The 72089-nt window shown below is 39.1% G+C and overlaps 3 protein-coding genes across 4 annotated transcripts in view; 1 reads left to right on the top strand and 2 right to left on the bottom strand.

The window, feature by feature from the left end:
• LOC139136716 (G protein pathway suppressor 2-like) overlaps positions 1–3405 on the bottom strand; it is an 11711-nt gene extending 8306 nt beyond the window's left edge. For both annotated transcript variants that reach the window (XM_070704529.1, XM_070704528.1), the window contains exons 1-4: positions 3307–3405; positions 2959–3088; positions 1565–1671; positions 625–746 (exon numbers count right to left, since the gene is read on the bottom strand). In XM_070704529.1, the coding sequence (XP_070560630.1) occupies positions 625–746; positions 1565–1671; positions 2959–3052 (323 nt within the window). In that variant the 5' untranslated portion in view covers positions 3053–3088; positions 3307–3405. The remainder of the gene's footprint in view (positions 1–624; positions 747–1564; positions 1672–2958; positions 3089–3306) is intronic.
• Positions 3406–3616: 211 nt separating this feature from the next.
• LOC139136715 (large ribosomal subunit protein eL22-like) lies at positions 3617–7526 on the top strand. Its single transcript, XM_070704527.1, has 4 exons — positions 3617–3655; positions 5818–5934; positions 6430–6551; positions 7276–7526. The coding sequence occupies exons 1-4, from the start codon at positions 3647–3649 to the stop codon at positions 7421–7423; spliced, it is 396 nt and encodes a 131-aa protein (XP_070560628.1). The 5' UTR covers positions 3617–3646; the 3' UTR covers positions 7424–7526.
• A 6651-nt stretch (positions 7527–14177) lies between these two features.
• Positions 14178–71178, bottom strand: LOC139136713 (tumor necrosis factor receptor superfamily member 3-like). Its single transcript, XM_070704526.1, has 6 exons — positions 70961–71178; positions 66262–66465; positions 26505–26898; positions 22222–22479; positions 19250–19516; positions 14178–18061 (listed from the first exon to the last, which is right to left on the bottom strand). Exons 2-6 carry the CDS (start codon positions 66304–66306, stop codon positions 17751–17753), a joined length of 1275 nt encoding a protein of 424 aa, XP_070560627.1. The 5' UTR covers positions 66307–66465; positions 70961–71178; the 3' UTR covers positions 14178–17750.
• Positions 71179–72089: the final 911 nt, after the last annotated feature.

Genomic DNA, 72089 nt, shown 5'->3' with positions numbered 1-72089 from the left:
ATAAATGAGCACAACCACCAGATTCCGTATGAAGGGTATAATTTTCTATCATTTAAAACTGAATATAATGCATGAAGCGAGGAAAATGTCGTTCATTGGCTAACTCATATTACTGTCATACGAACAGCCAGGTATGCATTTTCAACTTATGAATTTTATTGAACAGAAATTACAGTGGTGTATAGATCTTAATGGTTAAGGTAGTGTGCCCCTCAAAAGTGAAAGACTTAAGCTTTTGCTCAAACTTTCCACAATGACACTTTCAAACCATTCTCTTATCAAATCAAGAAAAAAAAAATCAGGGGTAACTGAGCGAAGTTTGGTACTGGTTACCCAACATTTACTGAAATTTGGAATTTAAAATGGCTGCCATCCTTGTGGTAACTTTATGGGGAAAAATTAAATGTTTGATTTTCAAAAACCTATGAAAGTGAAATTTCTCCTTACTTCAAGAGCTTCAAAATGAGCCCTCATAAGTGGTAGACAAAATAAAAATTTTAAAAATTTGAGTTCCAGCATCTGTCCCCAAGATGCATTCTACCTTAACCTCCTAATAAATTATACTTCTTCAGTGAAACAACAGTCAGTTGATCAGCAGACACATGTTCTTTTTCAGCAATTTACCTTTGTTCTTTGATTTTCTGTCTCCTTCGATTCTCATCTTCATTCAGGACTTTCTTCAGCTGAAGGAAGAGTTCATGCTTTTCATGTTGCAGCTCCTTCAACTTTTCTTCTAACTTTTTGATCTGTCAACACAGAAACACAATGGAATTTTTGCTTGGTGAGGTCCACTGTGCAAACCCTTAAAGCAAGTTTTGATATAATGGACTGAGATTGTCAAAACCAATCATGTTTATTGTATACAGATTTAGCCACCAAGAAAGAGCTAGCTACACATACTCTGCTACATGTACATGATACCTGGTACTTCAATAAAATCTGGAAAAAATAAGTTATGGGAATTTTTCAATGCAGGTTGGTATATTTGTAAATCTGCAGGAAACAGATTAACAGTTGTAAGACACATATTTATTTCAGAAGAAGTTCATTTATCAACTCACAAGACTTCCAGAGGACTACAGCAGTATGGTTTAATTTAAATCAATGACTCAGTCACAAAGAGAGCTAGGTTTTCATGAATTTTGACAGAAATTATGGAAATATGTCTGGCAGTATTTAATTCAATAAATTATCATTAACGTCCAGACTTGAGTCCATCAAAATTACTTTATCTTGCAGGTTCATTCCACCATTGACAAAATACAGATCTGACAAACTTACTTCAAGACATTGATCTACAATGCTCCTCTACACCTTAGTTACATGATGAGCTGAACCAAGAATTCAAATGGACCATGATACCAACAACACCACATGCTGAAACGTCGATAGAACTATGTGTGTATTCCTGTGTGCACATTTATCTACATGCATTTGTTTGTGCTGGTATAACATAGTGTGTGTAGGGTTTGTTTTCCATAGAGCACCTTAGTAGACAGATTGTAACATTTTATCTTGAGTAGACCCATCCCCTGTTGGCTCACACATCAGAAGTCAAGTTTACCTCTTCCCTTGTCTCTTCCAAGTTCAAAGACTCTGCCTCCGCCTTCTTTCTCTGTCTTTCTCGTTCTTCTTTCTTCCTCTCAATGGCTTTGTCAGCTTCTTCTTCTTCTACACAAATAAAAGAAAATGAATGCCACATCAGAGAAATATGTACATCATTCATCTTTTCACGTTTCCCCCTTTAGATCTCCATTTTGATAAATAAATTACATCCAAATTCAGTAGCAAAAGTTCCTCACACCACCTCAAGCTGTGCTATGTTTAGTCTTAATAATAATAATTTATTTCTATAGCGTCAAAATCCACATAAAATCAGTGATCAGAGAAGCTTAAAAAATTAAGTTCCAAGGCAGCACTATTCTTGATAGGCCTCCATTACAGAGTGACCCAACTGACACTCAGAACAACATTCAATTCGATCCTTTAAATCCATACAATGGTTGTACACTACAATCCATGGTGTGAAAACTTACCACACAAGTATTAGCTGATAAAATTGGCTACACATTTTGAGATAGGACTATGGAGTCGATGCATTCATTTAATGGCCGTTCTGTTTTCTAGAAAGTTTTGAGGTATCTTTTAATTCAGGACTTGAACATAATTACTACAACAGGGTCATTTCTAATGGATCATGTATAAAGGAATTAAATGCACAAAACCTCTTCAATCTACAAGTGTTTACTTTCTGTTTTTCATTTCACTGAAAAAAATATTGTTATGTGCATGGAATCTACCTGAGTCCATCAAACTTAAACTAGTGTTTTCGTGGTTTTTAGAGTTGATGCAATCAGAGGAAGCCATAAGATTTTCTTCCATGTTGGTAAGTACACACGATGGAGCACTACCTCCATGTACGCACCAAAATATCAGGGTAATGATAATTATGGATTAATAAAAATACCTGCAAGTACATGAAGTGCCAATAGCTTGGGTAGAAAGGCTTTTGTCAACAAAAGGTGACAAGTATCATTAACACCTTTACTCTTTGTTAATGGGATGAATACACCAACAAAGTTCAACAGAATAATGAACATTCATTCAAACATGTTTTACTTTTGATTAGAATGTCACAGTTTTTGTTCTGTAGTTATGGTGTTAATCACTGTTCCCGCTTTAGTATTGCCACCGTTTCTGCACGGTCCCTCCTCAGCCCCGCGTTCGGCTTGTACAAAATTATGGCATCCCGGCCAACACCAAATATTACAATGACACCGCGGATTTCGATTTCACTTTCGTAAACAATTAAACATGATAAGGTAACGATTCCAAAGAAAAATATATCGACATATTTCGTGCATCTTCACTGTAAGTGATGCATTTCCAAACTTCACATTGAACACAGCGTTACACACAGGCATGGACACTGGAGGAACAGAAAAATATGTACTGTACCTTGTCGCTTCCTCTCTCGCTCTTTCAAGATGTGATGTTTCAAGGCCGCAGCCATAGCTTGGGTCATTTTAGGCCTTTCCAACAGAGCTGGCATCGTGGTCAACGCACAAACTCTTTAGCTTCAAAACACCTGATGAACAGTGACATTAAACAACTAAAATAAAATCTTTAACCTTTCTCAGTGCAGTCGAAGCCATCAGACAAGGCAGAATCAAAATCATTCGAAAGGGGATAACGATAATTTCATGAAGTCGCGATGACTAAGGTATGCAATACCTTCAAAATATGTCACTACTAACGAACGTGAAAGGTAATTAACTCATACGTAGAACAGATAAAATGATTTACCAGAAATGAAGCCCCGCGCGAGATAAATCGTATTTTTCTTTGCAGGTCAACATGGTACCGCCGCCATGTTGTTTGTGACGAAACGGTGACCTTTCCCATCATACCTTTGTTTGACTCTCGGTAATCTTCGGAAATACTGTTTTTCCTTCCTTAGACGATTGAAGCTTCTAGTTTCTCTTTTTTTATTACATAAATCGAAAATATGGATATTTTATGGCCTTTTAAATCAAGAAAAATCCCTAGGTCACAACAAAAAATTATTCAACAACCTGAACCGAGAGTTGCCGAGTACTAACCCCCTGCGAAGCTATGTTCGATCTTTCTTTCGCGGACAACCATCATGGCACCAGTAAGTGAAAAGTAGCTCCGCGAAAGTTTGCAATTATACCTGAACGAAGTCGATAAAATTATTAAGTATGACATAAACAAGACCAAAAAGGTCCACATATTGCCATTTTGTTAGTAACAAGTCTTCAGTGGTGACATCTAGGGTGTGATCGTAGCTTGAAGGTGTGCAGTCTCGACTTGATCATGCATGCCATGCTAAGATACTATGGTGTCCAGTATGGACATCCGACCACGTGGCTGGTAGTGTACTTGGACTGAGCCAAGTCGCATTCCGGAGATAATTGAGCCGGGTGCTCGTCCGCAGTACAGTTCCTCCAGATCCAGGCATTTTGTCTCAATAATATGTCAATATTTGCCAATTAAGAAATGGCAAGCTCCTGGAATTCCAATGAAAGGACATCCTATCATCATACAACACCGGGCGGGTCATGACCTTTCAATTTTGCCATTTGGTAGTACCTCTTAGCGGTACATTCCAATACAGTCCATTTATTGTTACTCCTGTGATTGTGTGCACTTCGCTAGTCTAAACAAAGTTAAGTTAAATGAGGCATTTTACAACTGATTGATTTATAATTTATAGGCTGTCAATAGGAAAGAATTAGAACCGCTTTCCTTACTTAGCTATTCTAAAGTAATGTCACTGTTGGTTTATCAAGGCAGATGGCAAGTCCCTTTATAACTTCTAGTTAATCGCACTCAAAGGCATGGTCATGGATGGGTCTATTTCACCTCAAGGATAACAGCTTACATACAGTTTCTGTGAACATTGATGGTTGGCTGGCTATAGAAAAATCCAGAATATATGCTTGCAGTCAAATCCTCAAAAGGCTTCAAATGCAAACCAGAAAGGATAAGTTTCAAAATGTGCTCTTGAAGAGCTCTTTTCTGTTAGTCACAAAGTAACCGATAAAATGCACCAAGTTACAGCCAAACTGTAGGCTGTTCCAGTGTCACTAGGACACAATATGTTCATTTCTACCATCGCCTTTTCCCCAGAATGCCAGACAATTGCTAAAACTGTAAGACAGGCACTTCTTAAACATTTACACAGTTGACTTTTTCACTTTCACCAGATCTTTAAATAAACAGTATCTACACCATTGAAAAACACAGATAATTACAATGAAACTGAGCTTCTGTGTGCCTATATAACATGTTTGTAGCAGAACCATATCAGTTCTCCCAAACATACCACAGACAGATATTGTTGGCACAGGGGCTGCCCAGAAGATGTTTTCAGTCACATTTTAAAGCTTTTTATTTGCTGTATGGCAATGCTGTCATTGGTCAAAAGCTAATAGACATGGCCAGATTGGAGATGCCTAAAAGCAAATACAATATGTGGAGTTGTATCAGTGTCTTTGTTATGGCCTTTTCGCTAAGGTTAAATTTACTGTCTTTTCCTACCAGTTGGGGCATCTATATCTCTTCTTGTGGTCTAATACTCTGTAGCCTAGATTCTATTTGTCCCCTTGCCTCCGTACCTCCGACCCACTCCCGTCTAGTCTCGTGAGCAGTATTTCGAGCTTGAGTTGTAAAAACTGCTCATTTGAATGTCAATGGTCACCAACTGAGACCGTGACGTCACTAGCGTCCCTTTCAAAGTCAATCACTGAAAATGACCCTCTCATGATTGGCCTATGACTTGGTTGGGCAGAGCTGGAGTGTCAACATAATTAACATATTTGACGTCATATTAATTAGCTCTGCCCAACCAAGTCATAGGCCAATCATGAGAGAGTCATTTTCAGTGATTGACTTTGAAAGGGACGCTAGTGACGTCACGGTCTCAGTTGGCGACCATTGACATTCAAATGAACAGTTTTTACAACTCAAGCTCGAAATACTGCTCACGAGACTAGACGGGAGTGGGTCGGAGGTACGGAGGCAAGGGGACAAATAGAATCTAGGCTAGATACTCTAAAACCCTACAGAGATATCTAAGTGTATCTTATGCAGTGGCTCTTATGCAGTGGCTTTTTCAAGGTTCTGGGAAACTTTGCAGCAGAAGTCTGGGAACATGTTGTCTGTATCCTAGCTCTGACACGCCAATGGATTCCAACTTCTACTTTCGCAGCTTGCCACTGTGACAAAAACAAGGGCAAGTGGCTAAAGTGTCAACAAAGGTTTGCTCACCTATATTCTTCTGACCTCTCTCAGGCACAGAAAAAAGGCGGCAAGGCAGCCAGCAAAGGCAAGAAGAAGAAGTTGACACTGAAGTATGTGATAGACTGTGCCCATCCTGTTGAAGATGGTATCATGGATGCCAACAACTTTGTAAGTAGTCGACTTTGTCTGTGACAAGAAACAAATCATTGAATAAAAAGTTACATTTTCCAGTTTTGAATCACTTTACGAGAAGTAAGTTTGCACAGATGTTTGCAAGCTTATCTAGAGTGGGAGCAGATATGATTCATGCAGTGTGAATACCCTAACGTTCGGTCATTGGTTGCAAAATTTGAGTAATTATGACAAGTTTGAAAGTTCAATGTGCAGCAAGACTCTTAATGGTTAGCAGACAAATTGATGTACATTGAATACTGTTATGCATGGAAGATGTTTGTTGCATTGTTGAGAAAAATTCTCAAGTAATTTTCAATTCAACCCCATTTAACCATACACCTTTGAACTAGGGCTATCTTCCCTAGTTCCGTACATGCTAGGGTCATCTTCCCTAGCGTAACAGAACAGGGCTACCTTCCCTGACTGAGGTTAGGGTCACCTTCCCTAACCGCGTACCCATGTGTTCTGGTTTCTCCCATGGTGCAACAGGAAGCGTTCTTACAAGGCAAGATCAAGGTGGAAGGCAAGACGGGAAACCTTGGCAACCATGTGCTTGTTGAGCGCAACAAGAGTAAGCTGACAGTCACGGCTGATATTCCGTTCTCTAAAAGGTTTGTACCCACACCAAAACTCGGCAGTATCACACTTCAGACGGTAAATCCCAGCTTGTGTGACTAATCTCACTGTTATACATATTTCCATATGCCCAAATCTTTGCATGGAATGGTAATGAGTTTGCTTGCTGTGCAAGTTCATTGAAATGCAGTAATGTCAGATAATGCATAAACGCAAAACTTGTATATCTGCCATCCCAAGCCATGTGAAAGTGTCGGTAAATATTTTACGTTACTGAAGAGTCCAAATGCTGTACCAACATGAAAAACATGCTGCAAACAGAGCTATAGCTGTAATTCCAAATTCAACGGCAATTTCAGTGAACCTCATATTATCAGAGATCAAAACCTAGCACCAAAGTCAATATTTGCTGCCTACATAAAATAAATGTATGCCCAAGACAATTTTTTTCAGATTTTGGACAAAATTTTGATAAAGAATTGAAGCCAATGAAATGTGTACATTTGGTCCAAAATTATTAAAATATTTTCATAATATTTGTAAAATTTGGTAAAATGGTGCACTTGACTTTTGGTGGGGAAAATTACAGCATTCAAAGGGCTAAACTACTAAAACGGTATCTAACAGACCTGTACACGTTGAATAGCTCCGTGTAGTGGTTTCATTTACATACTTCCACTGAAATTTCTCACACGTAGGCTTGCACTCCCCTGTACTGTCATGTATATGACATCAAAGTCTCACTTCTCTTTTCCACAGGTATCTTAAGTACTTGACCAAGAAGTATCTTAAGAAGCACAACCTGAGAGATTGGTTGCGTGTGGTGGCATCAAACAAAGAGACGTACGAGCTTCGTTACTTCCAGATCAACCAGGATGAAGACGAAGATGAAGATGATGAAAGTTAAATTGCATTATCGTCTCTTGGCATTGCATGTTGGCATTTCTGATAATGTTTATTATTATTGCCTTATATTGTATGTAGGTCAATAAAACATCACATGCAATTTACATATTTCTACTGTGTAAAGTTATTCATAGGATACTATGCTGGTAAATGTTACATGTAAAAGACTGCAATTAGAGATCACCATGAACAGTATACCACAACAAATAGAACAAGTTTTATCTAGGATACAGAACTCATGTACCTTGTGTTGTACAGCAGTCACTCAAAAGACCAGCATGTGTAATAGTTGTGTAATACAGTCTGTTATAATCAAGTTCATCGGGACATATGGTCTTCAACAAAGACTGTCTTTGTCATACCTACTACTGAATTCAATGTTCTAAAAATAATCCAAATATTGTGTGCAGTGCACATGCCCATGTATTCCCCATCCAAGTCCATTTAATGAATCCAAAGTGAAGTTTCCAGTGAACAACCAGATTGTCAACTCTTGCTCAGAACCTTTCCATCGGCAGTAATTGTCTGCCTAGTGGTAAAAGTAATTTATACTGACACGCTTGGCTAGTCTTAAAATTTCATTAAGAAGAGGGCGAAAATACTGTTTTCAAACAGGTTCGAACTCCTAACCTGTACGCACGGTAGCCAGTCACCTAGCGGCCAAATCCTCACTGGAAAGTAATGGTCGAGTGTGAAGTACGCCCTCAGCGGTCATTCCAGACGCTCTTTATTATCCGTTGTGCAATACTCTGGAAAGGAAAGGATGCGCACTGTGTACAACTGTAAAAGGAAAGAGGGACAGAACAACAAAAAAGGACGTAGTGGGGACACACACATAAGCCAAAACGAAGACGATCAAATAAAGTAGTTTTGGCAGTGTGAGTTTATCATTGGAGCACGGTCCGTTTACAAACCGGTTGTTGGGGGAGTGAGGGACATGGTAGAAAAGGAGGCGCTTCACCCATGCACCCCGTCGATTACCATGATAATCAGACTGTTATTATTCATCAAGAAATGCATCAGCATATGAATGCGTCATGACGCTTTTTCTGCAGTCCTCGCCTTCCTATAATTCAAACCAGCAGAACCAATCTCCTAACCTGGTTGTATGCCACACGAAAATAATTGTAATCACTTCTCTCTCTCAGTCTTGCTGAACACATGCGACGGTCAAGGTATTGTGCGAGAGATAAGTTATAAGAAGCCTTGGAGAATTCATTATCTGAGGACAACTGAACCAGTGTGTTTTATCTCTCAATATTTGATGTTAAATTCTAGCTTTATAGGAGCAATCCACCTACGCGAAAAAGTTACCAGCCCCGTGTCTATGCGGGAGTAGCTTATCCGTCAAGCTGTCTGGTAAAAATAGAAAGTTTCAACTCTTGAAATTTTCGAGAACCCATTAAAGAACAAGATGAGACACGTGACGTCTCGGCAGAAATCGAGGCATATCGCGACTGAACTCAAGCACTCAAGGGGGTTCTTAAAAGTAGTCTTCCAAGAAATCCGCATCTCACATCAGTCAAATCATTTTGTCAGAGAAAATGTCTTGAACAGTTTCTTTGAGTAAATAGTACGAGGAAACAAACATCGAAACTTTGCATACCTCCCCACGTCATTCAAAAAGATTGAGGAATATTCGTGCAAAAGTAAAAAATGACTTTGTTGTACCGCTAGTTATCCTTGTTATACATTTGCATTATTTTGCAACACATCTTGGCAATGGGGATGAGCTCTACGCGGAAAGAAACATGGCAAAAGAGCAAAAAAAACAAACAAACAGTTCCCTACATATACAAACGCGTCACTTTGCCGCTGTAATATTACATTGACTTCAAGCAATCGGGGCTGAAAACGCACGTGGCAAGTCTAAGCTTGCTGTAAGCATTGACACCGCTATAATCACCGATCCACAGAGTACTCTCCGATTTCAAAGAAAGGCCGACAATGAAGGTGTTATGATGGTAACAGTCGACAAATCGTGCTGGTAATTGAACCCAAGGAACTGATGGTAAGCCGTAGATGTGTTTTTGATTTCCTTGTGTATCTACAAAGTAGTCTTAAAGGAGGAGTGAGGATTAGAAGGCCTTGTTAACGTTGTCGGTTATCTCGGGCCCCCGGCGCCCAACTATACGAGGTCGGCTGCCTTTAATCACAAGACCTTGCCTGCAGAGGTCGCTGTCATGATTGCCTTGAAGTACATACTTATATTTCTTGATTGTACCTTTAGAATTTGTCGATAATGCCACTAATTAGTTTCACTTTACACCCTAAAATTGATCATGTATGTCAAGTTCAGTGACGACTTTTTCTGTCTTTAACATCATTCACTGAGTCAACACCCGCCGTGTAGTAGATTTCTATACTGAGAGAGGGGGGAGAGAAAGAGAGCAGGGGGATAGGGGCACTTTCTCTGCCTGTTCAGACTCAAATTCTTTAAGCGGCGTCGTCAGTGGGGTTTACTCAAGGAAAGCTCACTCGACAATCTTAAAGATCGTTGGAGACCTGCTGGCGCCCGTGATGATGCAGCTTCGTGCATGTTGAGTAATTACGTCATCAATAAGCCATACTTGACGACTGGGAAACGTAAAGTGAGCACGTATCGTATTATGTTTAAGTATAGGAGAAGATCCAGAGGACCATCAAGTCATTAAATGTCACGAACTCACGAGCATCACTGTATATTCTCTGAATGTCTCGCCGTGAGACTGTCGAGAGTATATCTGCTATTGTTGTGACCACAGGAAACACGCAATGCGAGATCTGAATAATTTATGCTTTGAGCATCTTCAATCATGTATGTATAGGTGTAGTCAATCAAAACAAGGAGTCTACGGTCACGAGCTACACAACAAAGTTACAGTTTTGATTACGCTCATTTCATTCTTTTTAAGGAAAGAGTAATTCGCATCGTTTCAGCGAAACAAAATAGGAATGCGTGTATTTTGAGGTAGCTACGCGCAGGCATAGCACACTTGCATGTATGAATTTTATTCGCTCCTGGAGTATTTCTTTGAGAATACTACATCGCGAACGTAAACTACCGTAGGAGTTTCAACACTGAAGTCAAAGGTCACGCGACGTAACAGACGTGATGTCTGTCTTGATCTGCGTTTTCACCATCGTGACCCGCTCTAATCGCTCATTGAGTAATTGCACAGAAGCCAAATTAAATCCTAATGGCTTTAGGAACGTCATGCGAGGAGCCGTACAAAGTTTCGCCACGCGCAAAAGTAAAAACATTGTCATTTTTCTTTATGGATTCCTTGCATACGTCGTGTAGGTGGCGGTGAGTTGACAAGAAATTATCATGAGAAAAAGAAGTGTTCCTATCTATAAGTTTAATACAACATCGAATAGAAATGAGACTGGCGTACGATGTGATTGTATGTGTCTCATGTTCTGTAATGACAAAATTCAACTCCCAAAGATGTAGAGAGCTGGAGACTAAGAATGAAGTTTCTCCCGGAGATAGATTTCTAAAACGTTCAAAGTTCAAAGACATCTCTAGATGTACCTCTGAGACACAGTATGTATTTGTCAAGGCATGCCGAAGCTTTTCAGCATTGTTAGTTGGTATCCTATGGTACAGAAATAGAATGATAACACTGACATAGAAGGGTCATGGCCAGTAACAGTGACTGCTGTGACTTTGGATGATTTCTGTGACTGCAGTATATACAGCAGTTTGCCTCTTTCAACCAGGCTGCCTCGCAGAGCAGTCTGGGTAACCAAGACTATTAAAATGCAGCAGTGTGCTATGCTGTCCCAGAATGCTGAGAGGAACGAAGAGGTATGAAGTTCATGGTGTATGCAAAGTCTGAAACATTCCATATTACGGGATAGCCAACCCTCAAACTGAATGCAATAAACCGCATATAATCCAAATATGGTTATGTATGTATATAAGTATGTATGTATATTTAATGTGTGTGTGTATGTACTTATTTACATACTTACCCATTTATTTATTTATTTATTTACCTATTTACTTATTCATTTATGAAATTATCATGCCGACAACGATTTGTCGTCAAAATATATTGTATTTCTCTGTCTGTCCATAACCTATCTACCAAATATCCTTCTATCTCCGTCTAACTTTGTGGTTTGTCTATATATCCACCCTTGTATCCCTCTGTCTATCAATCCATCCATCCATCTATCTATCTATCTACCTACCTACCTACATCTATCTATCTATCTATCTATCTATCTATCTATCTATCTATCTATCTATCTATCTATCTATCATCGTATGGTTGTCTGTCTGTCTGTCTGTCTATCTGTGCATCATTTCTGATTTCATGCATAACAGCTGAATTATAACCAAAATGGATGAGGAGTTCTGAGAACTCCCGATCACTCTCGACGCATTACCGAGGACAAGATGATTTTACCTGTACGGTTGATATTTCTATCTGACCGTTGTGTAACCTATAAGTGTCTGAGAAGACATACTATCATGTTTGACATTTTACACTGCTCCCCCTCCTGCCCTGAAGAGGAAGACACCCTCAAGGAGGCCTCTGACGAGCAATCGAAATGTTGAATTTGATAGCTAAGAAGTATAAGAGGAATAGCTTAAAGTCAGCGCGACGGAAAAAGAAATTGCAAATTACGTTAGCGAAATCAACGCCAAATCGAGCTCCAGATATAGTAACAAAAAGCCACAGGTTCCAAATCTGGCAACCTAAATTACGCTAAATCGAGGAAAATTGGCGTTAATACCGAAGGGGTGTTATTTCATCTGCGTATAATAAGACACCGGGGCAAAATCCCACACGGTGTTATTTTAACAAGCAATTCTAATAGTTGTCGGTGTAAGAAACACGAGATCCGATATCCGTTTGGTAATAACTTGTGGCACTTGAAATGAGACTGCCATCTCATGACGGGTTTCTTTCACTCAATTTGGTTGACCTCTGACCCTTGAAGCTGCCCGCAGATAAATTGCAGTCCGTGGGGCAATTGAATTTCTCCAATGTAGGTCGTGTCCAGATTTCTTGATCTGAAGGGAGCTGACTGCGGGGCATGCGCAGAGACTGGGAGCGTATGAGCGCACTGGGTACTCAATTACGGTATCATGGACAGTAAGACATTGAAGATATGTATGATGGGATCGAGTAATTAGTCCGCAGCTGTTAGTTGGCTGAAGTGATCTCTGAGGAAAGGTTAGCTGTTACTGAAATTAAATGTTTAATTTATGACATTCTCTTCTTCTATTAAGTCCACAATTCCACAGGGCATAGCTGCAAGCCTCTGTCTGAACAACTTGAACACGGACGGTCAATGAACGAAGAAGCAGAAATTTAAGCAGATTTCCCCCTAAACCTCTAAATTTTAGACGACTGATGATACACAGGACAAAGTAAATAAGCGTAATGCCCCTTTGTAGTTTCATATAAAAGGACAAAGACAATATAGCCCCAGTAATGCTCACTTTCGGTGTTTTTTTTTCATTATTTTTATTTTATAAATCAATTGCAACTTCTTATTCTACTCCCCAAAGAATGTTGAAAAACCCACTATTTAGCTTGTCAACTTAGCGTTTATATGTGTAACATGAATTGTTATTAATATTGTTTACATTTGAATTCTAGTCCGGACCAGAAGTCAATGTTCAACAATAACGATGCAGTCACAGGGGCAGTTGTTGAGCGTGCATTTATTTTAGGTATTACATTGAGCCCACTCAACAGTGACCTTGACAAGGCAAATAAAACCAAACTAAAACAGCCAGCTCATTTCTTGTCCGAACATTTTCCAAATTATGGCCCAGTTGCACTGTGATAACTTTAAGCCTTAATCAGATGAAGGAAAACTCCTTCTTGCCTTCAGATGAAATAATTACATTCTACGGGAATGACAAAGCAAATCTCGGCTTCGATTTTGTACTTTTGTTATTATTAGTCAATATGATCAAGAAGCGCGCGTGAATTTTGATAATTGTGAATGCTTCGACATGTCTGGGAAACAAAATCAGCCAACATACAAATGCTGCGAGTTGTTGTTTTTACCAAAAAACGATGGCTAAAACACTTGGAGGAAGTAGGGAGGGAATTTGGGCAGGTGTAATTTTACAGTTTCAAAAGTCGAAGGAACTTTCTTGATAGAATTCCGGGCATTCATTTCTTTTTTCATGGTGTACAATTGCTAGCTTGTACTGTAAAGATACTGATTGGTGACAGTGATCATGTACTTCAACAGTCATAAAAGGTATTTAATATTTATACGCCTCGAAAGTGACAGACTTTGATCAAACTTTCCTCAATGAAGCTTTTAAATATTCTCTTCCCGAGTTAAGATTCAAAATCAGGAATAACCGTCCAAAGTCTGGTACTAGAGAAACAAATAACCCAAGATTTACCGATATTTGAAATTCAAAATGGCCGCCATTCCTGTGTTAACTCATGGAGAAAACATACATTTTCAACAAAGGCAGTGAAATTGTCTTACATCAAGAGCTTCAAAATGGGCCCTAAGTGGTAGATCAGAAAATTATTGAAAGGAAAAAAATTAGAGGGTCAAAATATCTGTCCCTGACGCGCAATCTACCTTAAACAACAACGGTTCCGTATCCTCATTCTTCTAAGGAAGCTACGAGTACTATATTTGGTAGATCATTTGCTGGAATTGTATTATCGATCATACAAGCAACAGGGGGAATGCAGCGTGTTGTTTCTTCATAAGCGAAGACTTTGAAAGATCAAAGAGAAAGATGCGTGTAAAAAAGCAATAAAAACACAACTACGTGAATTATACAAACTTCGGAAAACCTTTATTCTAAAACCGTATCTATGTTTGCAAATTTCAATGTCAAGCAATCTCCGCATATATTATACTTTATACCATTAAAGTAATGAAATTGCAAAATCTCCAAATTCTCAACTTGAAAGCAACAGTTACCGTCATTCAACATAAATTACACTATTAAAAACGTTTTTACATAAAGTGACATTTTATGCAACCAAACGGAACGCATTTCACATAATTATTTTACGAAATCTGATAAATTAAATAGACAAACAGTCCTCTATAAAACATCAAACATGCAAATTAAATTCTGAAAAATCCTATAATAATACATAGCATCTTTTATTAAAATAAGATTGCCGGACTACGCATGCGTATGATCCAATGACATATTTTTCATTAACCGTACCAGTATGCTTGAAACCTAAATAGCGTAATTCAACGCACAGAGTCGGCGACTGACATCGGGGGGGGGGGGTGTAGAATTGAATGCAGGGGCGATTTTGGTCTAAAACTATAACTATTTTACAATCTTTGAAACGTGTTGTCAGGGTAACTCTTTGTCGTCATTTCGCATTTGACAGAGACAACATCACATCAACGTGTAGTCAATTATCAATATACTTTGTGAAAATTAGATTACGGTGCAAATGGCACACTGGCGATTTAAAATCACAGGACGGCCTAGAATGAATCTTAGAACACGTTGGTGCGCATCGAAGCCATAAATTGTCTCCGGGCGTTGGAACGATCCGAGTGGAGATTGAATGCACAGAGTGTTGCAAACAACGTCATTGGTAATCTGCAGGAATCGAAAATTCACCCTTGTTTAGTATGCAGAGAATTGAAATATTAACTTTCATTATAAGAGAAAACTTGGTATCATGACGCTATGGTCTGACTGTTCAGATGACTGAACAAATATACGTGTGTTTATTCAAGGGATCCATTGAATGAAGTTGTAGGCTCCACACTTTGAACATGACCTCAAATGGGCCATTCAAACATAAACTTCACGAACAGTGGCTCCAGTGGGGAATTGCATTGCTGCCCAACAACCTAATCTACGGCTCTCCGTTTCGGAATAGCCATTGCAGGTTTAACCATGGTCCCTCCACAACTTCATCCAATGGGTCCACTGTTTTTCAGGCAAGTTGACACATTTATCACACGTATCCTACGTACATAGACTAGCCTTCGGTAATCTCCCAGCTAAAAGGTCCGTCCACTGCATTAGAACCAAACTACATTGACCCACACTGTACTTGCCCATTACCCAATAAAAATATGAGGAACTTTCATAAAACTGCAGCAGGCAAAATTAAGAGTCTGTATATTTCCATAACTTTGAATAATAAATTAAGTAATTAAAAATCACATATCAATAAATTCTCAGCCAAGCAGATAATCTGGATACAATGTAATGAAATGTAATTCAATGAAACGCTATTGTGACGCATACCATGTACATGTATAAATAATTTACCTAAAACTATAGACCCACACGAAAAAGATGTTTTTTGCAAAAGCATTACAGAAATAACAAGATGTCCATCTTTCTTGAACGAACAGAGTTACAAGACGCAGAAAAAAAGTTGGCTGATATACCACTTTGTATAGTTGTAATTGTACACACTGTGTGTAATCTTAAAGTAGGCCGCGATCTTTCATTCAAAACACACCGAGATCTGAATACACAAAATGCGCCTTTTTTCATCGTGAGGAAGTCGATTTTGAATTCCAATCAGCAAATCGTCTGGAAACACTCTGACAAATTAGAGTAACAGACATTTCAACACTTGGAGGTTGGTCAAAAGCTTTGTGGGGGGGGGGGGTAATTCAACTACCTCCTTTTTCGTACACTTAAATAATTGAATTACGGCAAGTGAAATTCTTCTTTGATTAGCCCAGCTATTAACAGCCTCTCTTTGGCACCATTCATTGTAATTGAAACGTTCAAATTGCATGTCCATGCGAAAGTGAATGTCAGGGGAATACTTTAAAGTTTAATGGTCACACCCATTACGAGGAAAAGCACTCGAATCACAATACAAAGTCATAAATAACATTTTTCAGTAATTGTTTAACAACACTTTTTCAATTTTCAAAACTCTGATGATTGCCGTCGGAATTTACAAGTCAGAAATTCACGCTGCACCATACATGTAGACAGTGTCATGAATTATGGGGCTTTTCAATCTACTAGTAAGGCTACAGATATAGACATACCTGTATCAAATTTAAAATATGATCATTTTTATGAATGATAATATTTATGACATATGGTGATACGTTTGTGCAGTGAAACACTTCTAAAGTTTGATTTTCGGTAAATGTGTGTTGGGGCACCTAACGGCTTGGAGAACGCGTCACGCAAATCTAACAACAACCAATGTTATAATTTTGTTCCCCAGCGTCGATTTACACCAGTAAGATATTATAACCTAGCAAGTTTACTTTACAGAGGTTGAACTTGAACACAACGAAATACAGATGGCAACCACGTCACTCGAACTTTACAACGAGAAAGGCGCAATTTTAACAGACTAAAAATATTTTCTTTCAAAATTAACACTTAAATCTCATTTACTTGGAAGACTATTCACAATCGATTCTTACAAAACTATACTCTTTATTTTTGAAGACACCACCTTCTATTGGTTGAACGAACCGGAAAGACTTTGTCGTCACAAAGTTGGGTGACGATTTACTTTTACTTAAACCTACCCCTCATTGGTTGCCTAGCTTGGAATGGTCCATTTTGAAGTAGGTGTACCTGAGCTGCACTAAACATAAAATGCGGTAAATCCGGGGTCCTCAGGAGAGATGTGTATCTAGAAGACTAAATGTTGCAAAGTCGAAAATTTACACATCACATGTCTGGTACAATTTGAGTAAATGGTCAACTTTTCCATATTTACAGATATGTTACAATTGCATTGATAAACTTTCCAGAGATTTTTGTCCATGGAAACATTTGAAAATCAAGGAAAGCGAGGATATAGCCGAGCAATAGTTGAGGACATCAAAATTAACTCTAAGAGATTATTGCCATAAAAGTCCAGTTCACAAGATGTTCCGTCGTGCATTCGTTGAAACTTAGGAAAGGACGGGCGTGGGGTTTTCTACTCAGGAATAGTCCATAATGAAGCAGGGGAGCAGGATGCTTTCACGGGGGCTTACCGGAATAATATATAATTGGCATACTGAATATTTTGGACACTGTTGTCTGGGATGAAGCACAAATTTGACAGCAAAACACAACAGGTTATACGATAATTTCTCAAGCTTAAATCAGGAGGTTTGACAAGGAGACTGAAAGCAACTATAGTTTGCATTGATAAAATATTTGACGAGTAAAATTCTGGATTATTGGATGGTAAGGGGAAGATCGATATTTGTATAGAAATTATACATTAGAACCATAAACTACCAATATGATGAAAGACACACAGACACTAAAGGGCAAGAACGCCATGTGTGTTGATGAAAGGCAGGGAAGGGCGTTGCATAAGGCGGTAAAGACAGTTATAGATCGATCACTCTAATTCTGGTGACCTCCGACCCTTGGTTCAACAAGTGGAAGTAGCGCTCTCGGGCGACGCAGGCGACTCTTTGCCACGGTTTTTCTTCAACAGCGCCAGGTTCTCTTCACTCGCGTGGGGCTGGTCCAACTTCTGCCACTTCGGCGGCTGCTCTTGCAGTTTCTTCAGCTTCTGTTGCTCTTCAACGCGTTTCTTCCTCTGGTAGAGCACAGCTATCAGAACCAACAGGAAAAGGCAGCCGGCTCCAAGGATTCCAGCGGCCAGTCCTGATCCGTTGTCAGTGGTATGAGTGCTCTCCTCAGCCAGTTCTTCAACATTGAAGTGTGTTTCTTTGACACCTGTCGGTTACATAACAAGATATGATGTGAAATTACTACACTAAAATCTTAAAATAGCAATGATACTCTCTGTCCAACAAATATCTGAAGCCATGGGCAGACAAGACTGTACTCAAAGGGATAGTCTTAGCAACTTTGACAGATATGGGTATTTTGTCAATCGAAACAAATACTTTGTTATTCTGTTCAAAAAACGGGAAAAAAGAAATTATTTGCATTACAAACTTGCCTTTTACTGCATGTATTGTCAACAGTATGATTTCATTATCGTCAAATAAATTCTAGTAAAATTCAGTCATCCACTATATCATCTACAACACATGAAGACTATCAGACAAGTCAAACCAAACACATTTCGATAGAATTTTAGAAGTAGAAAGGGTCACAGTATTTTGCAGTCAACCAAAAAAAACTGGAAAGTACATGAAAAGTGGTAGCTAATGGACTTTTAACAGATGTCTGTAGAAAACAGCAGTGAACGAATTCAAAGATAGAGCTGTTGTACTACAATCAGCAATCTTCAAAATCCTCAGCATTAACTAGAATTACTCTCTTAAAACGGGCATTAAAAGAACTACTTCAAAAATACTTAACATTACAGTTGACATGAGCAACGAAAACCCTGGCTATACTGCCACTGTCAGGCGCACCTGTCGACTAATCCCTGTATTTCACTGACGAATTTCATCATCAGACATCATGAGTGACCGCCACAATTTGTCATCATGTGAATGGATTTCAACGGTTTACCGGTCTCGCCAATCCCGGGTCAAAATAAGTAGAGACGGTGTTTCTTTTGTTTTGGCCACAGATCCCTAAAGAGACGAGCCTTCGTATGGAATACTACCTTTTCCCGCTAATCCCATAATGCACTGCTGTGGCTGTATGAAACTTTATACGCACTCGAAACAACAAAAACATAGGCCTACTGAATTTTTTTTTACAACGGATTGTGATATAGGAATGACACAAATTTGCAATGCCAAAATTGCATTGCCTTGTGTATTTTGTAGCCATCGGCGACTAAATATAAGTCAGGGTGTACCCTGTGAGAGAGTTCTATGAGTAACATACCCTGCGTATACCCTACGACCAAAAAAGATCTATAACTAACATACGCTTTGTATACCCTAGTGCGCAATGCATCATGGAACCGGTAAAAGAACTATGCAAGTACACGCTGCTCACCGTGAGCTGGAACCCGCTCGTATTCATGATCTGATTTCCTGGCACCATGCTGACGGTAGCTTTCCTCCATTTCCATTTCCATCTCTTCCATTTCCATCTCCAGCTCCACTTCCGGGTCGAAGTACTCATCCCTCTCGTCCTGCAGGAAGTCCTCCTTGAAGTCCGGATGGTGGTGGACGACGGGTCCCGCGTGGTGATGCGGTGGGTGATGGTGTTCCGATGTAGGTTTGGCCGTTGGTACATGAGTTTTAGAATGTCTGGTGGTTCCTGTGAGACAAAGTCCCAAAGTATAAAAGTAAATCAAATATTAGTCAGTCGTGTGACTTTCCAAGACCTAGTGTGCTTCTTAGTTGAAAAATTTCAATGGAAAATACCAGATTGGAAAATTGTTACTGACATGTTGTTATTTCGCGGGGACATCCCCCTCAATCCCCTCCCCTAAGCTTTGTAGGGCCTGTGATTCATACGAAAAATACCCAGAAAAATCAAGTTGCATCAAAACAAGTGAGACAGGGACACACTGAAAGTACGTCGATTACTCGAGTCATTCAAAAAGTTCAGTAGCACATATCAACAAATGGTAGTTTGCGCCTCGAAATTTTAAGATTAAACTTTCGCTCAAACTTTCCTCAAGGAAAAATCAACTATTTTCTTTCAAAATCGATGGAAAAAAAGGGGGCGTCACCGTGCAAATCTTTGTGCTATAGAAACACATTACCTAAAATATACCGATATTTGAAATTCAAAATGGCTGCCATCACTGTGTTATCTAAATGGGAAAAATTACACTTTCGATTTTCTCAAAAATAAGACGATGAATCTTTACTACTCCGAGAACTTTAAAATAAGCCAACACAAGCGGTAGAGCAGAAAAGAAGTTTTAAAATTTGAGAGTCGAAATGTCTGTCCCCGAGGCGCAATTCTGTTTTAAATGACTCTAATGATGAGTGACAGAATACGTAATTACTAAGAAATGATAAAGTGATTCATTAACTACTGCATTAAAGCTGCTCACAAATTTTGACTATTTTTGACTGATTCTGAGGGATGTGGCATGCTAGCAGGGACTGGGTACGCTGTTCCATTCTGGACACCTGGTACAACCATTTTACATTAGGTCAATATACATTTGGTTACTACTATTTGGTTACACCCTGCTTAATACAGTGAATTATAAATACCTCGTGGACCTGGTGATACTTATGTTGAATTGAAACGATCATTGGACCATTTTTGATGTTTTATTGGTGAAATGCACCGAATACAGGCCACTGTAATTGCCAATGGATCTCACTAAACACTGATGGACTACCTCTTCATAGTGCAAAAGTGGTCAAATAATGTGAGTAACAACAAGAAGATGACAAATTGTGTACATTTGTCGTCAAATGAATTTGAAACTCTGTCAGTACTGACAATTCTTGACACGCATGCATGCATGGACGACAACCTTAACTTTTTTATTTAAGATATGCATTCAGAAAAAAAATAAAAAATGGGGGCCTAAGCACAAAAAGGGATCTTTTGTGAAATGTTACTAGGAAATCAATAGAACAAGCCAGCCAACTACCACTTCCCTATATAGTAAAAACAATCTGACAAAAGGGGAATAAAAAACAAAATCCGTTTACAGAGCTGTATCAACGTCGCCGGTCAAATAACGGCTGACCCATTTCATCCTATCTGAGAGTACATCATGAGCCAAGAAAATATAGCTGTGTATGACAAATATTATGAACATTAATACGACGGTAGCTTATTAAACCATCAATCTCGAGCACACAAATTTAATATTGCAAAGAAACAGCTGGAAGGCCAAATCCGCCCACTGTCTTACCCACCCACTCGCCCTCGTACTCAGACATCGGCCTGCTGCACCTCAGCAGCCGTCTCATAAGGCAAGTTATTTATGAGATTTTCGAAGATACTGTCACCTATTAAAATTTGATAATTTTTTCATCATTTTTTCATTTCACACAAATCGATCACGGTGTCTTTTACGTCATCATGACAAAATGATTTCATAACGCGCTGTTCATAACGTCCACGCAGTGATCTGGTTTGCACACTATCGTAGTTTTCGTTCGCTGATGGAAATTTAAGTCCGGACCTGAATTCCAAACTTGCATTTGAGGGGGATATGATTTTGTGTCGCTTAAAAGAATACACATTTTGCGCTCACAGCGGCAATATAAAATTATATAGCTAACGGCCAGGACACAGAATCCGCTTTTCAAGAGGTGGGAGCATTTTCAACAAAAACTGAAAATGTAAAAACGGAAACATCACAATAAATTATATGAGACAATTTACATCGCCATTATGCGTCATTTCACTACGTTTAAGGAGCCATGGTCTTTCAAGCAACAAATACTAGTCGAACCAAATGCTTAAATGCATTGAGAGCTAATTTACTGAAATAAACAGCAAACTTCAGTAAAATAGGGGAAAACAACTCAATTCCTCTCCCAGCACACCAACATAAACTTACTAATGGGCACAAAATATCGCTGCACTTTATGTCTAGCACTCGTTTCATTTCCTCTAGATAAGTGCTTCTTAAAAGCCTATTTGAGAAGCTATTTTCTTTTCGTTGATTATTCCAAATTCAGCGGAGAACTTCCCGAGGTAATTGCCTCCCCACAAACTTCCCCCACTCTACCAATTTCCCGAAATTTGCCTCTGTGCCATCCACTTGAGGGCGAGAAAATAATTGCATTTCCGAATTACAGCGAGTTTTCCACAAACCAGTGCCCGTCCCTACTTGCTCTCTTGCGCTTTAAATTTTTACAGGGATTTCGATTTTGTGTGGTCTCCCCTTGCTTCTGTCTTATTGCAAACCCGAACGAAAAAAGTATCAATACTTGGCCGGAACGTCATGAAATGTGCAAAAAGCGCACATTTTATCCGTCTTCGTTTGGGTTTTGTCATAGGGTCAAAGGTCATCTGATTTCCAAGACTCAAAAACTCACCTAATTTTTGAATCAGCGGTTTCAAAGTACCCTTCTTCGTCGATTTCCCGGGACCTTCCCTGGTCGTCATCGCCAGGGTGGTTGTCTTGACAACGGGCTGACTGCAAATGTTGTCCTGGTAACGGGAGCCTGGTTCGAGTGTGTCGAGACCCAAAACTGCACAGTTTGTTTGATTGTTGCACGGCTGAGAGCTTGACTCGACGTCAGAGAATGTGCCAGCGGGACATTTCTCACAAACGGTGTTGTGAGTTGACGATCCTAAAAAAGTGTTGAAAATAGCTCGGTTATGAAATAAAAAATATGAAATCTTTCTCTTCGATTAAATACTAACACGATTGGAACTAATTTGGAATAATTGGATCATATTTTTTAAATTTCTAAAAAGTGTTAGATGCCGTAGCTGAATGTTGCAACATTACAAATTACTCATTAAAACGAATTTACATTTGCAGATTAAACCGACATTACTTCACCATCCAATTATCCCAAATTAGTTCCAATCGTGTTCATTAGCTAAACAATCTCAAACACCAAGCGTCATAGAATGTTGGTGATATTTAATGTATGTCTGAGAGAGAGAGAGAGAGAGAGAGAGAGAGAGAGAGAGAGAGAGAGAGAGAGAGAGAGAGAGAGAGAGAGAGGGGGGGGGAGGGAGAGGGGGGCTCTCTCGTACCGGACAGTAAGAATTCAGACAGAAAGATAGATAGACAGACAGTGAGTCAGTGAGCGAGTGGCACTAATCAATTAAATGGTGCGCAGTTACACTGATAACGGTTCTCCACTGCTCAGCACTGCCCGTTACTATCAGTGGACAATACTACATGTAAGGCAAATGCCATGAATTCTTTCCGGAAGATATTTTCCTCCATTTTGGTTCCTTTAAAGAGACAAAGTCGCCAGTTCTTGGAAGTTTTGCATGAAACTTCAATGTAACAGCTCCTTCAAACCAACCATGGCATGTACCAAAACAATGCCGAGGTATGCGATAGATTTCATATCCCACCATCAAGACTTTACGCCAAGATTTACTGTAACTTACCGCTTTCATCACCGTAGTTTGGCCAAAAGCAGTTGTTATCAATGATGATTGGGACCTATTCTATTTACTGGGAATCGGCAGTGAACAGCTTGTTTCTCAACTGTCTATGCTTGAAGTAGATGTTGCCTCAGCATATATTCAAGGTAGGTATAGTTGCCAAGAATGATGTCAACGCTCTCCTATCCTGTTCATTTTCGAGTGGCGATGAAGATACTTTTTATCAGCGACTCCCAACAGAACGTTTCGAAATGCCGAACGACGTAAAAGACTTTTCAAAGAACATAAAATCCACAAACACGTCGTCAAGAGACCTCGCCCGATTGAACTTCCCTTTGTATCAAGATTTTAGTTCAGCCAGTCACACGTACAATTATACGCGTGACTTTCTGTAAAATAATCGCATCTTTAGATAGCGGATTTGCAGAGAGTATAAAAAGAAACGAGCTGTAACGCCATAAATTGACGGTTACAACGCTTCTCCGCACGCCGTATGTGGTATGTTATACGCGTCTGAGGCTACAAAGAAATTGAAAGCTCGGGCGGACAGTCGACTTTTACAGACTGTCTGCTGACTCAGCTGTCGGACGAAACAATGCAGATTCGTGCGTCGGCGTGATGATAAGGAACCGAGTGCCCTGACAGCAGGAAAGATGTGCTGGCGAATTCACCAGAAGCTCTTTGGAAACACATCCTTTTAATAGTCAATTAGGAAACCGCCCCATCAGTTACTGCAAACTTACAGAAAAATCAATACTCTCTCAAATTGATGAGTAAATGAACATAAGGAAACACACGTATCTACACAGTCGGGTATTTCTGGTCAATATTATCTACGGAAAGTACGCCCCAGGATGGTAATAGGCGATGCCAAAACTTTCGGTGTCACTGGGGGATCGTCTTCATTGAGAAGCGAACGTGAAATCCCTCTACAAAGACCTTACTTCACTCACGGGTTTGCAAATGAAATGATTTACTCGAGGCATCGGTGACAGTATGTACTATAGATTAGCAGTGATGGGGCAAGGACTCAGCACGGATGACGATTTGTGGTTACGGGGCGACATGGATCAGACACGTTTATAATGGCACTGTGACCGATATAATTTTTAATGTGTGTGTGTGTGTGTGTGGGTGAGAGAGAGAGAGAGAGAGAGAGAGAGAGAGAGAGAGAGGAGAGAGAGAGAGAGAGAGAGAGAGAGAGAGAGAGAGAGAGAGAGAGAGAGAGAGAGAGAGAGAGAGATGCGTGTTTGGGAGGTAATGTTTTTCTTTTACATTTATTTAAAACGTACCATGGAACAGCATTGTGTAGGCATTGTTTGTGCGCTTTTTCAAATTCTATTTTTGAAGTGCAGCGATCGAAGTCAGGTTTACTATAGAGTCGAGTTGAATGAGCAAAGAACTATAATCAGACATCTGAATCAGTTCAATCATTCATCTTACAGATTCTGCTTTTGTTCAGTGGACCTTCAATGAGAAAAACCTCTGTTCTAGACATAATATTATACTTCTTGGTAATTATCATGTCCTGTGCCACGATCGATCAATGCAGCATACGTACAAGACGGGATCAATTAATTTCTGATACGCTTGCTGATGTTAACAGGAAAGTTACATGCTAAAAGTTTATGAACTAACGGCTGGACCATTTCAGCTCAACGACAAACAGAATATACATAGGTCTCTCATTGGTATCAGGACACTTACCCCCTGACATTTACCATGGACAAGTTTATGATTGGGTCAGGGTAAGGGGCTGACACAATTATATCATACCAGTATATTAATGGCGCAAATGTCGCGATCTGATTGGTCGAGACGTGAAAACAATGCTATACTCGCAATATATGGAACAGGCGCCAGCTCTCAGAATTTCAATTTAATATTATGATATAATAGCAACAAACCACCTTAGCAACGGGTATGCCACGAGATTTTGACCGGTTTACTCTAGACCCAAGTCGAAATGCTCGGTCTTCGACTTGTCAACCCGGCATTTGTTTGTGTAAGGTACAATGGGATTATTGACAACTGAATGTTAGGACGGACTGGAATTCATTTGTCAACAAAAACATTGCATATACAATGCGTTTTGTTGACAAGGGTAGTGATTCGTATTTCAACATAAGTGCGGCAGAAAGATAAGAGATAGTATTTCATTAATGGAATAAAATTATGATGAAAATTTATCATAATTGACAGCTATTGATACGTTAGAGAACCATTCCTTTTCCCTTTGACGACATTGACGATATTTAGGTGTATGATGCATACAAAATGACACTTTTGCCTTTGTTTTGTTTGATTCCCGTCTGTCAGAAGATTCACTGCTGGCTATTTAGCCTCCGCCAGGCCGGCTTTCACAAAATCCATAACGACCCATCCTCCATGCAACTTAAACTCATCAAGCTTTTCATTGCTGAGACCAGCCGGTGACTGTTGGATCTCGCGAGATCTCCCGAGAGGTAATACAGCAAACATCGACTTGCATTACTGAATGAGGTAACTTTGCAACACTCTAACCTTGAATTACGGTGTGTAACTGAAAACGAGCAAAGTGGGGAATCCCGAATGACAATGTGATGGGTAACATGAATGCAGTTACACCTTTTCTGCTGGGGTTTTAATCTGCACCGTGAGCGTACCAAGGGCTCTACTGCCGTCTCGCTCTTACATTCCGAGTTTGATACTTGCCAAGAGAAGTGGTATTAAAGCCTGCATAGTCCAGGAGGACTGATACATAGCGTTACATGTAATAAACTTTGGCGCTGATGATAACGCCTGCTGGAGAGATGACTGCTGTCTTTACAGAGTTATTTGTTATCTCAAACGGTTTTACTTCTTCGTCGTTACACGCTCGACTTCCGGAGAATAGCGAGGAAACTTGAGCAATGCCTTGTGTGAAACATCGATAAATTTTACTTGCATGTTGCGATAGAAGGAGACGAGCAAAATGCTGATATAGAAGCGAAATTCTATAATATGTTGAATCTGTTATTGGGGTGAATGTGTGTAGATGTAGTGAAGGGAACAGTATATTGCATTCTTTGCAAGAGTATTACATTACACATAAATTATTTTTAAGATTTTAAATCAATATTTCTCTCATTGTTAAGATAACGAAAACTTAGAAAATGAGCGGCTATTTGAAAGCTTTGATATTCTTTTCCGAAACATTTCTGTTGCGATACCATTTTTTTACTTGACCTCAAGAGAAAATGGAGATATGGATACCAAGCGTCCTTACCTAGCACAACAACGCCTCTACCCGGTGGGCACGACTTATGAGGTTGGCATCGGTGATCGTGCCAGAAGTAGCCGTCTTTGCACGCACATACGGCATCCCCGTTAGCGGTGCAGGCATCCATCACGCCCTCGAATCCGAGGGAGTTGTCTCCGCACTGCTTGCACGCGATGCAGCTCTCCAGATGGTTCCACTCCGACGTGAAGCTCCCCTGGGGGCAAGGGGCACAGACCGTGTCATCACGGCTCTTGGCGCACGGCTTTTGCAAGTAAGTTCCCGGCGGGCATTTTAGACAGCGCCTCCGCTCTCCCGTCAACCTGTCCTCGTGCTTGAACGTACGCCTCTCGCCTTCTCCATCGCCCGTTCGTCTGCAGGCGATAGGTTCAATGCAGACCACCTATATTAAACACAAATATAAGAGATACATACATCAATCCATGACACTTTTGTAATTTCCAAATCTTTTGCAAAGCATAATAGAACACAGTGACAGATCTGTTGATCGATCTTGGAAGGGTCGTCAAATGAAGATATACCCTTTTTTCAACATTTCAATATTTTGTCGGACTTTTTTTAGCTTTCAGTATTTAGGCCTATATCTCTCTCCCCCCCCCCCCCATTCCATATTTTTTTAAAGCTTCAATTCATATTAATATTTTTGTGAAAGTAAGACGGCTGCAACCATAGACCTTGATTTTCTTTCAATTTATTTTCCAATTTTTCCCGTGGACGCTGTTCTGATCACTGATTGCTCGACGCGTACAAGAGTCTTGTGAGAAACAATGAACCCCACACAATGAAACTAAAAGTTTCACAAAAGTTTAACACTATGATGATCGCAATTTTACATGTCACACTGAGGCTGCCTGTCCGTCTTTCTGTCTATCTGTCTGCCTGTCTGTCAACTTGAACTCGAAGACGCCTTAGTTCGTTCACAGATAGTACGGAGATCGAGCCTATGTGCGCGCGTCAACGCGATGACTATTGCAAGTTCCATCGTCATGGCAACAGAACACTGGAACGCTACGAAGACTTACGACTTCAGACCGAAAATTGAACATTTCAAGTCTTTGATAAACACACGCCTTATCCCACGCAGTTTACATTCCCTTAGACTGGAAAAAATGTTCGATTTCCTATACGACCTCGGGGAAAGTAGAGCAAATTGACTTTAATGTCGCGAACGGGCGGTTTGATTGGGTTCCTATGGATCTTAAAAGTATGTCGGCCAATTATTCCAAAACATTCAACTACCAAACTACACGCGTAAACTACTCAAATTCTTTCACAGTAATTACGATGGATATATTGGATAACCGTTCAAGACTTAACGTGGTTAGCTGATTCTTTCCCTCCAATCCACAAACCAGATCTCCATGTCGAGTTGGCCCATATGAATAAAACTCAATCAACGTTTGAGTTAGGCTAAAGCATGCATGAAATCAAGAGAAACTGATGCAATATTCCTGATTTCCCCACAAGGATTTGTAAAAACAAACACAAATCACGATCAGACGAACGCGCGCTAATGACATGCCACGATATCTGTAATCCGATCAAGAATCATCGGCATATTCGGGTTACATTGTAATTATCAAGAATACTTCCAAGTATTAAAATGATTACGCATGGCTGTCTAATTCACGATCGGATTAGCAGCTATAGTAGTTGTTTTCAAGAGATTTATTCGACTTAGTCGCGTTTGCATTGGGTTTCACCATTGAGAGTAAGGTTTCATATTCTTTTGAAAGAACAGTGGCTTTAAATTTTAATGGCTACATAAAATGTCAATAAAAATCGACCCAGGTATTACACTTAGCTTGTAGACCTTAAACCCTAATGTCCCTCTAGATAGGTCCGCGCCTTCCGTAATTGAAACAATTGGAACCTTCCTTAAAGTCTAGCAATGAAACGGTTAAATGATGAGAAGAAATATCAACTCAGTGTTTCCGTTTACATGCCTTCGGGAAACAGAGTAGGAACTTTCATGTTTATCTTTTTTATTGAGGTGCAAGCCGTTAAAACACCGGCACAGTTCGGCAAAATCATACATGCGTTTTGAAAATTCGGGAAAAAGTTTGTATCAGAGGGTTTTAAATACGCTGGGTCGAGTTACAGGAAATAAATATGTATATATATTTATTTTTATATATATATATATATATATATATATATATATATATATATATATATATATATATATATATATACATACATCGGCAATGCACTACAATCACATGTCGCATGGTTGTTTGTTTCCTGTTTGTTTTCTCCAGCGGTTGGAAAAATAAAAACATGGAAACTTTCCGTGCAATTGGGGAAATCAGTAAAGATATATTTGACTCACAAAGGCCATGAAGATACCGACGGTCTGATCGGTACACAAAGGCTGCGAGTTTTTGCGGCACAGAAGGATTAGATTTCACGCGTGCCAATTTGCAGTGAATGCGCCAAGAGGTAAGGACAGTCACGTGAGTGCTAGAAAGACGCATGAGACTGCCTTGATGAGTTGCAATATAGGAAACACTATCCGTAACCACAGCAACAGCGCGTCTCAGCAAAAACAGTTCAAAATCATACGTGCGGTAACGACGCCTATGTGTGGTGTAATACCACGGCAATGGCGACACCGCGAAGGTAATGTAGTTGCAAAAATCAACACCTGCCGATCTTCCGCACTTCCAGAGAAAGAACGCTTTTCAACTGTTAAACATTGTGAAGTTGATGTTAAGCTTATACAGCTATGGCCATTCTAGCGTCCATCATCTTTGACATTGAAATATCACCGTCGGTATGTGTTCCCCCAATTTCGGAGAAACACTATTCATCCAGACATTTTCCTTTCTTTACGCGGACGCCGTTCTTGGCAAATTTCTCAAATTCAGGGCGAATTTCTCGAGTTCACAGAGTTAACTTAACTCGCTAACATTTGCATACTCATGTTTCATGAAAATGCACTTGCTAGTGTAAAATCACTTCGGCAAACTCCCAATGCAATCCGGAGGAATGATAAATTGTCGTGCAATTCGATGCGTGTGTATGTTGAAATTATTTTCAAGGCTTGATTTCGCAATGTCTTTTCCCTGGGGTTACCAAAATCCATGGAATGGTAGCCCACACGGACTACCAAAGCCTGGGACATGAAATTCAGTTACAGCTAGAACTTGGCATGTGATGTCCGTCACTTTGGGACAAGCTGAATGCAGCTAGCTAGCTGGACACAGAAAGGCCAGACTATGGCTTCATTATGCAAATTGCAAAGACGACAGTGCAGTGGAATTTTGCAACAAAGTTTCAATATCTGAACTGATGTACTTGGTCGACAGGCACAGGAATCGATGGCCAATGAAACTGCATTTTCACTACATTATAGATCATAATGTATCAATCACAGTTACACCGTCGGAAATTATTGTCTCCTCCCCTGCACAGAAGCTCATGCTCTAATTTAGCCCTGCTGTGCTAGAGTGTATGTGTCACCCCCTGAGAGAAAGTCGTTGTAATGGCGACTATCAAAATTTGCATACAACTCTGAGTATGAAACGGGTTGTCAATAGGTCACCAAACTTTTGAATCTCACTGCTGTCGAATTCATACAGTATTACTGGTTTCGTTTGGGTATTACAGATGAATAGAAAATTCACTTCATCGACAGAGTCTTGAAAAATAGGTCTTTTCTTGCCAAAAAATATCCCTAAAGTACAAAATGCACCAAAATGCATGGGCTACCAGCCATCGTTAGTTGGCTACCAACTTCAGAAAATGGTAGCCCAAGTCGACTACCAGGGAAAAAGCTAATTTCGAGCCCTGATACATACATACATACATACATACATACATACATACATACATACATACATACAGTCAAACGCATACTCCTAGACCCTTACATACACCAGCACGTTATGTACACAGTTCATTTAGTAGCGCACGGGCACTGGTGTAAGACTTAGTGTGGAAAATGTAGGCATAGACACACCTTAGCCCCGGCAGTACCGTCTCTGATGGATTTTTCCATGGTCGATGGGAGATGCCGTACACTTTAAACATTCGCCTAACTATAGTACTAGTGATGAGCCTGGAAAGAAATTACGGAGTCTTGACATGGTGTCCCCACAGCTTGAGCATAGACGCAGTTAATTTCCGCAAAGCCCCGAAGAACGGGAAATAAATTGGGAGTGCGCGCAGTTAAAACCAGTGTAATTTAATCGATCCCGGAATGACAGTCTTCTGCAAAGTTGAATTAACGTGTCAGAACGCTGACTTGTAGGTTGTCAATGCGGAGTGTGTAGGTAAGCAATGCTCCAGCTCTTACATCTCCGGAGACAAGCTCCGCTTTGCAATAAAAACCATTAAAAAAGCCTTCTGGCACGGAAAGCACAGAATTCGAAGCTCGATCTCCCAGCTCACGTGAGCAACTGTAACCCAACAAACTCTTGTCTTCCCGCTGTTGTTGTAAATTCGCTGGAAATTTTCAAAAAAATCGTTCTTTTGAGCTGCGCACTGAGCTGAGAGCATATTGTTGGATTAACATACTTAACGGCTTTGCTTTTCCCCTTTGTCGTAACAATGTGAGCAGGAGAGAACCTTCTAAGCTTATATCTAAGCCACCACGTGATCATCAACTTGACCGCATTTGACGTTTTCCAATGTCTATAATTATGCCGCCAGTATAGTAAGACTTAAACACACCGTCGATGTCTCTACACTACTATTATGGGATATGATTAGGTCACAGATGGTCGATTAAGTTAATCTGAGCTCTCGAGTCTGTTCATTATCCTTGCCTAGAAATAGACCCAACAAACCAACACTATTATTCGATATTCACGCAGGTGTGTGTGTGTGTGTGTGTGTGTGTGTCATACACAACGATAGATTTTACCTCAAAAGTGAGAGGAGTTCCCCTCGACAAACAACGGCATTCATATCAGGGAAGGGTATAGTCAACCCTGAAACTGAATGTATTAAATTGCATATTATTTATTTATTTATTTATTATCTATTATTTATTTATTTATTTATCTATTTATTTATTTGTTTGTTTGTTTATTTATTTGTTTTTTATGTATGTCTGTATGTATGTATGTATGTATGTATGTATGTATGTATGTATGTATGTATGTATGTATGTATGTATGTATGTATGTATGTATGTATGTATGTATGTATGTATATGTATGTATGTGTTTGTGAGTGTGTACATGTGTCAGTCACATCCACATAGAGATATTGAATGTCATACTCTGGGCAATACCAAATCAATATGCACTGTGACGGAAACGACAGCAAGACAGTCAGAGACAGAGGCACACATACCGAGAGAGAGACACTGCAATATACAATGCTGTATGCTACAAAATTACAACATGGTTGCCAATCCAAGATCAAGAAGATTCACGACCGATCCCCTAAGGAGGACCTGGGGAACTGACATGCAACATATATGAACACTCACCAGGGAGAGACCATGAGACTGAAATCACCTGTACAATTCATAGAGTAATCCCCTAGCGACCTACTTTACCGGGCGGAAGTAGAACATAAAGTTAGAACAGTGAAATGTCTAGCCCAGGCTATTACCACAAGCCGACTTATCATGAGTAATGCACCTTGCACTACATTTTACGTATTTTTTTTTCTCTTTCAGTTAATCATGGTGCGAGGAAGCGTTCTCGAAACCTTTGCCTGAGCTTATTACGACGGAAATTAGAATTGAACCGTAACAATTTGTATCGCATCATCGAATACGTATCACAGAGCACAGATGGCATATACAACAAAGTAAAAAGGCATTACATCACGAAGGTACTGGAAGTCATGTGAAGAAAACTGATGATAGTCATCAGGTTGGCCAATATTACGAAAGCTTTGGGGACACATCTGTAAATCATAAATATTTTCCTTTTTTCTATCATAAAAGAGGATGTACTTATACGATTAGCCAGGTATTTCTCTCTACTGCATGGCGACGATGCGCGATACGTAATTTGCTGTCAGAGCTCTGCTCCCATCATGCATTTCGTTGTAATACTGCCCGTAAGCTTTCATTCCAAATGTTACACCATAGAAACGTTATAGTCTGTTCACGATCAGATATTTTTGAGGGAGGGCGTGACACAACCGTAGTTTACGCCGACCCGGTCACCTAGTGACTTTTTTCTGTGCCGTGGGACGGGAAGACGACACCAGCTGTGGAGCTCGACTCACACCTTTTAAAGGTTGCTCAAAATTTCCCCAAAGGCACTTTCAACCAGTCTTTTTCAAAATTAAGAATACAAATCTAGAGTCGTCGAGCAAATTTTGCCTATGGAAACAAATAACCTTAAATTCAAAATGGCCGCCATGTGCGCGTTAAATCTATAGGGAAAATCAACTTTTCGATTTTTTCACTAAAATAAGATGGTGAAAACTGTATTTACTTCAGTATTTACTTCACAATGGCCCCTCACAAGTGGTAGAGATCAGAAATATATTGTTAAAATTTGACAAAATTAGTCAAAATTCTACCTTAAAATGGCCACTCGCAGTGTTTCAACCATAGCGGTATCATTACGCTTTTCGAGTATACATCACACAAGTCATAATGGCCAAGTTGCGACGTATCTCTCCTCGGATCTGCGATTAGAGGACAGCGAAATAGAAGCAAATGGCTGATTGAGATGATGCGCGCAGACACACCGTAACATTAAGTAAAATCCGATGAGTTATGCCGATGTGAATATTGTTGCTGAATAAGTATTGTAGTGAAGTCAGTGGCTGATAAAAACGTGTAGTAAAAATCGTATCAAATGCAATATCTCTCCCATCCGTGACGTCACACAGATGTAAGCTATTTCATCGAACCTTACTGCGAAGACTTCGCGGAAATTTAATACGTCCTTGCGTCTAATTGAACGGGGTATTGAGAATTATCCAGGATTATATGTACAGCATTGTAAGCGTACAAAACTGACTCTATGCATTTCTTGGTCGTAATGTCGCCTCAAACAGTGCGAATCACTTTCCCTTTTTTCAACACCGGTACATGCTCAACAAGGATATTTCATAAGAAGCCTTTTGGTTAACATTGGAAATTTTATCAATAGGCGTAAGATATGTAGAAAATGTCCTTTTCTTCCTGTAGATAAATGCTCTGCGATTAACAGCGGAATGGCTGAAAAGAATTTGCCCTCTATCGCACGTTATTTGACAAATAAAATTAGGCCATTTAAGTCAACATTACGAGGAAAAGAATGGAAGAGAGACGCAGCTATTCTTACGTTTAAGAGGTCTCGCTGATATGGCACATGTGCAGTTGAAGATATTCGGCTGTAAAACCTCCCAGCATCATTCTATGAACATTCTATGAGACGGATTTAAGAGGCGAGGCGCCGTTTCAGAGCCCATGTGCAGGGATGGAACGTGATATCTCCAACACGGAATAGCAATTGTCCGTTAGGTAAATTAGTTAACGAGAAACATACTGTATACGTTCAGGAGGTCGGGAAAGTGCCAGGGGAAAGAGACCTGTGAATTAATTCCCGACTAAGGTTTCTCAGGAATAGAATATAAAATGTACATTTATTATTAAAGAGGCGTCTTAACCGAGTTTCTCAGCGTATTCGTGCAGCTAATTGGTAGCGAGAGACGCCAAAAATCACAATTTTGTTATCTTTTCGGATGCAGGGATGGGAAAACACTGGCAGAGAAAGCAGTCGTCTTTTACAAAATCGTATTATCGAAAATTTCGCACGTCTTAAACCTTACATTTCCCTTCATTTGTGTCTTGAGAATTCCTTATAGACTTTGTTACATTATCTGTATTCCCAAGCCTGTGTAACATGATGTCTCGTAGATAATGACGAACTTCCTGGAATCCTGCATTTCAAGTATTCAGTTAAGCGTATTCATTCTCGGGGCGGGGGTTGGGACGGGTTACCGTGCGCAGAATTAATTGAAATTTAAAATTCTTGGAACTTATTAAGTCATTTTTACTTTGAAAACATCTTGATTAGTTATGGTTTTTCTTTTATTTCTTCAAACAAATATGCACTGGTAATAACTCTGGTCTATCTGAGCAGATGAGGCGAAAGGAGTCGCGGCACCGTCACTAATACATGAATTTAAGAAGACCCCTGGAGTCACCCTTGACCTTAAGAACACAACCCTCTGACCCCGCACATTTCCAAGCAAAGACTAAACTAACAACGAAGAACAGTGACTCAGTGGGAGTTAATTAAACATCTTGAAAACGCTGAGCACCTGGGCACACAGAAAACAATTCTTTGCAGATTTTGCTGTATGTTCTCTTCATTTTACTGCAGAATCTAATCAATGTACACGAACTCAAGGCTCCTGCAGGTCACTTTAATCTCTCTCTCTCTCTCTCTCTCTCTCCTCTCTCTCTCTCTCTCTCTCTCTCTCTCTCTCTCTCTCTTTCTCTCTCTCTCTCTCTCTCTTCTCTCTCTCTCTGTCTCTCATATGACACATAAAGCATATTAGAATTGCTTTAAAAGGCTGATTGCACTCTATAATGTGACTGCAAGTGCGTCACTTGCGTATTTCAATGGTATCGACAATGCTCTTAGTTACAATGGATATCGACTAATAGAATCATGAATCTTGGCAAGACTCAAAAATACATTTAATGAGGTAAAACCAGGCTGGAATTTGTATCAGCCAGACAAGCTGCATTTATTGTTTCGCAACAATATGCGGCAAAGCCAAATCGTGCTTCACTGTAGATATACACTAAATGGGGTGACATTTATAAAACTGGGGATTAATTCAAACACATGAGCAATGTGACTGTATGGGTCAATAAAACAAAAAGTCATCGCTGATGACCCAGTACCCGCTCGCACCATTAATTGACATGCACATGCACACTACAATACAATGTCTGTGTGCCAAGGTTGAACGAAATCTGTTCAGGGATAGTTGAGTTGTGGTTAAAAACACGAAAAATCGTAACAAAATGGCCGCCCGGCGGCCATATTGGATCATATCGCGAAATAAATTGATGTGCATATATATATGCCATAGTACTTTATCTGTGTACCAACATTGAACGAAATCGGTTCAGGGATAGCTCAGTTATGGTTAAAAAACATGAAAAATTCGCAACGAAATGGCCGCCTGGCGGCCATATTGAATTGTATCGCAAAATTAATTGACGTGCATATGTTATGGCACAGTACTTTATCCTTGCGCACAGTTTGAAGACAATCAGCTCAGGGGTGACAGAGAAACGGCTGCTGACGGACGGATGGACGGGCGGACTGACGGGACCCAATTTAGTTACGTCAACTTTGTAATAAAAAATAGCAATGGCATCTATTTTCAAGGGCTTTCATAAAAATGGTATATCATGGTCATAACATAAAGGAAAAGAAGCTGGATCTGACGACGAGTGCTGATGTATAACTGGAACTTATTTATTGAATACGGAACCATAACTGTGAATGTCCTGTCTCGGTCACTCCACAAGAGAGTGACCGTGGTTATCGGTCCTCGTGTCGGTCACTCCACTAGAGAGTGACCGTGGTCCAAGTTAAGTCCTCTGAGTTAGTGTGTCTATTTATACAATATCTTGGCTATGTCGGATGCCGACGCCATAAAGAATATAATAAGAAAATGCTTTGATTTACCGACATTAGAAAGGATTACAAAAGTAGAAATTATCACTTGCCCGTGCGTGGCTTGCTACAATTCTTTTGTTTCAAAACCACGCCATGAATAAATTAAAATGATAACAACGGCTCAATATTACGATTGGTTGAAACACATCAGAACATGGGGGTAGTACGCAGAATACCTCCATGAGAAAATATGTTACTGGGTAATTCTTGTAAATGTGTAAATGAGTGAGATCATGTCGTCGATACTGTGCTGGTATTTCGTGGCGCCAGCATTGTTAGAGTCCAAACAAAGAAACATCAGCTTGATCACTCGCGTCCCAGAACGCTAATGTATTTTGAGCGTGAAATATTACTATTCTGTGCGCCAATTTGGAAGATTATGACATGGGCCAATTTCGAAATAGAAAATGACCTCATTTTCAAAATAATACGTCCGTTCCCTCTGAGTTGAGAATATGACAAAGTACATTTCTTTAAAAGAAAGTCTGAAACACGTGTGATTTATAATCTTAAAATGCATGATCGCTATTAACCTTAAAAATAATCCTCGCGTCTTTGGCGGGTAATAATTGGGCTCGTTTGGCCTCGGTTTCAAATAAATCCTCATTCGTACGGAAACGTGTGATTGAAAGTGCATGAAATGATATTTTGTTGGACTAAACACTGTTAAAGTTTTGAGAGAAGCAAAAGATGAACGTTTTCAGATTCGGGCATTCAGCGAAAGTAAAACAATTGAATTTCATACAAAGGGTAATTTGCATAACTGACAGCAAAAGAGAACAACGAGATGCAACTTTAAAAGAAATACACAACGGAAACTAGAATATACTATACAACAAAATGTAGATAAAATTCCTATTGCGATATCATACTGAATCGTGAAACACAGTATTTTGCTTCTGAGGGTGTGACATCAGGCAGTATGATGGAGCCGGCCGTTACCCCGCACACTACGAGATCTCACACGATAAAATCACAGCAAATGTCAATGTGTCACTCAACAGCTGATAAAAACACTTAAGAAAAGTTACAGTTATAACAAAAATACAAATATAAATGCTTTTGTATAGTTCGTTCTTTCATTTTCAGTCCATATTCTTCAGTTAGTTACTTTCTTCTCATGGTTAATTGTTTCTTAGCGCACCAAGAAAATGTCTTTACATTTTTGTCCGTAAGGTAATCTTTTGCTTTTTGAGTTAACTTGATTTCGGTTTCTTTTCCTGGCGCTTGTATAGTTCGTTTCAATTGGTCGTTGTTCTGTCAAAACTATTTGGTTTGTAGAGTTACCGAGGTTGGTTAATTTCCTTTCAGTAATTCTATTCAGCGATCTCGTCGTTTGAAAATTTTCTCACAGTGATTACATACACACGCAAGTTTCGAAATGACAATATAATCGAATAATCGAAAGCGAAGAATCGTACTCAAAAATTTCCTTCTTTCCCAACCCGCTTGTATTTGCGTTATAATATTTAAGTATTCCATCCCGCGTGTGTAGTAGACTCGAAGATTTGCTATATGTGTTACTTTGTCGTAGATATGCGATTAACGAGCCCTTTTAAAAATAAAAGAAATCAGAGAGCATATTCTAGTCCTACATTAATCGAAAATACAATCAACACGATTGGAAATATTTTGGGTTTATAGGATTTTGAAAAGTTTGTCAAAAATTATTGAAAAATAAGGCACCAGACCATAATTTGTTGCTACAGACTAAGGTAAATTTCTTAATTTTGTTCAATCTACTTGGCAACAAAGTTAAGTTAACTGCTTTTTACTAAATCTAGTCAAATTTGCTTTTTTTGCAAATGTAAATACAGTGAAATAAACAAAAATTTTGCAAACTGTACTTATCATATAATTCTGCAGAATGTTTTGAATCTTACAAATTTTGATCCTTTACCTGTTTTTGATGTATCACGGTTGTCAAATTGCGATTTTTCGAACAGTTTTAACCACTACTTTGTTTGACTGCTGATAGTACATTGTAAACTCTCCTATTTTGCTAAACTGTCATTTTCATTGTGTGGTAGATGTTCAGGAAACTAAGGTATTTCATACTTTTGAAGTTAGTACCTCAATAAGGCAAAGTAAAATAGTTAAAATTGTATTTTTTTATTCTATCTACTTAAAAAATACAAGGAGTTCAAGTAGCTGGTGAAATATTTGTATTAAAAAGATATTTTGAAATTGAAAAGTTGAAAATGTCTAAAAATTGTTCATAACAACACTACCTTATATTTTCAAGGCCACATTGAACATGACCCTCTATTTTTCAAGGCCACCTTGGACATGGCCCTCTATTTTTCAGGGCCACCTTGGACATGACCCTCTATTTTTCAAGGCCACCTTGAACATGACCCTCTATTTTCAAGGCCACCTTGGACATGACCCTCTATTTTTCAGGGCCACCTTGGACATGACCCTCTATTTTTCAAGGCCACCTTGGACATGACCCTCTATTTTCTCAAATTACCAAAACTTGGGGAATGGACAAAACAATAATGACAATTTCAAAGAAAACAATAGGATCTGTCATTTTGAAATGGTAGAAATCTATTTATTGTGCAAATTTATCAAAAGTGTCGGGTACCCTATAGCTGAAAGTTACAATATTACAGATTACCCTTAAAAATATGTGAATTGCAAAAACAGAAGAGTAGATGAGCTTAAATTTACTGAATAACCAATATTACTACAATATCCTATTATCCCAAAATATTTCCAATCGTGTTAATCATTTAAACAAACCTATCATTCTAAATTTCAAACTTACTGATCGCATCATAGAATTACTGCATGGTTGTTGTTGATCGTTGATTATGGGTGGCCCGTTTCCTCGTCACAGGAAGAGTTCCTCGTCTTCAAGACGTCCTTCATCGGGGAATTGTTCGATGTGAATCTTCAAGTTGATTGTTTCTTGAGAGCGGATCGTAGAGGATTTACTCACACGGGGGACTCGCTTGTCGGCAAAGTGGTCGGCTTGGCAATGGTGACTTTCGTGCTTCGCGGAATTAATCGTAGAGCTTCCCGCCTGGCGACGAGAGGTGACTGACGACCCAAAGTCAGTCTTCGCACCGGGTTTGGTATCTCCACCATGTCATAACATAAAGGAAAAGAAGCTGGATCTGACGACGAGTGCTGATGTACAACTGGAACTTATTTATTGAATACGGAACCATAACTGTGAATGTCCTGTCTCGGTCACTCCACAAGAGAGTGACCGTGGTTATCGGTCCTCGTGTCGGTCACTCCACTAGAGAGTGACCGTGGTCCAAGTTAAGTCCTCTGAGTTAGTGTGTCTATTTATACAATATCTTGGCTATGTCGGATGCCGACGCCATAAAGAATATAATAAGAAAATGCTTTGATTTACCGACATTAGAAAGGATTACAAAAGTAGAAATTATCACTTGCCCGTGCGTGGCTTGCTACAATTCTTTTGTTTCAAAACCACGCCATGAATAAATTAAAATGATAACAACGGCTCAATATTACGATTGGTTGAAACACATCAGAACATGGGGGTAGTACGCAGAATACCTCCATGAGAAAATATGTTACTGGGTAATTCTTGTAAATGTGTAAATGAGTGAGATCATGTCGTCGATACTGTGCTGGTATTTCGTGGCGCCAGCATTGTTAGAGTCCAAACAAAGAAACATCAGCTTGATCACTCGCGTCCCAGACGCTAATGTATTTTGAGCGTGAAATATTACTATTCTGTGCGCCAATTTGGAAGATTATGACATCATGGTGATAAATTATAACGAGATATGATATGTACAAATATCTAGTACAAACTTCCGACTGTTCGAGATAGTGTCTAGACATCTTTCAGTGAATAGAAGGAAAAATATCCTGTATACGTTTACCAAACTAGTGCTAAAAGATGGTATTGTCATGCAATAACAGACAGTGATTCGTCTGACACTTGTGTAGGATGGAGAGATTTTGGCAAAGTTGACGACTGAGACCCTTCCCGGTCATGTTCAGCAGACTACGATTCCCTTTGTCCGCAGTCAACACACTCGGGGGACAAAACATCACCGAAGAAAGGAAACACGACACATTTTCTAAGCAAAACCTACGGGAGGTTTGATTCTTGCTTTGCAGTGCAAATACTTAACATGCACAAATGAATATCTTCACGCTTTCGCCCTGGGACACGGCCATCAGAGAGAGAAAGCTTTGTGACACAGTTTTGTTGTTTATCATCCATCAGCATTTATCTTATCAAAGATGTTGGTGCCACCTGGACACACAGAGGATGCATTCTCATCGCAATTCATCACTGTCACGACTTAAAAGCCGTAAAAGCCTGGAGAATAAGGCATGTGAACTAGGGATAAACAACCTGGCATTGAATGGAATGAGATAAGTGAGAAAGCGCCTCATTTTTTACCTTTGTTTTCCTTAGGATAGTATGCGCCTAGAAAGTAAAAGACTAAAACGTTTGCTTAAAATTTTCGTAAGCAAAATTTAGACCATTCTCTTGCAAAATCATGCATAAAATGAGGGGTGACCGTGCAAATTCTGTAACCAGAGACACAAATTATATTTACCGACACTACAAATTCAAAATGGCCGCTCTGCCAACTCTCTGTTTTAACTCCATGGGCAAAAACTTAATCTTTGATCTTCACAAAAATAACACGACGAAAGAGGTTCAAAACGACCGACCCTAGCGGTAGATTAGACAAGTACAGTGAAAGTTGTTAAGTCCAAATGCTCCCGAGGCATATCCCACTTTAAAATCAAACAGCGACACACAATAGATATGAAAGTATGTATGTACCAGACACACAGAGAGACACACTGACACACACGGACACACACACGGTGTGTATATTATATATATATATATATATATATATATATATATATATATATATATATATATATATGTGTGTGTGTGTGTGTGTGTGTGTGAATATATATATATATATAATATATATATATATATATATATATATATATATATATATATATATATATATATATATATATATATATATATCGAAGTATACAGATGTCCTCGAGGGAAATTACAGTGCTCAATGCAAAAAGCAGAGCGTTATAAATAAATAAATAAACAGATTACTTCAAGTACAAAGTAATCTGAAGATTGCAAGATGCATGAAACTTAAGTAATAGATTTCATTACTTTGTACTTGAAGTAATCTGTTATATATATACATATATATATGTATATATATAATTTGTGAGTTTCTTTTCTGGGGAGTACTGTGCTCAATAGAGTATCGCAGAGCAATTTACACACATATATAAATACATACATACATATAAGTGTGTGTAAATATATATATATATATATATATATATACACGTTTATCGGATGCTATTTGTAAAGCTAGGGTGATACCTACAATTGTAATCCTCGATCTCGATGTTCCTTAACATATAGCCACAGAATCAACGGGTGTACATGCTCGAGGATTACAATTGTTGGTATCGCCCTAGCCTTACAAACAGCATCCGATAAACGTCTCAGTAACTCTCATTAACGTAACGACTACTTTGGGAAATGATCATACCTGCCAAATGGACACACATTGCCTAATAAATATAGCCCTGCCTATTTATGCAAATCACGTGATCACAGAATATCAAGGATGGTGGCGGCCATGCCCTCATGTACAGACCAAACTTCCAAATGTTAACAATGTGGACTGCAAAACCGTGGCCTTGTTGCCCCTCCCCCTCAACAAATACGCACACACACAAGCACGCGCGCGCGCGCACACACACACACACACACACACACACACACACACACACACACACACACACACATATATATATATATATATATATATATATATATATATATATATATATATATATATATATATATATATATATATATACATTCTCTACATGAATCTACGTGTTAAATATGACAACACAGGAAAATAATCTTTGAATGATTCTTTCAGCATTGCTCTCGGTGCTTCAAAACGAATCAAACTTTTGGGATATCTACTTTATTAAGATGACTTTGTAACGTCAACTGAAAGGTCATCTGAGAATTTCTACCGCTTTATTTAAATTTGCTGAGTCTATACATGTAACTTCACGATTGACAGACTTCATTTAGTGCAGTTAAAATGTGTATTTTATAGCTGTTCGTATGGGGAGAGATTCGGACAAAGGGAGGGGTAGGCTGGGCGGGAGGGAATGAAAGAAAGAAATAAAGAAAGAGAAAGAAAGACTGATCATTAAAATCACTGTGGAGACACGCTTTCATCAAACCACCTTTTTACGTACAGCTCACGTACTTCTGATAACGCAGATGACACCGAAATCTCAATGGAGCTATGAAATTCACGGCCGGTACCAAATTCACACTGCCAGTGTGGTCACAGGTCACGAGATTAAAATTGAAAGTGGCGTTTGAGTGAAAAGTGTGAACGACGAGTCATCCACGGTGATGAACACACTCTCATTGAGACTCAGCGAGATAAAGTGGGATTATAGGCGGACGACATTCAAATGAGCCATTTATCCTACATAGTATAACCACTGAAAGTGTGCCCCCTCATCGTCTAGTCTATTAATGACATTCATTTTATCATGCCTTGCGCTCGCCATGTTTTCGTAAATTGAGAATCTTCATCCTCGTACTTATTCAAAAAAGACACACAAAAAAGTACAACTCCGATGGCCAATGTTATTTTACAAGAGATTTTGATCCAAGTGGCCTATAGTACATGTATATTCGGTCTTCAATGGGTGTAATACAAAAATGTTTGACAAATATGCCTACATTGTTTACACTTTCTTGCAACTGGTCACCTGGCTTGGGGACCCATACGAAATTGGAGGGAAGTAGCTATCGCACCCACATATTATAGCGAGGTCACCTTTGCCAATTACAGGGTACGTTCACACAATTCGTCACGATAGCATTAAGAAGGCTATTCAAGAAGAAGAAGAAGGCAGTTAATGAGGGTGTGCAAAGTCCTTGGAACTAAAATTGGACAGGATACAGCTACTGTCGCAAGACAGTTCATTAGCAGTGGATTCTTATCGTTGAACTATGATCTATGAGACTGGCCCCTGAGTCAAAAATCGCTGACAAAGCAATATGTACAGATTGTTGATCATTGAAATCTTCCAAACAATGAGTCAAAAATGAGCGATAAATCTAGTGGATTATTTTCTACTCAAGCGAGAGGGCAAAATATGGCGGTTTGGTGAAACAAATTAGAAGGTGGATGCCTTCTCGTCATGTAGCCCATGACACTAATTTTCCCTTGCAGAAACGATTACGTCATGAAGGAAAGATGCTTAAAGGACAGCAATGGTTTTCTTCTCATGTTTCCCGCTTCTTCGATCCTGACTTCCCTGTCCAAGCCCAAACCTTTCACCCGAAAACAAATGCTTGTTACTGAGAAACAGAGGAATGCTCAAATATTTACAGTTGAAGAACTTAGAGAAATAATTTTTCCGAATTCCACCGAATATTTTTTTTTTCAACTCCGCGACGTTCAGCTCTGACATTCAAGAGCCTACATGCAACTTATGTTGGCATGACAATAATCTAATTAAGGGAACTGATCGTTTGGTATATATGGGCACAAACTGACAAAGTGAATTCGATCGACCGTTGCTCATACCCATGCATGCTCGGCAAAAAGTAAATAAATACATAAAATAAATAAATAAACCCTCACACCCTTTTTTCGCATTTTAAAATCACGCATGATTTCGCCAAATTTTGATATTTTGGATGGGTCAATCCCATCAAAGATTAAACAAAATGAAAAAGTTACCGACCGATCCACACTCCTAGGAGGTTGTACGGAAGCAAACGTATTCTTTTAGCCTTACAGCATTGACATGTTTGACATCATTTCTTTGGGTTCTTGGACGAGGTTGTGATGCAGGCGGACTGCCAGCAATGTACGCACGAAATCCGTTCGAGGATGCCAGGTGACTAAATTACGCGGAACGACTCGAGTCACTATTGTTGCCATCCGTGGTCAGCGGAAATTATACTTTCATGCCGTCATAAAAGCTGACAATCAGCCAACACTCAAATCACAGGGGACGGGAAAAGAAATCGATTGATGTCAACAGATATCGTCTTGAAAATTCAAATACGTATTGAGTAGCGTCGCGCATTATACATCATAAAATTTTAAGTGTTATAGATATGGCTGGCTGTGACATCAGCTGCTTCACCCCGTTTCCTTGTTTAAGTGCGTGTTGTTGACACTGTTCTTAGCTGAATCTGAAATGTGCGAGCGTCTGTACAGTAGACACTTTTCCCACAATTCTTTCTCGCGCTTAGTATTCGAGCGCTGATTACAATTTTTTAAAGAAAATATTTTAAAAGCCAATTTCGTCTGGTGGGTAAGCAGCTTGAATGATAGCGATTTTAGCGCTCAAAATTTTCATAAATTAGCGTAAATCTCAGACGGAAGTTCCGGATGCACGATAAAATAATAACTGTCAAAATTTATGAAGTTAATGGCCTGCAGGTGGTGAAAGTTTAATGGTAAGGGACTTAAGAGAAATAGGAAATTGTCATGCTGAAGTTTTATTAGGGTGAGTTCACCGAAAATAGAGACGAAAATTACTAAGTTTAGTGACTTGTAAAATTTGGTACATGTAAAAAAAAAGATTATTCAGTCGTCACTTTCCCCCGTAAACCGTCTGTTTAGAGTATCTACTGATCTTCAAGTGGGCAGTTTAGAATACAGAAGAAATTCTGCGCAAACTGGGAGTCCTGGGTGAAAAGTAGACAAGTGCGTTCCTGTAAACGTCATATTTTCAGTAGCCTATAGACACAAACCCTTCCTACATATTTTGATAGATCGAAAATCCAGTTCAAATAGAAGTGGGATGGCGATGAACTGAGATTGCTTACTCATATCTTTTTTGGGTTTCGATTATTAAATATTTGTCGGGTTATTCCGAGTCAGAACGACGTGTATTTGGCGCTTGTAATATCTGTGTTTGAATGAGAATTGCGTTCCGTTGTGACTCGGAATAACCAGACAAATATTCAATAATCAAAACCCAAAAAAGATACGCGGATGCGATAAATCGGCCTTCCATGTAACAATGCTAGCGCGAGACATAAATAAATCAACGTGACGACTAGGGAATCTGCCCAATCACAACATTTCACATTCCAGCTAGGATAAACATCACTGATAAATCTGTATTCCTGTGTAACTTGACTGCAGGATAAATTACTGTGTGCGAAAATGGCAACTAGCAGCATCGACCGTGAGCTAAGTTTGTCCCGTCACATTGGGTTGATTTTTTATCTGTACGAATTTAAATGGCTTTATGGTAAAAAATCATTACAAATGCCTCTCAGGACATTAGAATTATACCGGTACTTAATTCCCCCCCCCCCGCCTAATTTTTGGGATGTTTGTTGAAGCGTAAACGAGTTTCATCACACGCGAGCACTGTGCCTATCGTCGGTCTTGCTACACTGAAGAGTGGTGAATAAATTATACACTGATCACAAAGGGGAAATATGCATATATACATTGAAAAACCTTTGCTGGTGCACGACAGGGTATATTAAAGGCATATTTTCCTAGTATAGGAACTTTTGGGAAATTTTCGATTAGGATTATTTTCGCGCTATTAAATATTATGTTCAGGCAAGTATCATAAAATCTCCACGGTTGACATTTGACTGAAAACCGTCCGAAGCCAATTTTTGGTGCCTGCACCATGGCAACGACCGTGGGGAGTCTCTCGCAAGGCCTCGAAGCTCATAAGTTAATTTGAATAACTCACGGGCGATTTGCGCGAGTATGACGACGATAAAATAATATTTATACTTCATTGAAGCCCGAAACGTGAATAATTTGGCATTTTACAGTAGCACGTCGATATTTTGTAACGCGTGGCACCGTATTGAAACGGGGGATCGTGTAAACGGCCAGTTTTAATAGCAGCAGAGGCTTTGGAACGCCATACACAATGGCTGCCTATACAATGCTGGCTCTTCACATCATTGGGCCTGGATGTATCATTTGCTCATCTTGAGACGTATCACTGTCACATGAAGCCTCTCTCCAGAATGCTCTTTTCATGGACATTCAAATCGAATATTGTGAATGCTGGTCTGTTATATGTCTCCTGAAATCCGACGACCAATTTCCATGCAACCCATCCGCAAAATAACATTAGATGATTTGTTAACAGCCAATCACGAGTACACGGAGCTCTCACAAGAGCAATAATGCCAACGGCTTTCGGATTTCTCGGCCTCACGCTCAAAAACGAACTAATGAGTTTTCAGATACCACTGATATCCGATGATGACAATTTCTTTTTTTTTAAATAGGTTTCTGTGCTATAAGCTTACTGTATATTAGCGTGGTTTTGTACTGATGCCAATAACACAATATACACAAAAGTCATAATAGCGAAAAATAAAAGGACTAAACAACGCTCCAAACATTCTTTCGCACGAAAACAATACCAACCAACAACAACAAGATACATAGCAACATGATTTATGGGGGAGTTTGTTCAACATTAATTTATATCTGTATTGATCGATCGATATCTTTCAATCTATATGCGTACAGGATTGAGAGAGAGAGAGAGAGAGAGAGAGAGAGAGAGAGAGAGAGAGAGAGAGAGAGAGAGAGAGAGAGAGAGAGAGAAAGAGAGAGAGGGAGAATATTTCGAGCTGTTCCCCGATTCGTCATCAATAATACTATAGGTATTGGTACAGACTAAAGTCATAGATATTGACTCCCGCGGGAAAGCCAACATATGTACAGTGAATGATACATAATTGTGACGTAAAGCAAAGCCGAGTTCCTCAAATTAGAATTACCCAGAAGTCTATCGACTGGCAGAACCAAGTCTGATTATTGAAAAAAAAGGCAACACAAGACGAATACAACGGTAAATATTACACTGCATTCAAATTGATTTCAAGGAAGCCCAAAGTCTGAACAGTTTCCATGGCAACGCGGGATTAAGCACTCTCTCAGCGGCAACCCTACGTAGCTCCTGCGGGCACATTTCTTTTGCTTGTCCCGAGCTGATGGAAGCCGAGCCGAGCTACGGAGCTTCATTTTCTTTTAACAGACATGTCTCGGAGATAGTGAAGTACACTTTTTGTTGCCTTTCTTCGCCCGTGAAGAGTTACGAATAAAAGATCTGACTGGGCTCCATTGATTGAACTCTTTGATAGCGGCATAAAAGCATGGCGTCCTTCATCAGCCGCGTATCTGCCCAGATTGAGTGTTATAGCAAATGCAAGCATGTCTTTCCACCGGCAAAATTGAAGCCACTTTTAGTATCATACGTTATCGTTGTTGCAAGGATGTAAGTCCATCTGGTCTCACGTCTCTCTCCCCCCCCCCATTTCCACTATTGCATAAGAAAGCCCTTCACATCGAAGATACTTGTCAACGTTGAACAGTCGACCGAAGGAAAATCAGTAATGTGCATAAAAGCTAAAGCCTAAACAGCTGTAGCTCTTAATATAATATGTTCCGTTATTGTTTTACTGTCTGTGACATAATGTGTTTTTAATTTGGTCTCCTCCAAAATTAACGTTGGAATGATATAAAGATGTGTTAAACTGGTCAATAAAGCACGTATCTTTGTCTATGTGTAATATCCACGAAGTGAATTTTAGTGCCAGCTTGAGCTATAATTATTCATCGACAGTAACGAATGTATTGCGTTGGCAACTTCAAGATCAATATTTTCTGTTGCAACACACCCTAGCCATGCAGTAATACATTTATTTATTTCCATATCAAAAAATAATGAAAGTGTTGCTATCGCAAGTCACATCTATGCCTGTTCCTCGGGGAAGGATATTCGAACTCTCTCAAATTTTTACAATATCTTTCTGATCTAGCCTTTGAAGGGCTCATATTAGCTCTCGGAGTAAGAAAACGTTTGCACTGTCTTGGTTTTGTGAAAATCAAAAATGATTATTTTCCCCATATAATTAGGAGAGTAAAACATTGGGTGGCAGCCATTTTGAATTTCAAATATCTGTAAATGTAGGGTAATCTGTTTCTCTGGTACACAAATTTGTTCGGTGAACCCTGATATTTATTCTTAATTTGGTAAGAGTGCAATTGAAAGTTTCCTTGAGGACAGTTTAGGAAAAAGTTTGTCTTTCAGTTTCAAGGTACGTAATTGCTTCCTTAAAGCGCAGACGGTAAACAGAAGGGCGCCAAAGGCAGAAGGCATGGAAATCGAGAGAAGCGAGCACCAAAGGGTAGACGAGACGGATTGAAAGTGCAGATTTGAGTTAGAGTAAAGATGATACAAGATAGTGCAAAATTAAAAACGAATTTGCGAATAAAGCTTATTATGTTTACTAAATAAGTGAATTGGGCATTTTTTTTCAAACAGCATTTCCTTTATGTTTTGATTACGAGTCGTAGAGTACGAATACAAGTAGGCAGGTAAAAAGAAACATCAGCCGGATTGATTTGAGGAAAAAAGAAAAACAGAACGCGAGCAACGGGCTACAATGCGGTATATCCACAAAACGTGAAAATATTCACCAGGGAGCCTAAAAATGAGAGATTGCAATAAACAGGCTGAATCGGTCCAAATGATGTAGAGAAGATGTGGGGAATGTAGGTAATTACACACTATTGCAAATTGACGCCGACTGATTCCTGGAACTTTTCCAAGCGCGGGATCCTAAGAGAAGGCATCTCGGAAGCTACAATAATAGAAATTGAAATGGCGCACAGTGGTGACCTTATCATCGAGAAAGCAGTTTCATCAGACGGAACATCGCAGTGTCCGACTTCGTTTATACCACGCAAATTTCAGGCAAAAGTCCTCGGGGAGTGCTTTGTCGTATACATTTTCAATCTTTTGGATTTTCGTAAACTGAGAATACCCGTCGTCTGATAGTCTGACGACCGCTGAGATCAAAACACTGAACCACATTTTGACTAGTGTTCGGGATTTTCGTCAAATATCGATATGTGAAACCTATTTTCTGATTTCAACTGAGAATACCTGTCATATCATACTACGACCCCTGAGATCAGCTTGAAAACACTGTTCTATATTTTGCCTCCTGTTCTAGATTTTTGTCGAGTATCGATTTAAGAAACCTATTTTCTGTCTTCGTACTTGAGGAACACGAACAAAGGCCTGTCAAATCCACACCCGCTCACGAATTGTTCCGCGCATGCGCGTATTGTATTTCCCCTAAAAACTTTCGAGTCCTTCAGGCTGGTCACAAAGAATCTTGCTGCATGATCCGATAAAATTGAAAAAAGGAACAGTCAAAGTGCATTCGACGTGATAAGGATTCGTTTTTCTTGAGTAATTTTGCCAATTTGAGGCTGATAACGTGACTGGAAGCCAAGTAAGGTAATCGACATAGACGAGTCAACGTTCTGAGAAAATCAAATCAAACACGGATACATAAATGGACGCTCTCTCACACAGACCTCGGGTAAAGGTCACAGCAAAACCAATTACATCAACTTGAAAGCATCCCAGCCGTAAGTGTCGCTATGAAGTGTATTTTGCAGTTCTATGTTATTATCTTCTCCGTCTCAAGAGAGTATTTTTATGATACTGACATTTGTAGATGTTATATTCCGTTGCATTTTTTGTGCGAAATAAATATCACTGCTATTTTTTGAATCTACCTGTTGGCTAGGCTAAGTAATGAATTACTCTTTTGTTTGAAAGTACATTGTACACATGAACGGATTTTGTTGAAGTAAAGACTTGGAAGTTGTTTCCTCGTCAACAACAATAGCGTGAACTGTTGTTGTTGACGAGGAAACAACAGTTCACGTTATCGTTGACTCATAAGCGGAACACCGAGGTGACTTAGGAATGCAACTTTAACACAGAAAAAGGAAAGCACGAATGCTTAGGATACCATCAAGGTGATAAGGAGTTCCAATTGACGTCGCACGACATTCGTCATTGTAGGGAAGCGAAGGCCAATACATATGGACGTGATAGATTGTAAAACCGATTTTGTCAATTTGGCAGCTGCTCTGACCGACATTGAAAAGCAAACAAGGCAACAATCTTCTTTTTATCTTTACACTTAACGTGTAGGAGTGCTTACATGAGATTCTGACCGGTCGCTTATCAAAATAGGGTGCGAGAAACAACTCTGTCCGTCTGGTTTTTGGGAGTTTTTTTGCCGCATATATGTACATAGACACACAGATACACACATACATACACATACATACATACATAGTCATACATTTAAGTAGATAATGATACACGTACATAGATGCATACATACACACATACACACATACATACACATACATACATACATAGTCATACATTTAAGTAGATAATGATACACGTACATAGATGCATACATAGATACATACATGCATACATATCCATCAATCTATCCATAATGATTGATTTATATAGTTTTTGTCATTAACATTTTGAGTAAATGTCAATTTAGTCGGATTGCCAAAATTGCCAGGTATAGTGTTTGCTTTGAACAAAGTGCGCCATCGCTGATGGACTCGTAATCGAAGTAGGTCAGGCCAAGAAAAAAAAATTACATCAAATGCAAATTATCTGGGAAATAATTCGGCCAGGGAGTCATTTTGCGCATTTGCGTCGAATACGAATTCTGTGTTGATAGGCCACTCGGCGGCTTAAAAAGTGACTCTCGCTTCGGTGCAGAATAAAGATATCTTACTAGTGCCCTGCAGGGATGTAAACGCATTCATTAGAGAAGGTGTAAAGTTGTGGTTGTCATGGGTTACGGCGAGACGAGTGGTGTTATGGGCACATTGCGTCTCGCTGCAGGGTCTGCGGCTGTACTTAAAGTCAATCTGTCGACGTGGAGTGCCGAGCTGTTGTACGTGATGTCGCGAGTGTACGAGTAGACGTGCACGAGAACTGAGAGGTTGAAAACGCGCGAACGTGACAGCTGAACCGTATGGTGAGGCTCAGAGCCAGTGGATAGTGATTGTGGTACGCAACTTGAAGCAAAGACTTCTACTTTTGTTCATGGTTTGTTCGGAGAAACTTCATTCATTATTTCAGGGTTCTGGCATTAAATTGTACATCTGAACACATTTTTTGCTCTCGGTGACGTGTTATTTAATGACAACACAATCGAAATAGCCGCTTAGTTCTTTTGGACACTAAATGTATGTGATTTTTTTAAACATTGCCTGGTCACGTCATACACGACGACATCGGCGTATAGCGCGGCCAAAGAATGTAACACCGTACACTTTGTGACCGACACAAATCTCCCGCGCTACTCTCTAATTTTACGTCAACTGAATAGCTTTTGGATTCGTGCAAACAAAAACAAGCCTGGTGACAAAACGATTTTGGTGACCAGGAAAAGCTGTAACACCAGTTGAAGGACTATTCTCGAGTTAAACAAGGGAATTACCACTTCGATATAGGCGAAGTCATATTTACGATAAAATGCAGTACTAGATACTTGGAGTAATTGAAAATATCAACCGAGGGTAGCTCAGTGATTTATGGGTATTATGGCTGATGGTTCTACGTCGGTTTGGAGCGAAAGCACTGGCATTTTTTTTCGAAAAAGGACTTAGAATAATGAATGCGCACTACTAGCTATGGGTGGCTTTTTTTCCAAGCCTGGTGACAAACGATTTTGGCGACCAGTTGAAGGACTATTCTCGAGTTCAACAGGGAATTACCACTTCGATATAGGCGAAGTCATATTTACGATAAAATGCAGTACTAGATACTTGGAGTAATTGAAAATATCAACCGAGGGTAGCTCAGTGATTTATGGGTATTATGGCTGATGGTTCTACGTCGGTTTGGAGCGAAAGCACTGGCATTTTTTTCGAAAAAGGACTTAGAATAATGAATGCGCACTACTAGCTATGGGTGGCTTTTTTTCAATAGCGTGAGTGTGAACACGGAATAGATGCAAACCTAGTAGTATCATTCGGTGTGGCAGAGGTCATATTAACACCGATGATACTACATTCGACATTTACTAAACGTGTTCCCGCCTTTTTCATAGAAAAGGTGTAATCTATAGGACAGCGAAGGAGCGGCGAAGCTCGTTTCCCCTCAGTTTACATGGTACCTATTCAGCTGAACTTCCTAATGAGGACTTCATAAGACTTTTACAAAATTCAGTCTAAATATTGGCTAATTATTTTTGAAATACATAGTTTATAATAGCAGATGTGTGAAGTCATGTTCTTTTGTGAAGACGCTTAAAGGGAAGAGGATATGACGGAACTGCGCTCAATTTCGTATGGGACCCATACGACCAATGTAATCTAAGACTATGTTGACGTGATGCATCGGAGGTATTGTGCCTGAAATACATTGTTTGTGGACAAGAAAGTTGCACATGCGCAGTTCCGACGACACCCTCCCTTTAATTGGTTTACTTTCCGATATACTGCCATGAAAGTAATAATACTATACTGAAACTTTTGTAAAATATTGAATTGTATAGCAATGTGGGAGAAAGCTGCTTGAGGCAGCTTGACGTGCACAACTGAGGCTAATGATGAATTCATGTGTATATCGTATCTATCGTACCGAGTTCTAATTGATGTAATCAAATGCAATGAAATCATATGTAATACAGACGTAGCAAAAACTAATCACAGTAATTTGTCTCAGTTGCGTGGGTGACATCAATCATATCATATGCCAAATTGTGTAATATTCAGTATAGTATTTTAATTAATATTTGAATTAAGGCAAAAAAGTACATGGAATCGGAAAATTATCGCGTCTAATTTTCGAGCAGATGCTGACGGAACACCTATCGGGACTTACAGTGAAGATGTCTATGTGACCATTGATGGGATATTCGGCGCGGTATTACAAAGGGCGTTTTCGCCTTACGTCATCAAATATGCAAATAAGGAACTCCACGCCATGCAAAAAAGTGAGTGCTCTCTTATCAGATTGAACTTACAATACTCTGAGTGGATGCTCTGCGATATTCTGTATGCCGCATCGTGTACTTGCCCATGTCATTTGATAGATAAATGCCTAATACCTACAGTTAAAAGTTCATAAACTACGGAATGTGATGGCTATCCATGTGTAAGAGATTTGAGGTCAGGTGACACAGGTCTGTAATTTGACCCAGATTACAATCTTTGATCTATAGTATTTCAAGAAGATCATTATACTAAAAAGTAACTGTAGCCAAGCATGACAATTAACTCAAATTATCAATTGTACAACGGTGCTATCATGCATGTGCACCCTACGCGCGCTACGTGCACGAATTTTATCTAAAATGGAACTGGAAATTGAATTGAACTTCATAAATCGTACTTGAAATACCGCACAGACATGCAGACAGACAGATGACAGCGACAAACTCGAGCTCTCTATCATGGTATGTGAACTACAGAGCTAAAGTTGTCAAAAATTGCATTCATGTCAAGTTTTGTGAGCTTCAGCTCTTCCTAGATCTGCTGCAAACGCTGTGTACAAGATAAAAATATTAAAGTCCTGTGTCGGGCGTCAGATTGTCTTTCCAGGAAATTTACTTACTAGATTACAATTTCAATGGAAAACAAAAGACTGTGACACCTCCATAATCCTTTTACAGACTAGAACAAACTTGATCCCTTAGATAGAGTCATCTACCTTTAAAGTGAAAGCTACAGTCCTCAATTCCTAGTTCTCACTTTAGTTCGTGGTTACGCTAAACATTTACATGGCGTTTATCCTTTGTTTTCACATGATTTTATTATCCAGTCAATCTATTGATTTGTGACAGTAAAAGCTGATAAACAACCCCCGCTGCTAAAAACTCGCTTCCAACGGAAGGATTATAAACAAGAATAACGCCGGATCTGAGGGCTTTCCTCGTCAATTTAATCTCTCGACTTACCAATTTTCAAATCAACGATACAAATTGATAATTTTCACAAAAGAATGTTAAAATGTAATTAATCTATTTCCTACATCTCACCAAATTAGTCAACTCGGGTCGGGCGAAAAAAAATTTAGTATGTTTGGATTTTTTCCCAATGGTGAACTTCAGGCTCCGTACAATATTGAATGTGTCAACATAACGTGCATCCATACATGTACTTTGGCGCATCTCTGCGCTAAACTGTGAACTCAGGGGAAGGTCCTCGACAACATTTGCAAAAATAATCAATACATGAAACCCATTCACCGCAACTTTCAAATCGAGGTTGACTAGCTCAGATATATATCGAACAGCTCCACCGATTTCCAATAATAAAATATTCATGCATTCATATTCAGCTGAAATATCAAATGTACGTCAGACAGTGAAATTAAATACATACGATATTATTACGTTAATACAAGCATGCATTATTACATATATATATATATATATATATATATATATATATATATATATATATATATATATATTGTATATACATATATATGTATGTGTATATAGAAAATATAATATAATACACATTTCAAACAAACAGAGGTATATATACAATGTATATTATATACACATACACACATACTTACATACATACATACATACATACATATATACATACATACATACATACATACGTTCACATACAAATTACTTCTGATAGATATTACAAAATCTATCACTAAATCCATTTAGTAATAAATCAGTGCAGTTCTTGAAAGCTTATTGAGTAAACCTCCATCTTTTCTCTTATTCATGACTGTTCAACTCTGCAAATCGTTTTGGGGGAAAACAGCACTTTCGTCCTAGTGACGTCATCCACTACTGTTTTCTTCATCCTCGTAAGTTTCTGTGAAATGTACGACGGCTTCTCGCTTTCTGTGTGCGCGATCTCTTCTCGCACCGTATAAAAGAGGAGCGCACTTTGATGCCCATATGTTATAATTCAATTATTTCTTCTTTTTAAGGTGGTCTCCTTTGCCTGTTCTTTTCCAAATAATTCAAATGTAAGACCCTGGAGTTAGCTATTGAACAGATCATTTTCAGTGACAATGTTATTTGGTAGCGTGTATATCTGCCTACATGTAATATGTGTTTCTTTCGCATGGAGCAGTCACGTTGTGTAATTCACACTATGTGGCTCTCTTGCGTCAGCTCTCCATTTATTCACCATTGTGAACTTCCAACCACTTCTTCCATTTCAGCAAACAAGCCGATTCGCTCATTCTCTTATTTATTTATTTATTTATTTCGTTGTTTGCTTATAATTTGCACATTGTGCTAACAAGGACGGATTTTATCTTCCGGTAGTTCCCCCTCTCTCTCTCTCTCTCTCTCTCTCTCTCTCTCTCTCTCTCTCTCTCTCTCTCTCTCTCTCTCTCTCTCTCTCTCTCTCTCTCTCTCTCTCTCTCTCTCTCTCTCTCTCTCTCTCTTTCTCCCTCCCCCCTGCTATATAATTGTCAGTAGGTGGGAACTTTGCCTGCACAACTATGTCAACTTTAAGCAGGAAGACACAACTGAATCGCAATTTATACGACCAATTTCGCCGACCCAGTCTAAACTCAATTTACTTTTTCGCTGTTTGACAAGAAAATCGAATCTCCTATTTGCCACAAATTCCATTTGATAACACTGCGACTCTGGGTTGGAGGTTACAATAATTCATAACATCAGATCAAGGAAAAGAAATGATTGTACATTCACAAGCCGCTCCCAAGGGAAATATTTAATCCTCTGATTTGTCAATTTCGCGGCGAATTCCACAATAAGTGAGAATCTCAATAAGATATTATTTCAAAGTACATTTCCAAGCCCAGCAATTTCATTTCGTTACTATTTTTAACGCAAAGGAAAATTAGTACGGGGCCAAAAGCGGGAAAGGAAATTCCTATGAATATATATATATATATATATATATATATATATATATATATTATATATATATATATATATATATATATATATATATATATATATATATATATATATATATATATATATATATATATAAGTATTGCAGGGCAGGAGATCCCCAATGGATTGTGCAAAGGATTGATATATGAATAACAGTTGAAAAGAAGCACGCTGACATTGGTTACATACATACTACATACAAAGATGCATACAAAGATACATACATACATACATACATACATACATACATACATACATAATACGTACAAATGCATTACTGCATTACTTTAGAGTATGTTGTCTACTAGGGCGACAACAAATATGAAATAAGATGAAGATGTTACGATTAAAATCACTAACATTCTATACTAACATCAAAAGCGTTTCAAGGCATGTTCTCCCTGATTCAGTTTGCTTTGGTGCACAATGACGCACAATTGCGGTGGCAATCACAGGCACTGTATATTTCATAGCATATCGATGCTATCGATTTACAATCGATGTAGCCGGCAGACCGACGAGAGAAATACATTATTTGCTGATGGACTGACCCATTTACAGGTCAGCCGTGCTGTTCATCGACCAACTGACAGATTGCTGACTTTCAATTTCTAATTTCCGGTTCTAAAACCAAAGCCTTGATAGAGACAAACAATGCAATTGGACCGAAAGCCCAGCTCAGAAAGATTTTTGCTAGCAAAGTCTACATGTATGTCATTGTCATTCATATTGGAAGAATAAACAGCACTGTTACAGTGATTGTGTTCATTCAGGGTTTTCACTTTTTCAACAGCTCTGGACGATGTCACTGTTCCGCGATACAGATTGAATTTTCCGATCATACCTTATTAGATTTGTCGGGATGAAACTTCAATTGCCTTCTGCCTTTCTCTTCACTTGAGTTACTTCTTCTTGACCTATATCTAACGCATTGTCACTGTAGAGGTAATTATTTACGGGGAAGGTACATTGAATTTCTCGATTTTGAAAGACTCAAATGTATGCCTCCTATAATGAGATCATCATTAGACTTTGGTGAGGACAAGGATAACGTGTTTCCGGTAACCGACCTGTCCTGTTTTACATCTGCCGAGTTAACCTACAGATTTTTTTTCCGAAAATGAGAAAGAACCTGTGAAAATGTCGACATTCAAATTTTTGCATTTTTCTTCGGTCTGTAAATTCCAAATCAGTACATTTAAAAGTTACTGATCCGCGATTTCTATCTTGAAGTTGAAGTTCAGACGCCGTCACACAGGAAATTCATACACTCATTAAACATTTGGGCTTCGAAAATCCCAGCGTTCAGCTATTGCCATATCGATGAAACTTTCCGCGAAGCTCGTCTTGCCGGGAAGTGAATAGAAGTGGGGCCAAATTATATGAATTTCATCAGTCATAAAATGATTTCTTGATTGTAGTGACACAGTGCACCGTACGACGCTCTTTCCCGGAACATCCCGGGCGCTAAAGGCATTCCGCGTGTTAGTAATGTATTATATATTCCCATACTCTGTACAGATTAGTCAAAATTTAGAACATCGCTCTCCTTGTATTCACGAACCTTCATCGTTTGCATGTCAGGAAACGCGAACGAAATACACGGTGTATTGTATATATATATATATATATATATATATATATATATATATATATATATATATATATATATACTATATTATAAGGCGAGCTTCGCGGAAAGCTTTATTGATATGGCAACAGCTGAACACTGAGCTTTTCGAAGCCCAAATTTTCTTATTTCTCTATCTAAAGTAGCTTCGCCAACACAACGGCATGGCGTACAGCATGCAATGTGAATATTGACAAATGAGATTGTGGTAGCGACAAGAATTCCTTTGCAGGCAAAAGCAGTAAGTTTAACACATGATTTTGTGCGTAGCACAAGATACGAGAAAAAATACAGGAAGATAAATCAAAAGTTACAGTTTAATATTGTGAATGGAATGTCATTATGATGATCTGGCTCGACACTAATCTATTGACGGCTAGACACCGGTAACAACGATTGGATATTGATGTCGGCACCGGTCTGATCAACGAATAGCACCATATTTTGACTCCGAATCGGAATCCCGCCGATGATGAAACGATCGGCTCCGAATCCCGCCGACGATGAAACGGTCGGCTTCGAATCCCGCCGGGGATGAAACGAGTTACATGCTGCTTAAACTTGGAGAGAAGGAATGCATTTCTTTACTAAATTAATGAAAAATATTATGGACCAATGTGGTAAGAAACGTAACCTTACCGCAATGTCAGAACCAATTACTGTCGTAAGTCTACCTTCAGTTATCAAATTGCACCTTAGTCAACGGTGTATAATGTGCGAAACCGCATTACTTCGATTGAGACGTCAGAAATTCTTAGTCAGATGGGATTTAAGGAGAAATCCCGCCATGGCTAAAATGGCGAAAAATAGTTTTGGATTGGCGTAGCCGTCGTTTAAAGTACTTCATCAATCATTTTGCCAGTCTGTATGGTTTTGTTTAGATGCTGTATAATCTCAACTTTTCCTTTCTGGCACGGCGTTAATGCCGAATTTATCCGAACTCAGTCTTTCTAGCTACTCTGCCTTAGCATTCGATTATCAGCAAATCCGTCTGTTTATGTGATTTCCGTGGACCAGTCACACGGATTGATTTTTAGGTCTGCACAATCGAAAGGCCCTCTGCGTTCAACTCCAGGAAAGTAAGTTTTTCCGACCTCTTCAGACTAAGTGAGCAGTTTTCATCTTTCAAAATATATGACTAGTTAGTAACGTCGTTTGAATTGTTTGCAGAGTGACCCTCATCCGGTACGGTCAAAGTGACCTACTTGAATTTTACATACACAAGCTTACTATCTCTCAAACCAGCTTTCACCGATTTTATTTATTAGTTTTAAGTCTAAGTTCCCGTAGAAAGGCCTAACGGTGCCACGGAAACTACCGTATCGGATGAAACCAGTCTTTTAAAATTGTAAAACAAGATAGTATAACAGATAAGTATGTATTAACATTATATATCAAATGAGCAAATATCAGAAGTTCCCTTTTTTCCCCGAGACTGCTTGTCCATATTTGTTGTCACGCTTCAAACAGCACCCATCCTTGACAATAAAATTACCGGGCCTGATTGATGCATCCCTAAATTAAACGAAAACTTCAAACCAGTGGAGAAATGTGCAATTGCGCCGTGATTCCTTTCAAGATTCCAAAAGCTATTATCAAGGATCTCACACTTAGGAATTTCTCCGGGGTTTTCTTTGTGTTTATGGGGTTTTTTGGGGTTTTTTTTTTGGGGGGGGGAGTTTTTTGTTAGTTTTTTTTTTGAGGGGGGATTTTTTGTTTTTTGGGAGAGGTGGTTTTGTTTCCTGCTATGTAGAACAAAGACATCTTGTCAGGGAAGTCACGCGAACTGACGTCATCATCCGTTTCCTAAGCGACTGACGGGGCGGAGGCCACTTTTGTTAGTTTTGGCGCGAAACCGATGCAGGGGAATTTTCCGCGATTTGAAGAAATCACACGACAGCCAATGAGAAGGCCACGTGACTTTTGTTAAGGCGCTGTTAAATCTGAGTGGGGATTACTTTGGCTCTATCTTGAAGCTGGTACGGCTGTTCATCGACCCCTGAAACTGTAGTATGACTTATTCTTTCACCACATTCTCTAAATCAATATTCTTAATTGTTTTGTCAGGTTGCTCTGTGTATTGGCTGTTACTTTTACTGTTACGAGTACCTTTTTTTCATCATTCACCCAGAATCTAGACTCCCGACATTAAGGTAGTACGCGCCTTGAAATATAAAATTAAATAATTGCCCAAACTTTCCATAAGGTAACTGTACATCACCAGCTTTCGAAATCAAGAATAATTGTGTAAACTCAGGTACTAAACAAACAAATTACCCGATATTTACCTACACTTAAAATCCAAAGTGGTCGCCAACTCTGTGTTGAGTCTAAGCGGAAAAGTTAAATTTCGATTGTCAAAAAAATAAGCAAGTGAAAACTGACGTTTAATACTAAGCGAGCTTTAAAATTAGCCCCCACAAGTGCTAGACCTCAGAATTGTAAAGGTTTGAGAGTCCGAAAATCTGTCCCGAGGCGAAGTCTACCTTAAACATCAGCGCGGCACACTGATAATTTCATAAGGCCACTGACGGTATGGAAAATCTAAAGTTTCACAAAGCCAGCGTGTCGTCTGCTCCCCTCAAACATTAGCAGAATATAATTACGTTTACGTCACAGCAAGGGTCGAGATTTCATCAATCAGAAAATGTCATGCGGACATCAAAACTAACAATTTTAGGTTGTTATTACGGTCATAAATTGGATGACCTCCCAGGGGACACATGTGCTTATCAGTCGTCACTTCATTTTATTCCTCATCATGACCCAGATATGGTTGCCCCGGGCTGACAAATAAGTTTTAAAAAAGTCTGCCATTAGAGATGGAAATGCTGCCTGTCGCGTGGGAATATATGATATAATATAGTCTGCTTCTAGAAATCGTGGATTAGGAGTCAGTGTTGTGGCAGAAAGCAAAAATGAAAGCATATTGAAGTGAATTCAATCTACACTGCGCTTGAATGATTCTCGCAGTGTACAGAGTAAGCAAACTTTAAAATCAATATTTCGTATCGCTCACCTAGCCCTTAGCCCTCTTTATACCAAACTCAGGGTACAAAAACTTTCCCTTATGCTTTGTTGTATGTATGTCTGTCTGTGCGTCTCCGGGTTCCACTTGTATATCTATCGTCGCTGGCTGTGATTGTCTAATTTTCCTCTGTCCCTGATCTATACATTTGTGCTACTAACTTTATGTGACTTCTTTTACCTTCCCTAGTACTGCCCGTACAATTCTCTCTCTCTTTTCTCTCTCTCATATAATGCCTTCAATCATTAGATACACCGCAGTATGACATATTCCTTGATTTGACGATGATGTTATTGTGTATTTTGACCGTTTCTTCAGGAAGCAAGCCTTTCTCAATGTTGACTACGTTTCATTAAACGACCGAATGCGATTTTGCTTGGATAACCGAATTTTCAATTCGGCCGCTGTCGTTTGAAGTAAGAAAGCTGGTACAGGTGTTTTGATAATTTTGTTCTGTTATACTTAAGAAGCATCATATGTCATTGCATACAAAAATATTGTTGATTTTGTTGTCACCTTTGTTCAGTGGGGTGTGGATGTTAATGTCCAAAAGCACAGATGATTTTGATAAATATCATCACAAGTTCAACTCTAAGTTTGTCCTATTACGTCAATGACCAGAGTTTCTAAAGTAGTGTGGCTACAGTATTCGCTGTTGGCAAATGTTATCATCAAGTAAATTCCTGGGCGTTGCTAGGCAACAGTCATTGCTCACCACTTACATTACATATGGTTAAAACCAAATGTTTTAATGCCAAACCCTTCTTTTCCCTCATTTTTATTATCCTGTTATTTTTTTGAATGTTATTGGAACTATAGCCTTGACAATGGGAGAATACTGGTTTTAAGAAGAAACAAATCGACCATTCCTAAAAATATCCTCAAATATTGCTTTTCCTAAGTACAAGGGCTGGGCCCTAACAACCGGCTCCATTAATATGATTGATATCAAACGCTGCTCAAGTCGAACTGATTACACTTTCAGAAATCAAAACTGCATTCTTTTGACAATGTGATTCATGTGTATAGGATGCATTACCGTAAAAACACGATTTAATCTGGGCTGAGCTGGACATTTCGAAGTCCTTGAATCAGCGGCTATACATTCCACTGAATGCATGGCTAATTGCAGTAACATGATTTCTTATTCATGACTTCTGTCTTTCACACCATCTTTATCCAGTCATACATTCATAAACAATTCACTCGACTATCCATCTATTCATGAAATTCTTAACCATTCATTTGTCACTGAATTCCCACTCCATTTATTAATGAAGTGCAGACTTTATTCGTTCACTGACCCCATCCATAAATCCTTCCGCCCGTATATCCATTCATTGTCTCGTTTCCTTCGGGCAATCGTGTGCTTGGTGCAAAGGCTCGTTTTCTTTCCTGAAGTGATGTCTTTTTAGTCTCACATAGTCCTTACATTGTACGAAAGCGTCTCATTGATCATGAATTATAGTTTCTACATTAGAGTTGATTCTTTGAAACCACAGAATCCCCCTTCCCCGACCTAACATACTAAAAACGCAAAAATCATCGGTACCATCATTTTTTTAGAAAAATATAGTATTAGCTTATAGGTTTATCGACGTTTAATCGAATGGTTGGCAAACTAGTTTACCTCATTTCAATGAAAAAGGCAAATGTAGCACGTGGCAAGTTTATCAGGAATAAAATGTCAGGGATCTGACCCGATGATCAGGAAAAGTTGAAAGGTCATAAGCAGAGTTAGTGTGCTTGCTGGGAAACTTTGTGGATATAGTTAGTGAGAATTCAAATCGAAGGTCAAAAATATTGGTGTTCAGGCAAACTGAACACTACAGGCCTATGTTACACTAATCATTTCATGTGTTTCAAAATTACCACAGCAATGGAGATCATTTCGACGTGTTCCCACATGACTTTTCTGGGACCACAGGACCCTGAGCAAAGTTTACTTACTTCATTAACCACCCTACCCCCATGGTGTCATCGGGAAATGCATTAGCCTCATCATAATTATTGAGGTATACGTGTATAAACAGCGCTCTCTCGGAAAGTTTTAGCTAAACTTTGGCAACGTCAAAAATAATTCATAATGTGATGCTTGCCTGAGCTAGTCGTGCAGATTCCTATATCATTCTACGTTTTCGGGCATTTTATGCCTAAAACACTGTGTGCAGTTAACTCATCATATAAGGACATCACATATGACTACAATACCAAAGTATGCTGTGATCTGACAGTTTTCTTATGATAATCAATACATTTTTTTGAAATACTACTTTAACATTTTGCTAAATTTGCTGAAAGCAGTATTCAGGGCCACTGTATATCAATGTACACGAATTATTATTCCGAAGCAAAAGTCTACAATCTGTAGGTCAATTAACATTTCTGTAATGTCCATATATTTATGAATTCATTGGCTTTAAATTCTTATAGATTCTAAATATTTTGAGGAAATGGGATCGCTGCTGCTTTTTATCGTAAAATATTAACTCAATACGCATGCATTGCATGTCTGGTGACCGACAGAAAGTACGCGAGCAAGACAACAAGTACTTTGTCGGGTTGATGGCAAACGAAATTATCAATGAGATATGTGCACCTTTGCGTTTATCTGACATGTTGCTGGTGATATGAAAATCATAATCACATTAGTCCTGGCCTCAAATAAGAATGTTCAACAGACTTAGTTAAATTCACGCGATTACTTTTTGACAGGTAAACTCGGTTTCACGTTGAAAATAATTGAAATATTCATATGCTTCAAACAAGAATCACACAAGTCGACCATTATTTCATCGATTGATGTCAGCAAAGAACATAACAGATAACTCAAATTCTGTAGCGTACCGGACACTTTTTTGACGACTTTACTTCGAGCTTTCAGTTGAAATTATAAATCCTTCATGTTTGAGAAGAGGCATAGGCGACGGAAAACACTCGTCGCTCTTCAAACACACTCAGTTTAGCTCGTCTACCTAGTCGCGATCATAAACATGTAGTGCAGCTGTTAAGATCTCGCAAACAGCATCGGCCATATCGCTTAGTAGAGTGGAAATATTTACTTTGCCTCTTGATATTATCGCCTCCTTATTTCATCAAACCTGTTTCGAGAAAGTCGTGCTTGTTCTATCGCATTGCTGGCAATCGATCTCAGAATTCCGACACTCGATTCATCATTTTTGTGAAGAACTCCGGCTTTCTTTGCCTATTTTATGATCAAGAAGTTGTACTCCATATAGCGAAAAATAGTTTCCAATAAATCTAAAATATGGTATTAGTAAATATTTTCCTATCACGTGTCACGTCTCACACACAAACGTTGACGAGTTTCCCGCCATTTTACAACGGGACGATCTCTTGACCTACATTTAGTGTCGTTCCATTTCCGTCGTGCTCTTAAACCACTCTCCAAAATAATAACTGTACACGTGTACTTTCTCGTTCTCCCTTTTTAGCAAATAAATTTGTGCATCCTGGCTCTCTTGAAGCATGTCACGGAAAAGGGAAACAGATAACTAAATCACTAACAAGTAGTTATATATTGACATTTTTGTTGACTGCTGAAAGCATGCTCAGACATCAGCTTAGTGTGATTGAACACGGTAATTTTAACAAAATTAACCCAAAAATGTTGTCTTATATTGCGTGTCTCAAGAATTCCAATATTCATTTTGAAGATGAAAACATCAAACACTGAAACAGGCAGAAGGCTTAATTAGCTGAACCTCAGAGACTGAACAACACACAGAACAAAGGTATTACACTACAGCTCGCGATCTGAAGAGTAGGGTCAGATTTGTACACTGCATGCTTACTACTGTTATGCAATGATGCTATAATAAACGGTCTGATTCCACCTGAAGACAGTAAGTATAAAGGTAGAAGCGAAGCTGTTTCATCCTAAACGGTTATAGCGTAGTTGTGAGAGCATATTATGACATGATTTACTCCATGCTACCTCCATGTTTACTCTAACCAGTAAGCAAACATTTATGTAACCGGTTGGAATATTAAGTCTATCAGTTATTTTTAACCATAGGGTAGGCCTATAGCATTACTAATATTATGTATAGTGTGACCGAACATATTTATAATGTCACTCGAGCCCAACGAAATACTGGATCTCTTACAAATCGATACTAAAACATGATATAGTATTCATTGTACAATTAATTCAAATCACCAAAATGGTCAGCAGCGTTTCCGTTACAATTTCAAAACTTGCGTACGATTTTACGCAACTGAGTTTTTATTTGCGTAAAATGTATTCAAAATGCGTACGGCAGGAATCAGTATCTGAAGTGAGCTGGGCAGTCTTTTCTGTAAAACTTGGGGGGTTTCCTGTAATGCGCATGCTCTATTGACAAAAAACAACAACCTGGGGGCTTCAAGGTGTAGCTGAACATTTGCCATGCCGTGATGCATGTCCCGTATATGATCGTTGAGCAGCCCAATGAGTTCATGTTCAAAGAGAATACCTTCTGACTACGAAATTAGTGTTTTCAAAGGGCCAACAAAAAGCAGATACCGTTCAAAGTCCAGCGGGACCTCTCAAGAATGCAACCCGACAGAGTCTAAATGGTCTCCCGTAGACACTTCCAAATAACATGCGACGTAATGACCATTAACTGTATTGTGTTACCAACAACGTAGACTCGATTGATTCTCGAATTTTTTGCATCTGTAGTGCCATTGTCTGTACAGAACTGATTGACATGTTTTGTGCTGATGAAATACAATGTTGCATAAAGTGCTGCGGTCTGCTAAAGTCTAAAATGTTGCAATATCATGATGAATGTCACTTGCAAGCAGGTGCATATGTTCTATTTTTGTCCGGCATTGAACCACGTTCAGGCAATGTAGTGCGGGTCAAGTACGTCGTCTCATTGGGCGGCATTTCTCAATGCGTGTTTGTTTACGCAGTCATGATTTTTTTTGCGTATTTCCGAACAATTTTGCGTAAAATACGCAGGATTTGCGTGAACGGAAACACTGGGTCAGTACTACCTAGAGAAAATTACGGATGTCGCATGTGTGTCCGCTAATTGGGTATGATATGATAGTCACTTATTTACGAGTAAATCGCCGGGCTGGCAGAAATCCATAAAACCACCAGTACGTAATGAGAAAATGTTATCAACTCTCTCATGGTCTCGCCACAAGAAGGACCTCAGCTAGCCGACAGATATAATCTTTGAAATTTCCCGCCTATTACGCGAACCGCCTTTTAGGGCGGACAATAACTCATGCACAATGCGCGTGGCGCGATGAAAGGATCAAAACAAAAGGTGTGAGACGCGCGGGAAAAACGCTGTAGTTTGAAAGTGAACGGGGACCGAAACTCGATGAATGAATAGAAGAAGCCGGCTACATAAGTATAGGTTCAATGCAACACAAGAATTAAGCTACGTCATGGCCATTCATGCCGGCGCATATTTTCTATGTTACAGCAGCATATTTAGCGGGCAAAGTGCACCGAAATTCCATGGTTGTTGGAAACGTGTAACAGGACTGCCTTTGATACTGTGAGTGGCTGGGCAATGAAGCAGCACATATATAAAGCTTGTCCGCTATACACTCAACGCTGACATGTTCGCTCTTTTTCTCTGTCGATCGCGTCATATAGTCTCAAAAAACTGAATGTTCCTACTTACCGCGACTACCAGGAGAAACAAACAAACTGGATGGGAGACCGTCATAATCTCATGTCAGGAGCGAAAGCAGGAAAACTTAGCAAAGCTCGCTGGAGTTCCGTGCCGGTTGATGCTGTGTGTATATTGTTGTCGCAGGCGCGTCTATTGTGCAACAGAACTGCTCTCTCCAACGATGACGTTTCCCGCGTCGTGACCCTGCAGAACCTGTAATTTACATATCAATAGACGCATAGAGGTAAATCTTCACGATTCAATACAGTGGTGTTTCTCGGCACAGTAAACACCATCTGGCTCTCAAGCAACACCCCCTTCCCTCCGCGCTGGACAAGAATTTTACGATCGTTTCAGGGCTACCTAGTCAGGGGAAAATCTCTCTCCCAGAGGCTCCACGGATACGCAAATAAGTAATAAAACCTCGCTGCGCCAGCTAGAGCGATAAACCATCAGCGCCACTGCCATTAGTTTAAATACAGCCTCTTAAAATAATTGCTCACAGAGGGAAAGGCCCCGCGACTTCAATATCGAACTTCAATATGCTCAAAGGGAAAAATGCACTTTGTCGCCAAAAATTTCTTGATAAAATTTATTTCAACTGAATAAAAGTAGGGCTTCAATAGACCGTGGGTACCCTGCGTCACACGAGTCTCACTTATTTTCCTGGATGGGGTGAACGCTTCACTCGGTCAATTTTATTACTGCTGATGAAATAAATATTGCATAGCACAATTCGCTGTACACTAGCCCCGGGTCAGTATGGATGTGTCACAAATCATTTACTGCGCTCGCCCTGCCTGACCTGCCTGACCTTGACGTTGCCTTTCCGACTCTGTTTCTATTTGTGCCCTTAGCGTTTCTATAATAAGCTAAGTCCTTGTCTACCCACAAGCATCATACAAGCACGGTCTTGTCAGCTTGGCAGTGATATCGCGACCACTGAACATGTAGTAAAACCCTGTGTATGCAAGCTTACACTTATATATATATATATATATATATATATATATATATATATATATATATATATATATATTAATATATATATATATATATATAATATATATATATATATCTCACTGTAATTTCCCACGGGGACATCTGTATACTTCGATATATATATATATATATATATATATATATATATATTATATATATATATATATATATATATTATATATATATATATATATATATATATGTATATATAGATGGATGGATGGATGGATTGATAGATACATATGGATAAAGTACACACAAACACACTCACACACATATCTATATACATATATTATTTATATTATATATATACATACATATATATATATATATATATATATATATATATATAAACACACATTCTTGTACTTGAAGTAATTTGTATTTATTCATAATTCTCTGCTCTTAGCATCGTGCACTGTAAATTCCCACGAGAACATCTGTAATATATATATATATATATATATATATATATATATATATATATATATATATATCCCTTGTGACTGTCTTCTTGTTTATCATTCTATCAATATGTTAGTCTATTCGCCTGTCTACCTGTCCGACTGCTTGCCTAGCTGTGTGTCCTTCCCCCTCCATACCTTTCCAGCTACCTATTTTTAACTGACAAACTATCTACTTATTATACATGTATATAATACAATGTTTATTTTCCATGCCCATGATATAGTTTTAAACAAATACGTCAATTTACATGTATAGACATGTGTGTATATGTGTTTGCAAATATTGCATGACTGATATCGATATCCATGGTGGGTATTCGATAGCTCTGTTATATACAGTATGATGGTAAACATGCTTATTGATTTTAAACATTGATAAAAGCTTAGAGCAGATGTTTACAACGCAGCTCTCAATAATACAAACAAACACATGTACGGCTGCTGACACCTGTTGATTTAATATCGGGCATACCATGTTGCCACAAGATGGCGCCCTTTTGATTGCTTCACAGTGAGAGAGTGTCACAAAGTTTTCAAGCCTTGTAAGACTGGAAGGAGAAAAATGCATCCTGAATGCATTCATATGATGATCTTTGTAATCAAACAGCTAATTATTTGTTTTTTCACACAAGACGCATTGTAATTTTAACGCATTCACAGTTATGTAGATTTGTTTTATTTGTGACTATGTTGAAATAAATTTATCTTTTTCAAAAAAAAAAAAAAGAGAGAGTGTCGTACAAAGCACAAAGTACAGCGCATTATCACAGAAGGAACTAATATATGCACATCAGATATGTCTTTTTTTGTACTCATTTGCTGTACAAACTAGTAAAAAAACACGTACAAATGATGAAGATGAATTATTTTTACGATAGGAATGAAAACAAGTCTATGGTCGAACGATAACCTTTTTTTCAAATGTTAATCTCCGAAAGTAACCTTTACACAAATACGGGTAATTAAGGTGACATGTTCAATTTTACCTTCAGGTAACACTTATCTTTGAAGCAAATTGAAGCATGAGTATTCCGGTGAACTCAATTCCCTGCATTATTATGGCTGACTGACAAAGGCTTTTAGTATTTAACCTAAAAGCTCTTTGGCGCGCGCAGTGAGGCGACCTCACCCTAGCAGTCGCAATCTACGATTTCACAGTTGAGGAATGAGTTTGTGAACTATCTGAAGAACAAGGACTCAAAGGAGCTCTCGTGGAATGTAGCTCAGTATTGCAGGCGGCAACCCGGTGTGTAATTGAATTTCGGAAAACATGCCATTCCGTGATCACGTGACCCGACCGACCTGCAGTTTAATAGCGCGCAAATTGACCTTGGAATTGAAAATTTCACGGTGTTTTCCAATTTTCATGCCATTGTCTAGACTGTATGTTCGAATGTAATGTTAACTTAAGTAATCCATTTTCTTAGCGTAAGCGCATTTGACCAAATCATAGTGGAATGGATAGGCCATATACATTTATGAATCTTGAAACGCGTAGGGGGAAGTAATATTGAAAGTTAATTTTACAATAAAAAAACCGCAGAGGTCAGCAAAATGGGAAGTTCACTCTCGCCATTTTGAAAGCACGTAAATTATCGTCTCGTTTAACTTGCTAAATTGTGTGCTGACAGGAGACTCCCTAAGGAATCTCACCGTCGGCTGTTCACACACAAACTTTGATTTACGGCAATTCTTTAAACCTGTCAGCAAGACAGTTTAAGAGCTCCCACTCTTGATTGCTGGATATTTGTCACAGCAAAGCTATACTTCTTCACCCGAACTCGTATTTACGGGCTGCTGTGAGCATTTATGGCAAGGCCTGGAGATTTAACTTTTGCGACACCCCATGGGCGATGATTGAGCCTTTGTAAACTCCCGCTCACTAGGGTAATGATAACTTTTGTACGGTACATTTGTTGCTGGTTATACTTGAGTTACAACAGACTAGACCCGAAGTCGGAAATTCGGATCAAAATGGGAGAATTAGCGCCCAATTAAACTTTGGCGATTTAACAAATGAATGGCCACTTCCAGAAGCTATTCACGACGGTGTGCCTTTTAGGCGATTGAATTTTAATTATCGCCGCACAGCATGGAAATAAACTATATAGCGACAAATACTCCTTCCCTACATTTTTATGTAATGACGTTTGTTTGATGTGTGAGAGGGATATATTTTATTCTGGCGATTTAAATACCTCAGTCACTGCAGTCAAAAAGATATATGCTCACACCAAAATAACTGTGTACGATCTTAGTATACAATAATAAATGACAGATTTCTCGAAGACAACAGTGACAGTATTAGGTGGTAATTTGAAAGTACATAAGCGTATACATGTAATGTCAGGCTTGCTTGAACACCCCAAGAGCGACCATGCATCGTATTTCAGACGGCAAAAGGCCGTAAATATTTCGATCGCTAAGGAAAACGACGGCTTGTTTTGCCGGAAAACTCGTGAAGTGGGAAAGAAATTCGCTCCTATGGTACACCGGAAAACCCTGGCATGTCTGTTACGTAAACCAAGGTCCCTCCGGAGGGACCGTGCGTAAACGTAAATAGTTCGCTTGAATTAGTTTGACGTATGCTGTCATTTTCATGAACATTGGCAGTTTGAAGGCAGTATCTGACAGGTAGGAGACGTGAGGCACTTTATAAGACTTCAAGAGTGCAGCAGGCGGCGTTTCACATAGCGAAGAGAAACACAGTGATTGAGCTTTGCTCTCTGTCTGTACTGCACAGCCACGATTTCCGCAATGGGGTGTATTAAAGATAACATTTCCTTCTATCGCTATGTAAAATGTGAAGCTCAAATTCCAATGAATTCACAGAGAAATGAGCAAAACAGTCGCTGTTCATGGAAGACTTGAAGGCAGCACCTTTCTAGATATATCCAAGACAACGCGTTCGTACTATGTAGGAGATGAAACGGACTTTGGCTAAGTTACAGGTGTGGTTTGTTGTAAGGTACATACGCACGAACAAGTCGTATCACACAATTCTAGGGGACCGCCGTCGCCAAACTTTGCGTATGTATACAAGACAAACTAGCGCTGGATGAGTGCTGGACACATCTGTACCAGCAGCCTTGTGGATCTATCCATATTAAAAATTATCTTATAACGGGCTCTGATTGAGGGCTGACGTTTCAAACATGGCGTATTTAGGTCACCGCGTAGTGCAAATACATACGCAACACGTAATTTGTACGGTGTTCAGAAACTTTGGCAAACTTTACCTGATTTCGCTGTAGACAGTACACCGTCGGCTGGCAGGGATTCGTTCCTATTCACAAGCGACCATAGAGCACCAACAGATTACTGCCAATATAATGTAATATTCCTTCGACCACGCTATGGGAGTCAAAACATGAACGCAAACATCTAGCAACTGGTGGGCCGCCACCATGCATGTAACGTGACTAACTTGTTGACATTACGGCTATCGATCGGTATTAGCGGGTCACGTGACACGGCAACACTGAAAGAAACATTGCGTTGGCGTGAATCATTCTCTCTCTCTCTCTCTCTCTCTCTCTCTCTCTCTCTCTCTCTCTCTCTCCGTCCGTCCTCTCTCTCTCTCTCTCTCTCTCTCTCTCTCTCTCTCTCTCTCTCTCTCTCTCTCTCTCTCTCTCTCCACATGTTTACATACATAAATACAAATTATAAACTGTCTTACCATTAGCGTTTAAAGTAATGGTCCCCATGGTATTGAACAAGTTATACGTTTTCCATAACTTTTCTTGAAAAAAAATCAGTTTGCCCAAAAGTTTTAATTAAGAAAGCACACGAGCTAATTTATTCCAAAACGACCGCCATTCTCAGTCTGCAATCTAAAGGAAAAATTGAATTTCTGTTTTTAACAAAAACATTGTGGTGTTAAATTTACATGATTTATTTACAATTTCAAATTCGGAGCTCAGTATTATGTTACTTTGATATTCTGATTATCTGTCCCCGAGGTGCATTTTGCCATTTGTTCACCGTTTATTGATATTTCCATTAAATTTGCTCACTCACAGGGGTAAGTGAACCTCGTTTGAACTGACATTAAATTTATGACAAACATTAAAAGGGGAAGTTTGTCTTCGACTAACATATAGCACTGTCTATTGTATTTATTTCATTGCAAATATCTTTGACAACATGACACTTATCTCATGAACTTGAGATGAACAGGCAACAATCCCTACCCTCCCCGGCCCCTCCGTGATATAGAAAAAAACCGTCGTGCAAAGTAATGCCACGTCACTAAATATAACTGTTTCAGCAGTATGAAATGTGAGGGCGCAAAGCGGCAAAAAGCTCGCTCGGGAACAACCATACGGTAACGACGTAATATATGAGTGATTGACGTAGAGGGCGACA

This window comes from Ptychodera flava, chromosome 7, assembly GCF_041260155.1.
Source record: "Ptychodera flava strain L36383 chromosome 7, AS_Pfla_20210202, whole genome shotgun sequence".
NCBI classification, from domain to species: Eukaryota; Metazoa; Hemichordata; class Enteropneusta; family Ptychoderidae; genus Ptychodera; species Ptychodera flava.
Note: the sequence above shows the minus strand (reverse complement) of the source record. Positions and strands in the feature narration are given on the sequence as shown.

What these genes read in the sequence shown, in the direction of transcription:
- LOC139136715 (XM_070704527.1), top strand. An exon ending in TCATGGATGCCAACAACTTT is followed by an intron (nt 5,935 to 6,429) that starts GTAAGTAGTCGA and finishes ATGGTGCAACAG; the next exon opens with GAAGCGTTCTTACAAGGCAA. An exon ending in GATATTCCGTTCTCTAAAAG is followed by an intron (nt 6,552 to 7,275) that starts GTTTGTACCCAC and finishes TCTTTTCCACAG; the next exon opens with GTATCTTAAGTACTTGACCA.
- LOC139136713 (XM_070704526.1), bottom strand. Translation starts at nt 66,306, where the DNA reads ATGACGGTCTCCCATCCAGTTTGTTTGTTTCTCCTGGTAGTCGCG. An exon ending in TGTTTCTCCTGGTAGTCGCG is followed by an intron (nt 26,899 to 66,261) that starts GTAAGTAGGAAC and finishes TGTTTAATATAG; the next exon opens with GTGGTCTGCATTGAACCTAT. An exon ending in ACCGCTGATTCAAAAATTAG is followed by an intron (nt 19,517 to 22,221) that starts GTGAGTTTTTGA and finishes TTTGTCTCACAG; the next exon opens with GAACCACCAGACATTCTAAA.